Source organism: Cupressus sempervirens, chromosome 6 (genome assembly GCF_028749045.1).
Source record: "Cupressus sempervirens isolate cs-2001-9-10 chromosome 6, ASM2874904v1, whole genome shotgun sequence".
NCBI classification, from domain to species: domain Eukaryota; kingdom Viridiplantae; phylum Streptophyta; class Pinopsida; order Cupressales; family Cupressaceae; genus Cupressus; species Cupressus sempervirens.
Genome location: NC_143123.1, coordinates 342990937 through 343063025, shown reverse-complemented (window position 1 = coordinate 343063025; position 72089 = coordinate 342990937).

The window sequence follows — 72089 nt, the reverse complement described above, 5'->3', positions numbered from 1 at the left end:
TTACCGAGTGATCAAGATAAACAAAGAACTTAGTGTTTACCGAGTGATCAAGGTAAACAAAGAACTTAGTGTTTACCAAGTGATCAAGGTAAACAAAGAACTTAATGTTTACCGAGTGATCAAGGTAAACAAAGAACTTAGTGTTTACTGAGTGACCAAGTTAAACAAAGGAATCAGTGTTTACCAAGTGAAGAAGGTTATTAATGGATTCAGTTTTTACCGAGTGACACAATATTCACCGAGTCACCAATGGTTACTAAGTTCCAAGCTACTTAGAATGATTAGTATGGACCATGCCTCTACTCTTACCGAGTGCATGATGATGTAGTGTATTTTAGTGGATGCCAAGTATCAGAAGGTCATTGAGTCAGTTTGTGGAACCTGAGTTTTCTACCACCTAGCCGACTCAATAATGCTTGTTCACTTGTGTTTGGCCGACCTTGCCATTGTAAATATTGGAATGGTATATATCAATTGAAATGATGAGATATTGAATATCATTGGTTGTGTTGTGTTGCAATAATTTGAGAAGAGGAAAAGCGAATCACTAGTAAGAATAGAGGAATACAGAAAGGTCAACATTGATATAGAAAAGATATATCCATCACATCAGGTGATTAAAGCACAAAGGATCTTATTAGCAATCAGTTGTAAACTAGATCCACTACTTCATCCTAATAGGTGAATCAGTTTGCTAAATCTCTTAACAAGTTAGACTTGATAGTCTTTTGTAAATCTCCTAACAGAGTGCATACTTCATTGTATGTTTGTAAATCCTTTAACAAGGTGGATCTAGCGATCCTACTTGCTCCTAACAGGGCAGATCATCAAAAGTGATCATTGTAAGCCTTAACCGGCCAAATTTATACTACAATATTGAAGTTTTGTGGGTATCATCCCCACCCCAGTTTTACATTCTATTTGGAAGGTTTCTGGGTCACCAAATCTGTGTGTTCATGTGTTACAAATGTTTATCTTTTCCTGCATACAGTAGATTAAATGGATGAATGGTAAATATATTATTAAGTAGAAATGGATTAAAGTTTTAGGGTTACTGATTCACCCCTCCCCTCTTAGTAACCTTGTCAGTCTTGATTATTTCCAATAATTGGTATCAGAGCATTGTGGTTCTCAGGATAAAGTTCGACAACTTGAGCAAAGATAAAGGACAATGGAGATATTCAGACTTGACAAATCTATTGAGAATGAAAAGCTAGATCTGGAAATGGCCATGACTCAACTCAATGAAGCAAAGGAGCATCTTTCTATATCTCTGAAAAGAAGGAAGGAACTTGCAAGAAAAATGAATGATCATCAATATATTGAAGAAAGGATTGAAGACCTTTTACCATCAAGTAGTTAAAATGAAGCTAATGAAGCAATCAAGGAACTCATAGCAAAGAATGGTTCTCTACAGGAAGAAGTAAGAAAGCTCAAAAGAGAACAAGAAGTCTAATCCATCAGGTTATGTGAAGTTTTGGAATAGAGAAACAAGGCATATGAAGACTTAGAGGTAAGAAATAATCTATCCCTTCAACATGAAGATCTTATAGGACAACTATCTAATGCAAATGAAGAAATTATGAATCTAAGATCTGAGAATGAAAGTTTGAGAAATGATTTAATCACTGAAAGACAAATCAATGCAAGCTTACACAGTGATCTAAGATCTGAAAGAAAAATCAATGAAATTTTTAAAAATGACTTAAATGTTGAAAAACAAGTCAATGAAAGGATGATAAAATCTCAAGCAGATATGGATCAATTGAATCTGTAAAATGAGTGGAATTTTCATAGATAAAAAGGTAAAGCAGACCTTAGATACAATGAAGAAGGTGAATCTTCCAAATAGGGTACCCAAAAGAATCAAAGACCTACTTGAAATCACTATGGTAAGTTAGATCATACATCTAACAGATGTTCGAGCAATGGTAAAAGAAAATTCAATGGTAAATGCTACAATTGCAATCAACATGGTCACAAAGCAATTGAATGCAAAGGGAAACCAAAGTTTGAGGGAAAATGTCACAAATGCAAGAAACAAGGTCACAAGGCATCTAAATATAGATCTAAATCATTCAATCCAGCAGAACAAATTTTCAATGCATTATTTGGTTGGGACTACAATACTTGGTGCAGATGTCACTATTGTGGAGAATATGGACACAGTGGAATAAACTGTGGAAGGCATCACCTAAGGAAGAAAGATACTACTATAAGATGTTATACATGTACTAAACTTGGTCATATATCCAAGAATTGCATGAATATAGGAAGAATTGAAGATGAAAAGAAAGCCAGAACTGACAACATTCGAAAACAGATGACACAACAGTGGATTCCAAAATCTACCGAGCCAAAAAATTCAAATAATGGCTATGTCACTCAAGAAATGGGTGACTCCACCATTTCAAATTAGACTCATCAAAAGGGGATCAGGGACTACATCTTCAAGCAATATCCTAAGTAGTTCTAGAATAAAGGAGTGCAAAAGACAAATCAAGACATAGTTCACTTTGGTGCATCTACCGAGCAAGGTTGGTTTTTTTAGGAATAAGGTGTCTCAACCTTGTATAATTCCTATTCTTATTATTTTTTTTGTAAAATGTATTTCTTGCAAATAATGTTGATGTGTCGACATCTTGAATTGTGTGAAGGAGATCATGACTAAAACGGTTATGACAGATTCCTATGACACGTAAGAGCTATGTTAGGAAGATTCAATGACAAGTGAAGACATGTGGAAACTAAGATATTTGAGTACTGTACACTCTACCCCAATAGTGGGGTTTGGGGTTCCTATTTTCTCAGATAATGGTAAAACCCTAATACGATTTACCTTTTGGGAGTAGCCCTAAAGTGAAGCACATGTTATAAGCATTTTTAAGGTTGCGAAGAGATGCAATGTGAAAGAGGTGTATTGTTGGTACTGTGAGTAGCTACTGGAGTCTTTTGTTGTTGATGTTGAACTTGCATTGCAAGTGTATTGTAACCTCATGTTGAAGATAATACATTGTGCAGGTTCTGAAGGGGTGGGGTTGTTTTACCAAAAGGTTTTTCCCCATCGGCAAATCCTTGTGTTATGTGTTCTTTTCTCTGTCTATTTTCTGTATGCATGTTTGGCTACAATATTGTTGTTTACATGATATTGAATCTGTAAGTGTAGAAGATTTTAATAGAATTTGAATCATACTTTCCTTATGAGATTAGTGTAGGAAGCTGTTTCCACACCTGAGTTTCCTTACAAGTGGTATTAGAGCTTGATCAACTTTTGATCCTAGTTGTTGGGTAGGGTTTTTTGAGCTAATCTGAAGTTCAATGGGAGTCTTGTGCAGAGCATCCTGAATCTTATTTGCAGATTGAGATGACAAGTTCATCATATGGAAGAATGGAGGTGGAGAAATTTAATGGCACTAATTTTGAGTTGTGGAAACTCAAAATGGAAGACATGTTGGAAGATCGTGACCTATGGGAAGTGACTACAAGCGCTATAAGACCAGCAATTATAGCTCAAGCAGATTGGGATATCAAAGACTGTAAAGCTAAGGGTCTCATAAGACTCTGTTTAACTGATGCATTCCTTCTGAATGTTCTAGATGAGAAAACCGCATATAGTTTGTGGGAGAGACTTGGGGCCGTGTATCAAGCCAAATCTTTGGTGAACAAGTTGTTCTTGAGGAAGAAGTTGTATTATTTGTGAATGGAGGAAGGTGGATCCTTAACAGATCATTTAAATGCATTTAATCTGCTGGCTGCATAGTTGACATCAGCTGGTGTCATGTTAGAGGAGGAGGATCGTTGCTACACACTTTTGTGTTCTTTACCAGATTCATGGGACCATCTTGTGATGGCTCTTGAAAGCACATTAGTCCCCTTCAAAATGGATGATGTGGTGTCTTTGCTTCTTTCAGAGGAGATGCAGAGAAAGGCTTCTATTTCAAAAAAAGAAGCCCTTGCTATTCATGGGAGATCCATGGAAAGAGGAAAGAAAAATAATAATAAGTCTGACAATAATGGTAGATCCAAATCCTGTGGGAAGTCAAATACTTCCAATAAGTCCAAGGAAAAATGTTGGAACTGTAATAAGACTGGGCACTTTCGTAAAGACTATAAAGAGCCTAAGAAGAAGAAGAAAGCCTCAGATTCTGGTTCTGAAAAATCTCAAGAAGATGGCGATGCATTCATCGTAGCTTTGGCATCCCATGCATCTGATGATGTGTGGTAGGTTAACTCAGGTGCATCTTTTCACATGACATCTCATCGAAATTGGTTCTTAAGATATGAATATTTTGATGGTGGAAAGGTGTACTTGGGTGATGATTCCCACCTAAAGATAGTTGGACGTGGAAGGGTCACTATCAAATTTCTTGATGGACGAGTAAAGGGAATCAATGGAGTTATGCACATTCCAAGTTTGGCACGAAACCTATTATCTGTAAGTATGCTGAATGATGTAGGTGTGCAAGTTGTTTTTTCTAAAGATGGATGTAAGATGATGAGAGGAGATATGGTGCTTACTAAGGGTACTAGGAGAGGTACTTTGTTTCAGCTTGATGCATACATTTCTTAGTGTAATAGTTCTTCTATTTCAAAGAAGAGAGTAGCTATCACTTCATCCCCACCATCTGAACGAGCAGTAAAGAAGACTTTGGTTAGTGGCTCTAATGGTAGTGCAACAAGTGTACCTAAGGGTGCAAACACTTTGGAAGGTAAGCTTCCTGTAGAAAAGAAAATGTTGTGGCATTTGAGATTTGGCCACATTAGTGAGAAGAGTCTCAGAACCCTGAAAAATAAAAATCTTGTTGAGGGGTTAAATGATTACAATCTCGAGTTTGACTTTTGTGAACACTGTGTATATGGTAAACAAAATTGTGTTCAATTTTACTCTAGTTCTCACAAATCTTCTGATGTTTTGGATCTTATTCATTCTAATGTATTTGGTCCTGTAAAAGCTCCTTCAATCTCCAAGTCTGTATTTTTTGTATCTTTCATAGATGATTATAGTAGAAGGACATGGATTTATTTCCTTAAAAGTAAGACACAAGTCTTTAATCGATTCAAGGAATTTAAAGCCCTTGCAGAGAATCAGACTAGTAAGAAGATCAAGTGTGTGAGAACTGACAATGGTGGTGAGTTGTGCTCAGCAGAGTTTGAAAAGTTCTGTAAAGAACAAGGTATCGAGAGGCATAAGACAACTCTGTATACCCCACAGCAAAATGGAGTTGCAGAAAGAATGAACAGGACACTGATGGAGAAGGCTAGGAGTATGCTTAGTGGAGCTAGTTTAGAACAAAGGTTTTGGGCTGAAGCTGTGGCCACTGCTTGCTATCTAGTTAACAGATCTCCTACATCAGCTCTTGTTGGTAAGACACCCATGGAGGTGTAGTCTACTAAGAAGCCTTCAATTAGACATCTTCGTATTTTTGGTTGTGAAGCTTATGCACATGTTCCAATGGAGAAAATATCTAAGTTGGAAAAAAAAGTTGTTAAATGTATTTTCATCGGGTACAGTGCTGGTGTGAAAGGATACAAGCTTTGGGATCCTGTGACTAGTAAGGTGTTGTATAGTAGAAATGTTATTTTTAGAGAGCTAACATCTTCTCCTATTGTGCTACAACCAAATGAAAAAGAAAAAGAAAAAGATGTTGTTTAGTTGCCTCCTACCCCTGAGAAGACTGAACAGAGAGACCATGTTGGGTCTAATGATGAGGAGAGCTCTTGCAGCTTTGATAGTTTAGAAGAAGAGGAAGAACAACCTCAACCTCAGCCCTTGAGGAGATCCATGAGAGAAAGAAAGCAACTAGAAAGGTTTGGTTATTCTATCTTAGATTCCAGTTGTGATTTTGCTTTGATTACTAACACTGATGAGCCTAGATTTGTGAAAGAGGCTTTGGGCATGGAAGATGCAAGTTCTTGGATTGAGGCTATGGATGATGAGATGGCTTCATTAGAGAAAAACAAAAGATGGGACCTTGTACCTTTTCCTAAAGGGAGGAAATCTGTTGGCTATAAATGGGTGTTCAAGAAGAAATTCTGTGCAGATGGTAGTGTTGAAAGGTACAAAGCTAGATTGGTTGCAAAGGGGTATTCATAGGTAGAGGGAATAGATTATGGTGAAATATTCTCGCCTGTTGCAAAGTTGACATCCATTAGATTTCTGTTATCTCTTGTTGCATCATATGATTTAGAGATAGAACAGATGGATGTGAAGACAACTTTCCTTCATGGTGATTTGGAGGAAGAGATTTATATGTCACAACCTGAGCACTACATTGTTAAAGGTAAAGAATCCTTAGTTTGCAGATTAAAGAAATCTCTATATGGTTTGAAGCAATCTCCTAGGATGTGGTACCTTAAGTTTGATGCCTTTGTGTTGTCAATTGGATTTATAAGATCGAAATCAGATCATTGTGTTTATTTTAGAATTGAAAATGATAACCTTCTTATTGTTGCATTATATGTTGATGATATGTTGCTATTTGGGAAGGGTAAGGGTTGTAGACCACTATGTGTTCCTATTCTTGTGGGAAAAAAGTTAGCTATAGATGATTGTCCAAAATCTCCTAGTGAGGTGGAGGACATGAGTAGAGTACATTATGCTACTGCAGTTGGTAGTCTTATGTATGCTATGGTCTATAGTAGACCAGACATTGCCCAAGCAGTGGGAATCCTAAGTCGATTTATGGCTAATCCTGGACGAATACATTGGGATGCAGTTAAGCGAGTATTCAGATATTTGAGGAGTACATCAGATTACTCCATATGTTATCATGGTAACTCTTCTAGATCTTCGCATTTAGTTTGTATTCATGGGTTTGTGGATTCAGATTGGACAGGTGATATTGACTGTAGGAGATCCACCAGTGCTTATGTGTTCACTATGTTTGGTGGTGCCATCAGTTGGATGAGCAAGCGACAACCTATGGTTGCTTTGTCCACTATAGAAGCTAAGTACATGGCTGCTACTCATGCTTGTAAGGAAGCCATTTGGATTAAGAGATTGTGTTCTAATGTTGGTGTTGATGTAGAACGGATTACTATTTGGTGTGATAGTCAGAGTGTTATTTGCCTTGCAAAGAATCCAACTTTCCATGCCAGAACGAAGCACATTGATGTGCAGTATCACTTTGTGAGAGATATGGTGGAAGATGGAAAGGTAAATTTGGAAAAGGTGGATACTGTGAAGAATGTTATAGATGCATTAATGAAACCAGTGGGCACTAAGAAATGCAGATGGTGTTCGGAGTCTATGGGCCTTTCGGCCTATAGCGGTTAGTTTTTGTTATGTTCCTATTGCTCTTACAAGGTATTCGACAAGTGGGAGAATGTTAGGAATAAGGTGTCTCAACCTTGTATAATTCCTATTCTTATTATTTGTTTTATAAAATGTATTTCTTGCAAATAATGTTGATGTGTCGACATCTTGAATTGTGTGTAAGGAGATCATGACTAAAATGGTTATGACGGATTCCTATGATACGTAAGAGCTATGTTAGGAAGATTCAATGACAAGTGAAGACATGTGGCAACTAAGATATTTGAGTACTGTACACTCTACCCCAATAGTGGGGTTTGGGGTTCCTATTTTCTCAGAGAATGGTAAAACCCTAATACGGTTTACCTTTTGGGAGTAGCCCTAAAGTGAAGCACATGTTATAAGCATTTTTAGGGTTGCAAAGAGATGTGATGCGAAAGAGGTGTATTGTTGGTACTACGAGTAGCTACTGGAGTCTTCTTTTGTTGATGTTGAACTTGCATTGCAAGTGTATTGTAACCTCGTGTTGAAGATAATACATTGTGCAGGTTCTGAAGGGGTGGGGTTGTTTTACCGAAAGGTTTTTCCCCACTGGAAAATCCTTGTGTTATGTGTTCCTTTCTCTATCTATTTTCTGTATGCATGGTTGGCTACAATATTGTTGTTTACATGATATTGAATCTGTAAGTGTAGAAGATTTTAATAAGATTTGCATCATACTTTCCTTATGAGATTAGTGTAGGAAGCTATTTCTGCACCTGAGTTTCCTTACAGGTTTCAGACTTAAGCGAGCTAGGTCGGTAATGTGAAAGGTTTTGTTTGTTTACCAAGTTGTAAGGTTTACTGAGTAAGTCAATGACTATCTGAAAAACCCTAGGTCATCTCAGCTACCTTTGTACCTGAGCATTAATGGCAGATTTTTCATCAAAAAAGAAAAATTTGATCTCATTTTTCATCGCAAATTTAGAATATACAGAGCGAAGAAATTTCCAAGAGTGCAAAAGGGAGTTCAAGTGATTTGAAGTGATTTTCCAGCATAGAATTTGTTTAATGAAATCATTCACTCACCAAGTAGCAATGACATCTGCAAGCACCAGCAACAGCAAGGCAAAGAGAGGTTCTGAAATGCTTATGAAGGGAGTAGAATGGAAAGCACCCAGCTTCAAGCTCATTCTCGCCATAGCTAAATTGCTCGACCCACATGGAGCCCAATCAAAAATTCCACCAAAGGTACTACTTATAAATGACATTTGTACTCATTTCAAATGCACTATTCAAGAAATAGGGACACTAGATATGGATGATGCCCTAGCCGAGTTATGTGTGGATGGAACCCTCAAACTCGAGTTCAAACATCTGAAAACCAAAGGTTTGACCCATATCCCACACCTGCCAAGGAACTTTCAAATGAAATGGATAAGATACATTTTAAGTCATGTGCATAATGGTCAGTTGTGGTTAGAACAACCCATCCTGATAATGAAGAAAATGATTCATAAGATCACAGGTTTGCCAATGTTAAGCAAATCAAAAACCACCAAAACCCTAAGTCGGGATGAACTTCAGAAGTTAACCCTAGCTGAATGGGATGGTAGAAGATTAAAACCTAACAATGTATTTGATATAGAGCTGAGATTCAAAATTTATTTAATTGCATATAAGATGTATAGTTCCAGTAGATTGAATAGTGTGCCTTGTGAGGTCGTAGATTTAGCCTATATGGTTGTGAAGAAAAACATGGAGTTTGACCTAGCAGATGTGCTACTAAAACAACTTAATAAAAACATGGACAGTATAAGGACCTCAAAAACCAACTCTTGTAAATTTGGTTCTTTGTTAGTTTATCTATTTTTCTATGTACAAAATTTTTTCCCTTCAAAAGGTACAGTTGTATGGAGGAAAGATATTCTAGTTTTGTATCGAATAAATGAGTTTGTAGCAGAGATGGGCAAAAATTTTGATAGTATTATGGATAATTATTTTGAAGAATTCAAAGAGAGAATGAATAACATATTCAAAATTCCTCCCAAGCTTGTTGAGGACTACAAAGATGATGTGTGCTTCATAGTTGACTGTGACAAGGTATACATTCAGGCAGTCAGACCCCGAGTTGCATGGGTAAAACCTCTTCCTTATGAGGTAAATATTGATGAAGCTAGAGATATTATAAAAGCACTGGTAAATGAGCCAGTAGACCTTAGGCAACAAATTTTTGGAACCTATGATGAAGCTAAGGTCAGAATTGAGCTTGAAATCAAGCTACCACAGGCCATAAGTAAGGGGAAGAGAAAAATAGCCAGATTAAAAACTTCTACCGGTCCTCTTATGCTCACTAAAGGAAAAGGTGAAGATGAAGAAGGTGAAGAAGAAGAAGGAGGAGAAGAAGAAGGAGGTGAAGAAGAAGGAGAAGAAGAATCTGTAGAGGAATAGCCAAAGAAGAAAGCTAAGGTAATCATTACCAAATCCAAGAAGAAGCCTACTGTAGTATTCACCAGAAGAACCAGGAAAGGTAAGAAGGAACCTATACTAGTCAGGCCTGCACCCACATTTGAGCAAAGACTCAAACAATTGGAGGAAGGAGCTGGAATCAAAAATTTCAAAGCATTGAAATTTGAAACTAGAACTGATGTTGAGAAAATGTAGATTGAGGAACTGGTACTCAACAAGATGGGTAAATGGAAATACTCCCTAGACCAGATTGCCCCTCAAATCTCAAAAGAACTACTGGAGAGATTGCAACCAAGATGGGAGTTAGCCACCCAAATGGTAAAAGATATTTATGAGCAATCCCTGAAGAATCTCCGACCAAGTCTCATTGGAGCAGAAATAAAAGCTGAAATGAAAAACCATGAAGGTAAAATGATGATCAGATTCCACACTTGTTTGATTTTGATTAAAGACATTGAGCATGTTGTAAATGATGCTACAAACATGTGGAAAAACATATATCATCTACATAAGCCTAGTGTAGACCCAGTAGAAATCAAGGATGATGATAGTGATGATGAGCTTGATAGCACTCCATCTTTCACATTCTCACCAGAAGAGTTGCATGCACTGATGGAAGATAAAGAGGAAGAAGACAAGGAGGAAGAAGCTGAAGAGGCAGATAAGGAGTAAGATGATCTGGTGAAAATTGTAGCAGTAGTTATTGCATCCCTTCATCACTCTCCACCTAAAACTATGATATCATCAAGGTTGGAGTCAGCTTTAGCAGGTTTGGTCACAACTACATCATATATATCATCTGCACCTTCCACATCTCAGCTCTAGGTATCATCAATTGAAGTGTCTACCACTTCATCTACCGAGCTGCATACCTCAACTTCATCTACTAAGCTGTAGGAAACTTCTTCAGTTACCGAGTCATCCACTGTAGCAGTCACCGCATCAGAAGTATCTATTCCTCCTACAGTATGTACAATAAGTTTTCTAGTTTGCTCTCCAATTTTGTCAACTTCTGCTACATTAGCACCAATTTTTGCACCAATAAGCTCTTCAAATATTCTGGCATGCACATCAATTCTGGGAAGTATATCAATTTTGGATACATTTAGCCCCTCTCTTAGTCTTCCTTTAGTTGGTCCTATTCTAGTTTTGACAGCCAATCCAACCTCATCAACTATAGTCTCTATTTTCAAAGGGAAAGATGTTAGTACAATAGAAAAACCAAAGACTCCATTAAAACTTTTGCTTATAGGCAAGACAATTGATGAGGATGTAGACTTGGATACTGAAATTGTCATTCCAAAGATAGATATAGATACTGCTTTAGTTGATGAACTAAGACTACTTAGTCAGCACATAGAACTGAAGGCAAAGCAAAAAAAACTGAGGAATGAGAGAGATAGAGAATTTAAAATAATTGAGAATGCTTGGAGTATAATTACATAGGCTATAGGTGTTGATGTTGATACTTCTCAACACATTTTGCTACAATTAGAAGAGGCAATCAATAAATTCAATGAGGATACCTCCGTTCAAGAAAATTTGATAGAGAAGGCATAAAAGAAATTTGATAATAAGGTGCTTGAGCACATTGCTTAGCACATAGCAATAAAACAGGTTGAATTAACCACAGTTTTGGCCAATATTGAAAATTCTTTTGATAATGTAACATCTCTTTTTGCTAAGCTCTATGATGTTACTGAGTATACTAAGGAGATAAGAGAGCAATTGAATAAGATAGATGAGGATCTGAAGGCAAGAGCACAAAACCTGAAGATTGACCCCAGTTCAACCTCATCTCATCACCTCAGGATAAATTTTTTGTCAGAAAAGCAAGCAGAATTACTGAGAGAAGAGTCAAGGATCTGATCTACATTGTTAGATATTCAGAATATGATCCTTCCCATCATGGACACACTGCAAAAGCACATTGCACATTCAAAAACATTGATCCATGACAACAATTTCTCCGTTGCAGACCATGTGATTGAACTCTCTGCAGAAGTTCAAATAGCTCTATCCACATGTAAAATCCTACAAGAGAATTGGGATAAGACTCTACAACTCATTCTTCAGGTACATTCAAAGTCTATCTCACATTTTGGTGTCTCTATGTAAATACATTATTTTTTATTCTTTGGAATTATTGTCAAAAAGGGGGAGAAAGAGATACTCAGAAAAAGTTATTGGTGAGATAAATGTACAAAATGGACAAAGAGATGCTGTAAATAAAAGTCATATAGCTCATGTAAATACCTTGTGTATATTGTATGGGGGAGTCATATGTAAGGAAGCCATGTATATTCAATAGAATCAGTTGTCAGTATGTCAGATATTGTATATAAGTTTTGGCTCATAAGTGTTTTTGTCACTAATGCCAAAGGGGGAGATTGTTGGAATTATGATATATTTTTCATTATTCACAACACTTATTCGATTCTGAATACTTATCGAGCTCATCACCTAGTCTACAATTCACACCGAGCATTCAACGGTTACCTTATAAATTTCGCAGGTAAACAGTTGATACCGAGCATTCCTTTGGAAACCGAGCATATGGGCAGTTCAGTAGTATTTACCAAGCAATTAGTGGTTACCATGAAGAACTTAGTGTTTACTGAGTGATCAAGGTAAACAAAGAACTTAGTGTTTACCAAGTGATCAAGGTAAACAAAGAACTTAGTGTTTACCGAGTGACCAAGGTAAACAAAGGAATCAGTGTTTACCAAGTGAAGAAGGTTATCAATGGATTTAGTGTTTACCGAGTGACACAATATTCACTGAGTCACCAATGGTTACCGAGTTTCAAGCTACTTAGAATGATTAGTATGGACTGTGCCTCTACTCTCATCGAGTGCATGACGATGCAGTGTATTGTAGTGGATGCCAAGTATCAAAAGGTCACCAAGTCAATTTGTGGAACCCGAGTTTTCTACCACCTGGCCAACTCAATAATGCTTGTTCACTTGTGTTTGGCTGACCTTGCCAGTGTAAATATTGGAATGGTATATGTCATTTGAAATGATGAGATATTGAATATCATTGGTTGTTTTGTGTTGCAATAATTTGAGAAGAGGAAAAGTGAATCACTAGTAAGAACAGAGGAATACAACAAGGTCAACATTGATACAAAAAAGATATATCCATCACATCAGGTGATCAGAGCACAAAGGATCTTATCAGCAATCAGTTGTAAACCAAATCCACTGCTTCATCCTAATAGGTGAATCAGTTTGCTAAATCCCTTAACAAGGTATACTTGATAGTCTTTTGTAAATCTCCTAACAGAGTGTGTACTTCATTGTATGTTTGTAAATCCTTTAACAAGGTGGATCTAGCAATCCTACTTGCTCCTAACAGGGTAGGTCATCAGAAGTGATCATTGTAAGCCTTAACTGGCCAACTTTATACTGTAGTATTGAAGTTTTGTGGGTATCATCCCCACCCCAATTTTACTTTCTATTTGGAAGGTTTCTAGGTCACCAAATCTGTGTGCTCATGTGTTACAAATGTTTATCTTTTCCTGCATACAGTAGATTAAATGGATGAATGGTAAATGTGTTATTAAGCAGAAATGGATTAAAGTTTTAGGGTTACTGATTCACCCCTCCCCTCTCAATAACCTTGTCAGTCTTGATTATTTCCAACAAATTTGTGAACCATAGTTTGGGGAATTCACTAAGATGCTTGGTTGGAGATAAGCCAAAAGACTAGAATTTGATTTTATAATAGGGAAAATTTGCATACAATAATTATGTCAGGATAAGTATTGGTAAATCGCCATTCTAGATTGTATATGGGATCAATCCTAGAAACGATTTTGAATTAAGGTTGTTGGATAAAGGAGAAATAAGTAGTGTTGAAGTAGAAGATTTTGCTGAACATTTGAAGAACATTCATGAGGAGGTGAGGAAGCACATTCCAAAGATGAATACATAGTAAAAGGATAAGGAAGTTGTGAAAAGGAGGTTTAAGAATTTTAGATTGGTGATGAAGTCATGGTTCATTTGAAGAAGGAGAGATTTCTAGTGGGTACACATAATAAGCTGAAAATGAAGAAGTTTGGACTATGCCAAACAATGAAAAAGCATGATTCTAGAAATTCTTATGAAGTAGAGTTTCCCGTTGAATTGAATATTTTATCATTATTCAATATTTTAAATTTAATAAAATATTATAAGGGAGGTGATGGAGATGAAGTTGCTAAAGCATAGTGGAGTATTCTAGCATCTACTTTAGCTAATAGGAGATTGGGGAGATATTGGAAAGTCGTGAGGGAAGAAGCACAAGGAACAAAAAATATGAAGAGTATTTGGTCAAATGGAACCTTGGATGTTTGATGTAGGAGCATCCTTGGGTGCAAGGGCAACCTTGCATCACCCAAAAATATTTTTTTTTCCATTTTCCAATTTTTTTTCCAGTAAGGGTTATTCCTGTACAGAGTTGTTATTTGTGGGAGCTTTCTAGTTTTAGTAAGTTGGTATTATGTTCTCACATTGCTCTAATCTTATAAATGGAGGTTCAGCTTTGACATATTATCCTATTGGATGAGTTTTACTATCATATCATATGTATTGGTGTAGTTATTGTAGATTTTTGGTATGAATTTTGCTATCCAAACTTTAGGTCCAAAGATGAAGGTCTAAATTGCTCCAAAATGAGGCAAAACCTTAACTAGTTAATTCTTGTGTGATCAACTACTATAGATCACTAGCCAAGGATTCTATAAGGTTGTTAAAATAACCTATTGAGTCAATGATTTTCTAGTAATGGTCTCCAAATTTGAACCCATCTGAAAAAGTAATTTGTAAGTTGTCTTGAGTTGATCTTATGTAATAAAGTCTAATGAAATGATATAATATGAGTTCCATCAATCTAAAGGGTTAGGGATTAGTGTCTAGAATCTTCTTGGGTAGTTAAAAGAACCTATATAAGGAAGGCTTAATCTAGGGCAATTTTGGGTGATATTCATAGCACTATCTTGTAGATTGTTCTAAGGAAGATGCTCATGTAGGTTTTCATATTATAATTTTGTAATTCCATATTTTTGAAGATAATAAGAAGCCCATATTGTGTTATTTCAAATTGTGTTGTTATTTGTTTCTATTATTTATTGTGGTATTAAGGGGATAACCTTTCATCGTGGCCTTAATAACATTGACATGACAAAATGGTCTAACCATCTCAACCAAAGAGATAACATGCTCCATATGAGCATACCACAACATGTCAAAACTCTAAATGAAAATCAATAGTATACCATGAAATAATAATGAAACTATACCATGAAATAATAATGAAACTATCTTAAAATTAAGGGTAACATGATGTCAAATGAAAGCATAAACCACATCTTTACCAAGAACCCCACGAGTCATTGATGTGTAACCATATCCACACACCATAAAGATAACCACCACCAACAAGTGCATCCATGTAAATGTCAAAGATGTGTATAGAACAACATGATCTAACACATCCTTCAACATCTACAAAAACTCAATAAATATATATATCAATTCCAAAAATTCTCACTTAATCATGGTACCAAGTCACCTATGGAATCATAGCATCCATCTCCTACATGAAGATCCTCCATTTCTACACACACTAAATACAGTGTAAGTGCCAAGCTCCTATTGGCAATATATCCATGCTATCCATGACATCATGATGAAACCCATCCTCTAAGTATGAGAATTGACCAAGGTATCAAACCATCAAAGAAATCTAAGTGCACATTATGAGCTCGTCAAAATAAATCCAGCAACTATGATCCTCAACCAAGAAGACCTTGTCATAGCCAGATATGAATCTAAACCAATGAACATCAATAAAGTACCTATATGTCCAATAGTGTCATTCCAAATTCCATGACACCATGATCACATACATTATCAATAATCTAATTATCAAAGTGTCCAAGTTGTAAGCATAAAATAGTCAACCACAATCCTTCACCATGACTGTAACCAATAAAAATATCTCACCCCCATCTACATGAAGAAAAATCATAAAAATGTGTGACTATGCATCAATAATGAAAGATCAATGGGCAAAAACAACCCATATCCAAGTCATAAATAGAGCATGTAAGTATAGTCCACTTACAACACTACACAACTTGTAGACCCAACAAGTCACCATACATATCCTAATCAAATCCTGATAACCATATAAATAAGAGACCAAACCTACAGAAAATCTAAACCAGTATGTAGAGCTCTCCAAGATCTTTCTGTTGACTATACAATGTCTAAAATTTGACTCTATATGACCAAGTTATGCGCAAAACTATGCTAAAAATAAACAAAATCTAACTTTCAGGTTCACTAAATATAAAAACATGTCGAAATAATAGAATCAAACCCACACCAAACTATAGTGGTCTAAATTTCTTTTCCAACGACTATAAGAAGTCCAAAATATGACATTTGTAATGAAAGTTATGGCTATTTGAACAATATAGTCTTTTATTCCAATTTCAGGGAATTTATTTTTTTAATTTTAATGATGAAAATTCTAATGGGATTAAATTTTACAGATGTCATGGCTTGCAACTAAAAAAGACTTTCATTTTCTCTCAACATGGCCAAACTGGGGCAAATTATGTATCAAGATTTATGAAAGGCCAACGTAGATCCTAAGTGAGGTCTATTTTTGCCTAGGAGGTTATTTCTGTAAGCTCCCCACTAAAATCCTCACTTAAATGAAACAATCTAAACCAACTTTTGACCAATAATTTAACATGCCCGAAATCTTCCAAAACCCCATCGTAACTATAAAGCCAAAGCCCTCATATATGCATTAAAAAACCTATGAAACTCATATATCTTGCCATTTATTTTATTCTTTCATGAATTCCCTTAGATTCAATCTATGGTTACAACAATAAAACCATAGCTTTGATACAACTTGTAAGGAAATTTGCAACCAAAATAATATTGCCATTTCCACATAACCCATAATAGAATTGAATCAAATAAATACTTAAAATCCACATGCAAGAGAATATACAACATACCCAAAAAATGTTACACAAGATATACCTCGGGATACCCTCATTGAGGGAAAAGCCCAACATTCAAAAGAATTCATCACCTTGTATTACTTAGCAAAACACCATTACAATACAGCTGTGAAAGCCTTTAATGGCATAGCCACAACCAATTAATACATGTGAAGAAGAATGAATCCACATGTCCCATGTCATGCTTCCAACCTCCACAAATGCTCACCTAGCTACTCTGTCTCACCTTGTCTTGCATCTACAACTACCCTTGTGGTTGATTTTATAGAAGCAAGGTACCACAAAAAACACAAGGTGGTATTATATAAACCACATGTTATCAAACCCCCATTGAGCCATATTTAATATTTTAGCATTTACTTATTTTTCCCCAATATTAAATAATTACAATATGAAATATTATCACAATGTTACAATACAACTCATCATGGATATTCCATGGGAATATGTCCATATTGCACATCCATCTACCTACTCCTAGTGCAACATTACGTGATGAAATAAAATAACACAGCATAAACAACATTATGTAATATGTGCAACACATATAATCTCAACAAAGGTGTCTTTCTAAAAAGATCTAACCAATAACACTAGATTAATTAAAGGCCATTAGTTGCATAAAATATCATTTCCCAAAGTAATTAGAAGCAAAAACTCGTAGAATGACCTAAAAATGTCCCTAGATGTCATTTTATGACTACATGAGACCATATGACATTAGCCTATGCCATGAAACTATTTAGATTTTCAAATGATGAACACCCACAAACATCATTGCTTTGGTGGATTTTGTCTTTGGATTATTAGACCCTATGGGGCTTCAAAGGTAATCTGGTCTTTGAAACTCTAAAATACAAAAAATAGCAAAGATCACGATAAAATAAAAATAAAAGGACAGAAGGAAAAAAACTTTAGACATTATTAAAAAAATTAATATTGAAAGACCTCCACAACTCTAAAAAATGAAAACAAGATAAAAACACAAAAAAAAATGAAATGAAGGATCTCTAGACCACTTGAGGTTTTGGAGATCCATGAACTCTAAATTTTTTAAAGTTTTAAAGGTTGAAAAAAAAATTAGGAACAAAGGGAAAAGAAATATAAGAACATTTAAATAGGAAACATGTCGAACAAAGAAACCAAGATGGTTCAAGGTGACTACCTAAGATCACATTAAGACACTTAACTATCAAGAACACTAAATAAGGATGACAATCTAATGCATTAGATAACCAACTAGAAAAACCTTGAAGACTCAAACTCACAACAAAACCAAAGACTCAAAATAAAATAGGGTCCCAATTTGGGGCAAGTGCTTGAAATAGGGTGTGTGTTTTGGAACCATAACAGTTCTCAAAATATTCTTTTCTTATTCCTCTTATTCCTAAGATCAGTCTCCAACATTGATCTCTTAAATCAATCTCAACCATCCATTCATCTCATTTGAATTATATAAGTTCAACCCTTCACCATTTTTATTACTCCCCACCCATTTTACACATTTGAAGCATTGTTATGCTACCAAAATCTCAAGTTAGTACACATCCAACACTAAAATCTTGGACATATCATGGGATCAAGGAGGCTATTGATTTCTAATTTATTTGGATTTATTATAGCTTTTCATTTTCATTTGTCCACTCTAGTACATTGCTTTAAATTTATGTCTAGAGTTCTTTTCCTTTTTATTTGCATGAAGCATTTAAAACACCTTTCCTTGTATGCATATTCAATTAAAAATCCTCAAGTTAAGTTGTAAGTAAAAACTATAGACTTTTTTTGCAATTAAATCAAATATACTAACTATATAAAAATACAAGCTATAAATAATTTAAAATTAAATTTTATATAATATTTTATAATACTTAAATATTAATTAATAAGATTTTTTATTATAGTTATACAAAATAAAATAAATGATAGCTTTTATATACAAGTAATTTTTATTTAAATAGACAAATTCAAGCTATTTAATTTTCCTATATTGTTAATCATAAGACTATCAAATTTATTATGTCAATGTTGAATTATTTTATTATGTTGGGTATTAAATTACTTTATATTTATTAAAATTATAAATTTCATGAACATTACTTTATATGTTTTGAAATTTAAAATTAAGTTTTAATAAATAAAATAAAAATAATATAATATGCACAATTAATAAAATAAAGTATGTCTTAGAGTAAAATATAAGTTTCTTCAATAAAAACTTCTTATAATAAAAGTAAAATTATTTTTTAAATAAATAAAACAAAATAAAATAACTTTCCCCTCATAAAAAGATATAGAATAAATAAAAAGTCATTATTAAAATATAATAATTTCTATTCTTATAGTTGTACAGAGTAAATTCTATCAATATTTTAAAAATTAATCTTCATTCTTTTAATTATTTTAAAATATAAATAAATTCAATAAATATAATATTATTAGTTCAAATTAGATAGATATCACACTTCTCTTATTTCAATGTTTATTTTAGAATCATGTCTTAAGCCTCAAGTTATATTGCAGTTCCGTTTGTAATCCCTAGGTTATAATCCCCCTTGTTTTGTACTTTTCCCCCCCTTAAAGATGCCAAATTAAAAACTTTCTACATAAAACTAACTTTGTTTCTTTGGTGACTGCAAATGAGAAATGTCAGAGGCTATTATAAAAAGAGTAGAAAATGGCTAGTTTAATGGAGTTGCATACCTAACCATTCTAAGTCAATAGTTGGAGTGTGTCATTTAAAGGTAAACTTACTATAGATAATTATGAGAACATGCTCTAATAATAGTACACATCTACATATTTATTGAATATGAATAAAATATTTGATGGTTAAAGTATTCAATTTGAATGTGTTCTCTTATATTTTTGAGTAATTGGATGACTACAAGATATAATATATTTTTCTTTCTTCGTTAACCCTCTAGATATAATCCCCTATGCTTTACTTTCTCCCACCATTTAAAGATGTTAGGTTAAAAACACCTACATAAAAACAATTTTATTCCTTTGGTGAATGCAAACGAGACATGTTATAGGCTATTACACAAAGAGAAATGGAAAATGACTAGTTTAATGGATTAAAAGCCCTGGCCATTCTAATCCAATACTTTGTTTGTGTCATTAAAAGATAAATGTATCATACACGATTAGGAGAACATGTTTTAATAATAGTACACATCTACATATTTATTTTTTATGAATTAAATATTTGATGGCTGAAGTATTCAATTTCAATTTATTCTTATATTTATGAGTGATTGGATGACTAGGAGAAATAACAAGTGCCATGTAGTGGCAAGTACTAGTCGTAAATGGTATTCGAATCAATAGATTGTAATAGATAGTTAATTGTTAACATAGTAAGTTAAAAATATATAAAAATATAACTAATTAATAAGACTAATTAAAAGTTGAATTTATTATAAGGATAATTATAATGATTTAATATTAAACTAAGAAAATAAAAAGGATATATTAAAAGATTATATATTATAACATGAGATTATTTACACAAAAAATATCAATATATGTACTAGTTAATTTTGTGTGAGTTGAGAATATTCATTAAAATGTCTCTGACGCAACATTAAAAAGTTATGATAAAAAAATCAATGGATGGTAACATATTAAAAACATAAATCAAATTAAATTATTTATGATTTTGTTAACATGTAATGTTATTAAAATTATATGTATGTGAGATTATTATTCTTATATAAAAAATGTATATAGTTTTGTGATTTTTTAAAAATATGTAATATATTTAATAATAATATTAGTTTTAGTATATGTTTGCTATCAATATAATGTAGTTTCTTAGTCCATATCCTAAAATATGCTAAAGAAAATGAATGATGGACCTAGCTTCGAGAAAAAGGGTCCTATTAAAAATGAAATCAACCAATCAAATTGGTGAAAATTAGTTTTTAGTATATATAAATTCATTAAAAATTTATAATTCTTTCAAGTATGGAAAACTAGTTTTTGGTGATTGTTGAAAAATATTTCAATTTTTAGAGCAAGTGAATGCAATAGCATATTTGCCTATGACAAGTACAATAATCTTTATTTAAGTCAAGATGTGAACATATTTAAATATAAAAGACTAGAATGTGAACACTTGTATGTTACGAATAAAATAGAAGAATGTAATAGTTTGACAAATTTGTCTATGTGTTTGGACATATTGATTGTAAGGTTACAAACAATTTGTAATATAATTTACTATATTTTTAAATGTAAGCTTTAGTTGCTACTAATAACATCATCTTGTCTCTTATAAAATATGAGAAGAATGGTAAATGTTTATTCTTTTAGTCTTTGACTCATAGGTAGTTTCATAGATTCTAGTGTATATATGATATATATAGAATATATTTAAAATAATTACTCACAAGGTACTTGTTAACACAAATTTAGAGTTTTTATATATTTAATGTTCAAGTTATATTTAACATTTTATTTATTTATATTGAGCCAAAGTAAAAGTACAAAGAGTAATAACTAGAATAACTACCTACAAGAAATTTACATTACACTTGAAAATATATTAATTAATAAAACTATCATAAGTACTATAGACAACTATGAGAACATGCTTTAATAATAGCACATATATGTTATGGATCATATTGATGCATCTATGAGAGGATCAAATCATAAAAGTACTTTGAACTAACGTGACTTAAATATATGAATAAAAATAGTACTTCCATTCGAATAAAATGTAAAAGCTATGCCCATAGAAAACCATATATAAGTAGTGGACTTGTGAAGTAAGTTCCTACAAAATATTAGGTGTGATTTAAAATTTGTTCTAGATTTATGTTCTCTTTAATTAATTCCATTAGTGTGGGGACATAAGTAGCTCAAAGAATTAGACAAAAATACAATCAAAGGAAGATCAACGTATAACAAAATCAATAGGGCATGTGTCTAACTGCTTTTACTCAAACTAGTTTAGCTCCTCGAAATGGACTCGAAGCTCCTACCTAGAAATAGTTTTAAAAGGATGTTGAAAGGACACAGGTTGGCCATCAATTTTCATCCTCTACTTTGAGATCAATCTAGTTTTCTTCAATGAGTGGGCTCAAGGTTGGGACCCCAACTATGTCCAAATGAAGAGCATCACAATGGCAGGATCAAAGAGAGATCAAATGTAGATAGATGGGTGAAAACCCTCCTCTCCACAATCATGCCAAGGTATCAAATACTAATATTTCTAGGAACGAAAAAATTTGGATGGTACCCACCTAAATTTTAACGATGGCTACAAGAGATGATGTGGTGCCTAATGGATTAGGATCTAGGAGAAATAATCTCTCAACCCCCCAATCGAAGGAAAGAAACCCTAATGACACAAAAGGGAAAATCAATCATAAGAGAGCTATTCAAATCTCTCCTCTAGAGAACCTTAGGGAGGAGTATCAAACCATCATCATTAGCAACATGCACTCAGAGGAATCATGGGAAACTTACAATTCATAAGGCATCTTTACGAAATGGTGTAGCTCTAACCCCAACCCATCCTGCTTCCTTTAGAGCATGGTTTCAATCTTGAAGCATTAGGTAAGTATCACTAACCTTCTTAATAATGCATTGTTTCTAGATTGTAAGTCATTAGAATTAAAAGAAAAATTACTACTTGGAAAACCTTGTTTCCTTCTAGGTTAATATGTTAAATTCATGGAATGGAACCATAGTTTTAATCTGGAAACTATTAACAATCGAACAATTCCCAAATGGGTATCCTTTAAAAAATTTCCTATGGAACTCCTTAATGTGAAATCCTAAAATAAATTGGAGATTTGTAAGGTCTATTTTGAAGGTGTTTGAGTGATTTTGCCTCTTCATCAGAGGTTAAAATCTTAATTGATGTAAAGATAGGAAAAACCACTTTGAAGACCACTGAAATTATAACTAATAAATCCACATATTACCTTAATCTAGTAAAATTCTAGGGGTCTATATATGGAAGGTTTTTATGGCTCCCATCGGTGGAAATCCCATTCTCATATATGGAAACAATTAACTTCTCTGAGAAGTGTTGGCATAAGGAAGGGTATCCATCTCCTTTGGAAACCTCTATCAATAAACAATCCCAAGTGGATCTTGTTAAGGACACATCATCTCATCCTTTTCTTCTAATCTTTCTAACCTCTCCTTAGATTACTGATGATAATGTATCTCTCCACTTTTCCCTTAATCTAGGGCAAGGAGGCTTTATTATCATGGATGGATCAACTTCCCCTATAGGAGATATGGTAAAAATAGCACTAAGCCACTAAAAGAGGACATGGCTAAGGATATGAGTCTTCAAGAAAGTAACTATAATGACAACTTGCAAGCTTCTCCTAAAGGCCCTCTTATCTCCCATCCTATGAGATTAAGGTCTAGTGTCATATCTCCTTCAAGTTTTATGGAGGTGGAAGCTCCATCTGAAGGTATAAAGTCTTCCTTATCCTCTTGAGTGAGTGAACATGAAAAGGATGATGTTTGTGACAAGGTCACTAAACAACTTATTAATATGTGTATTGAGGAGGTAGTCCTTGAAGGCTTAACTATAAATAAAGAAAAAAATATTAATGAACTCCTCGCTTTAGGAGGCAAAGGCTATAAACATGAAGATCTCAAGAATGATGTCTTAAGGATGTAACAAGAGGATAACCTATCTCAAGAACCAAGGTCTTATCCTAATCTATATAAGATCTCAAAAAAGAGAGGAAGAAAATCATTGAATCAATTGAGGTCTTAGAATGTTGAGGCTAATGGTCAAACTAAATTGATGATGTAGGAGCATCCTAGGCTCATTGGGAATCCTATAGGATGGTGTAGTTTGGCTTTGGAGATGAGGAACTTGGTTAAAGAAAGATATGTGACTCGGTCAAAGAAGGAGGATATACTCAGTTATTGAAGGCACTTGGCATGCACTAGGAGCTCAGTGATGTTGGTTGTAGTATTGACTAAGTAGCTTGGTCATTGAAGGGATTCTGTCACCAAAGGAGGAATTTTCTCTATATTGTGGCTTGATTTTGACTAGGAACTTGGCAATAGTGTTTCCCAAGTTGTCTTGGTCGATGAAGGGCTCAATAATGCTTGAGAAGGTTTTTAATGCTTGATGGTGGTTTATGACACTTAGTCATGTCTTGGTCTCTGTGGTGCATGAGTTGTCTATAGTGTGAGCTGACCTTGGCATTTAATTTTGTTATATGTATCTAATTTTTTATGTAGCTAACTTGTGGCTTGCATGGGCATTTAATGTAAGGGTTTATTTTAATTTTTAATGGGTAGGCTAAGTGGCTTGCTTGGGTATAAATAGGGAGTCTTGTGGAGTCTTTAAGCATTTATTTAGAGGCATTAGTCAAATTATCATCCATCTTGGAGAAGAGGATGAAGTTGAAAAATTAATTTTGAGAAGGGCTACTAGCTAAGGCTTAGGAAACAAGGAGATTTCTTGGTGGGCTTGTGAGTACAAGTTGAAATATTTCTTGGTGTTTCTACCAGAGTGTGGATCTCGACTAGCTAGTGTTGAGTTGGATCTTGAGGGATCTTGCAGAATTGTTTTGTAATTTCTATTATATTTGGTCCTAACTTGGAAGGCCTTACAGTTAGGCACAATGCATGTAAACAATTGTTATATGAATAAATTATTGAGAATTGATATGAAATATTGCATTGTTTTTGTATTTTTGCTATGTGATTATTTGTAATGATCCAGATTACCTCTAGTAGGGGCACCCTTTGGTTCTCTTTGCATCAAGTTGTATTGAAGCTTAGTTGTTTTTGAGTGTGTAGACTGAGTGCCAAAGTTGAGGTAGTTTGCACTAGGACTTGGGTGAAGGATGGAAGTGAAGGTTGATCTTGTGGAGTTGATTGATCTTTTGGATTTGTCAATTTATTGCTTCAATTTGCACAGGATCTTGGAAGATTCCTCCAAGAAGATTGGACCCTAGGGTGATTGATGATCTTAGTGATGTTGTGGAAGAAAGGATCTCAAAAAAGGTTAAAGTGTTAGGATTAACCTCAAATAGAAATAATAGTTACATAAAAATATAACCAATATCATAAAATTGTAGATCACACAAAAGAGAACACAAGACACCAAGATTTAACTTGATTCACCCAATCCCTGGGCTACATCCACCAACAAAAAACCCAATATTATTATTATCCAGTGATTACAATCCACAATCCCTTACAGCTCAATACTACTACAAGAAGCTACAATATCACCATATATTATGAAATTCATAACCCTAAGTCTTGTTATGCAAACTTTTTACTACTTATAAAATTAGGGCTAGAATAAGTCATCTAATGGAAAAGAATCAGTCAATGAATTTTACAATATAAGGTCATTTTTGGATTTGGGGGTGCTGCCCCTTGACCATATCTTTGGGGTGCTGCCCCCAAACCCCCATAGAAATAATTTGGGGAGAAACTGCACCAAATAAACCTTTGAGTTTGATTAATCTCCACATCACAACATAAAGTAGATTTTAGATCTAAAATGGAAGATGTTAAAGATAGTTTTAGATCTAAGATGATGTTGATGAAGAGTGATATGATAGCTAAGATCATAAGTGCTATAGGTGGTGTACCTCAACATGTGGGTACTGAAGATGGTTATGAGGAGGTTGATAAAGACTTTGAAGCTGTTGGACCAAGTGGTGAGGAAAAAATTGATCATTTGGAGATACCTATGGGAAATAGGGTTGGTTAGTTTGTTAGACCTGGATCTTAGTTAAAGTCGAAGCATAAGATGGAAGTTTCTAATTTCTTAGGTACTTTTAATCTTGAAGACTTGATTGATTGCATTGGTGAATTGGAAGACTACTTTGAGCTTGAGGATATTGAGGATCCACTTAGAGTAAGGTTGGCACAAGCTAAGCTGAAAGGACATGTTGCACTTTGGTGGAAAGAACTACAAAGAGACAAAGAGGAGGTGTGAGTGCTAAATATGGACCTTTAAATCCACACACACTTCAACATGATCTTCACATGTTAGAAATATACTGAAATGAACATGGGATTATCCACTCAGTATGCCTGCACAAGGCTATCTATTGCCTTCTAACTAGATAGGGTTTTTTTATTCACTCTCAAGATTGAGAAATCAATTACTAGACCAAACTAGTATGAAGGATTTGGAAGAATAAAAATGCAATTTAATCTATTCTTTTGATTTTTTTTGAATGCAAAGATATTAGATTAATCTAAATAAAAAATGAAATTAGTCTAAGAACAAATGAAATTATTAACTAGATGAATGCATTTTAATCTAAACAATGAGCATATGAAAGAAAGAGAAATTCAAATGCAAACACTTGAGTAATCAAATTAGCATTAATTTGATACTTTTCATGTGCATCCTCCAAAATGAGAGATTGGAGGTTTATTTTATAGAACCTAGGACCTGATCAACAATCAAGATCAAACCACATGGATGGTCCTGAGTGAAGGTGAGATTGAGTTCTCCATTTTTAATGGGGTTGAATGAGATGAAATAGGAGATAACATTAATCCATTTAAATATGTGCTCATAATTTTTTTTCAATTAATTAAATAATTAGTTTCAACACTTATGATATATATATATATATATCAATGTATTTTAATTCCTTCTTTATGTGTATTAGCTAAAGAGGTAGATTTAATTTAGTTAAAGTACTTAGGACTTATAATTAAATTAATTCAATTACAAGATGAATTTAGCTAATTCAATAGTATTTAGGAATTAAATAAAGTAAGCGATTAATATAGATTAATGATTTTTTGTATTTGACACTTAGGTCAAGTAGAGATGATTAGAATCAGAAATGCTTAGTACAATAGGGCTTAAGTAAGATTAATAAATTGAAATTGGTTCAGAATACCAATGTGCCAATTTAGGGATATTACATTTGCATCTCTTTGAAAATATGTGTGAGCAACATATTCATTCAAGGAAATCAAAAGTTCTAAAATATAGACCAAGAGCTGTGATTAGTTCTGAGGTTGATGATAGAGAGACCAATTGATGAGATTTTTAAGGTTATCTCCATAGAAAAGCTTACCCTTAGGGAATCCAAATAGATCACCTAGATACCAATATGAAAGAACAATTTCCAAAATTCATAGAATTATTCTCAAAATGAGATTCAATTCTCAGGAGTCAGAGTTAGAATATCTTGATACTTGTCCATTAGAAGATGACAAAATTAATCACAATTCATAGGATTATCCTCAGAATGAGGCTTAAGACTTAGGAGTCAAGGTTAGATTGCCTTGATACCTTTCCAATAAATAGTGATTGAATTATCTCCAAAATGGAGCTTAATCCTCTAGAGTCCAAGTAGAACACCTGAATACTAGTCCATAAAAAGATAACAAGTCCTAATCATGAGCCATTGAATTATCCCTAGAATGAGGCTTAATCCCCAGGAGTCTAAGTAGAAAAATCAGATACTTGTCCATCAAACTATAACAAGGATTGCTATAAGATTGATCAGTTGGATAACATATGATGCCAAATAAGGGGAACAAAGATGCTCTGAGTGATGAGATGCCCCAAGCTAAAAGGACATTATGTTATGATTTGAAAACATATTTGAAAGATTCAAAGATATTCAATGAGGCAATCATCATCCTGCCCCCTCGAGAGAAATGTTGAAAGATGATACATTAGAATTAAGGTGATTTGAAGTAATTGGAAAGTTTGGTTGACCATAGTTGACTAAAATTGACTACAGTTGACTTGTTTCTAAAAAAAATAAAAAACATAAAGTAATGTGTGAATTGAAGATATTCTTAGGTTGATGAAGTATCGGTAAGAGGAACTGCACAAGCATTCAATCGAGTCTGTCCAAAAAATTTAAAGTGTGATTTTGAGTTGTTTTAGTGTGTGTTGAGATAATCAATGTTGCACAAATTGCATAATATTGTTATATTGTATTATTTTATTGTATTATGTAATGTTGCACCTAAATGGATGTGCAACATGTAAAGAATCCCATGGGATATACTTGATGAGTTGTATTATAAGATTGTGATAACATTTGGTGTAATTATTTAATATTAGGGAAAAGAATTAAATTTCCAATATTAAATGTGGGGTCAATGGTTTATGTAATACTACTTGGTGGTTTTGTGGGACTTGCTACTATATAAGTAGCCACAAGGGTCATTCTAAAGACAAGATAGAAGGCAAAAAGGGAAAGAGTCGAATAGTACAAGGCTTGCAAGGTTAGCCAATGGAGCATTTGTGAAGGTCGAAAGCGTGACATGAGATGTGTGGATTCATGCTTGCTTACATGAATTGCTTAGTTGTGGCTATGAATTTGAAGGCTTCCACAGTTGTATTGAAATAGTATTTTTCTAAATAATACATGGTGACGGATGCTTTTAGAGGTTGGGTTTTTTGTCCCTCAATGAGGGTTTCCCAGGGTATATCTATTCTTTGCTTGCAAGTTTCCTTACAAGTGGTATCATAGCTATAGTTTTATTATTATGTCATGATATACTCTTGATATGCATTTAGAGTTTTGACATGTTATAGTATGTTCATATGGAGCATGTTGTCTCTATTGAGATGGTTAGATCATGTTGTCATGTTTATGATCATTAGGCCATGGCTAGGACTTTGACAATGATCTTGATTTAGTTCCTTGGTATTGAGTACATTTATCATAAGTTGGATACTTCATGATATTGCTATGTTGTATTTGGAGTTGGCATAAATTTATTGGTTATAGGTGCTCATGGATACTTAGAGATGATGGTGATGCTAATTTCTCTTGGATTAGAGATGTGTTTGTTGGGACAGTTGATGGTTTTAGCAAGGATTCTGAGGGGCATTCACCTAATATGGACATGAGAGGAGATTTTTCTTAGATGAGTCTTGGTTGGTGACTTGGATATCTTGATAAGCATTCTCATTCCTCACTCTTGGTCTACTTGGCAATTTACTACTTGGGAGGTATAGTCCATTATTTCTCTCAAGTGTATTATGTTTATGCTTGTCTTTCATGGATGTGGATCTTAAGCTACAATACATGAGTTAGTTTTGGAGGGCTCATTTGAGAGATGGTTTAGCATTGGTTATCTCTATTTGCATATATTGTTATGTTGGTTGAGTTTGGGAGATGGTTTTATATTAGGAATATTATTTGGATTAGGAATGATTTTACGAGTTCTATCTTCTTGTGAGAGGCTTACATCCATGATTAGTTATATGTTATGGTTTGGGTGTTGTTGAGGCTTCTTGGTTGGATTTTTATCGAGAAGATCATACTTGCATAGTTTACATCTGGAGGTGTGTGTAGAAGGACATGATACAGGTTATGAATTGCATGGTTTCTCTTTGTTCTTGGTTATCTTCCTAGATGTTCATTTTTTCTTACATTGGATTTGAGATTGGTTAGAGATTATGATCACTGGTTTGTGCTCATGTATGTCATGTGAGAGATGACATGGTTATTCCTTTATCTCTTTCCTTTGTTGGTTGTGGAGAACTTTGGAGAGTGTTGGAGACTTGTTATGAGAGTTTTTCTTATAGGTTATTGGTTTATGTGTTGTGGATGTCCTTGAGACTACATGGATTCACTTGTTTTAGATGTTGTGAGTGGATTGGTTATGGATTTGACATTATCTTTTGCAGTGGGAACTTCTTGGTATATATGTAGCATGTATTTCTCTTGAGGCTTGTGATTGTAGGTTACAAATTGGATATGTTGATGATGTGAGATTCACTTGGTATACCTTTAGAAGTTTTTATGCTTGGAATTTCAATTGGTATAGGGTTTTATGATCTTCTAATGTGACAGGTTGGGTGGCTTTCTCTTTGGATGGCTTCTATGTATGTTCAATGGCAATGGCATAATAGTATGTGAGATCATTCATGTTTGAGATGCTTGATACGTTGATTTTGTTTCAAGAAGTAAGATGGAGAACTTCGTATACTATGATCCATGATGGTGGATGTGTTGGGAGAGATTGTTCCCTTGTTCATTTATGTGGCTATAGATTGATCCTATGCAATGTATACAATAAGTAGGAGATTGTTGAGATAATGAGTGTTGCACATATTGCATAATAATGTTATATTGTATTATTTTATTTTATTATATAATGTTGCACCTAGATGGATGTGCAACATGTAAAGGTTCCCATGGGATATACTTGATGAGTTGTATTGTAAGATTGTGATAATATTTGATGTAATTATTTAATATTGGAGAAAATAATTAAATTTTCAATATTAAATGTGGGGTCAATGGGTTAGGTAGCACATGGTTTTAGCAGATGGTTTATGTAATACCACTTGGTGGTTTTGTGGGTCTTGCTACTATATAAGTAGCCAAAAGGGTAGTTCTAGAGACAAGAAAGAAGACAAAAGGGGAAAGAGTCAAGTAGTAAAAAGCTTGATAGGTTAGCCAAGGGAGAATTTGTGAAAATTGGAAGCATGACATGGGATGTGTAGATCCATGCATGTTCACATGGATTGCTTGGTTGTGGTTATGGCTTTTAAGGCTTCCATGGTTGTATTGAAATAGTGATTTTCTAAATAATATGTGGTGATGGATGCCTTTGGAGTCTGGGTATTTTTTCCCTCAATGAGGGTTTCCTAGTGTATATCTATTCCTTACTTGCAAGTTTCCTTATAGTGTGTCAGATTTTGAATTTGGTCCTAAAAATGGATTCAAAATATCCAACTTAGCTTGTGTAGTCAAGAAGAAACATGATGCTTTTGAAGAAACCAACAACCTTTCATGTCAAAAGACACAAGTAGTAATCAAAATATAATCTTATGCAAGTGGAGTATGAAATGCAACCCTATGCTAGATGTATCCCTCGGTCTCATTACTAAACTAATAAAATCATCATCATTGAGTGTTTAGTTAGACCCATATATGTCATACAATTCACACTAACATTGTAATCATGGGAATATGAATATGATATGTGTCTTAGTTTTGTTGAGATTAAATGTAAGCATTAAGGCACAAGAAGCCAAAATGACCAGAACATTTGTCCCTTTTAATGTAGGTTAGAAAACATAAGCATCAGAGCATAAATGCTAGGATGATTGGAATGTTTATTGCATAAAAATACACTAGACACATGAGAGATCCTTCTTATGCTAAGTATTTAGTAAAAATTTTGTCTGCAATGACCCTTGTGCTTGTAACCTAAGACATAAATGCATGAAGCATACTTGTAGTGACCCATATGTTCACTTAGCACAATGAATATTAGTATTATACTGTAGCATAGAGAATTTACACAAATAGTCAAGGAGAAGAACCAACCTCACTAAAGTATCCATATAAAATATTTGAGGTACACATGACCATCCAATATGAGATAGAAACTCTTATAGTGGATTTTGAAAATGATTGAAATGATCATAAGAAAAGTTGTTGAACTGGTAAAGAATGTCCTCAATCATTGTTTTGTCATTGATGTCAAACTTGCTACTTGCAGGGATGAAAATTGCTTTAGTGATCCAAATACTATCAATTAGTTGATTGTCAAGGTGGAGGCAATCAACAAGATGTAACTAGAACACCTAGAGAAAGGTTGAAGTTATGATGTTGTAATGAAGTACAAGGATCAGTTAAGCCATTGATGAAACAATGTATTGGATGACATACTAAAAGATACAAAGAATGAGCACACTGAAACATATCAAAGATCTAAGGTTTTAGCTAAGTCTTTTGTAAAGCTCAAACTAAATTCATTAGAGAGAAGGAGCCAAGCAAGCTAGTACGAGCTGAGCAAATTCCTAGTTAAAGTGCCAAGCAAAATCAAGTGTCGAGCAAAACCAAGTGTCGAGCAGAATCAAGTGTCGAGCAAGTACCGAGAAGAATCAGGTGTTGAACACCAATAACTCAATAATGCCGAGTAACACAGAGGTGCCGAGCACTAGTAACTCAATAATGCTGAGTTGCTGCATTATTTTGGAAATCAAAGATTCGTCAGATCTAAGCCGACGAAATTGTTATCTAGAAATTTGTAAATTAAAAGGAAGATAAGAATGATGAGTTGGTGGCACAGAACACCATGTAGAACATTTTTAAGATACAACTGGCAAAGTTTCTAGAAGAGAACAAGATATGGGGTAGATACATTGTATCCTACCTAATCCATTTTGAAACCCTAAGATTGGAAAAGAAAAAATTAAGCAGCAAAAGGCAAATCAGACTTCTATATAAGAATACATAAGTTAATGAAAAAAAGGCACAGTAAGAGAGAGAGCCATGGTCAAGCATAAAAGCATAAAGTGTTGCAGAATGTGCTAAGGAGAAGAAAGCACAGGAACTCTATTTGAATAAGACGACCACAAGAATGATTTCATTGGTAGAATGAGTAATAATACTCAAGGAGAAAAAGATTGAGAGGGAAACAAGCAATCAGAGCTGAAGTGATTGAAGCCAAGCATAAGGATTGAACTGAAAGAGTGATCTGAAATCTGCAAAGTATGTTGTAAGTTATATCAGATCAAAAGACCATTATCGTTACTTTCTAGCAATTGTAATAGTAAGATAAATCCTATGGACTTAGGTTGGTTTAACAACCATTAGATAAATCCTTTAACAGGGTGACATTCCAAGTGAATGTTCTAAAGACCTTTAACCAGGCCCATTCCTAACAATTTGGTGAAATCCTCTAACAAGGTCACATTTAACAGTGTGTTGTAAGCCTTTAATAGGGCATCAATTTAAAAGAGTGCAAATCAAGTAGCATGTTACTGGTGGTTTTTTCCAAATTGGGTTTCCATGTAAATCATTGTGTCATGTGTTGATCTTGAATGTTTTATCTTTGCATGTCGATTTACAGTAATTTGCTTATATGACTGATTTAAGTTTGAACAGATAAAAAGGGTATGGATTCATTAAAAAGGTATTAATAGGGCATTTGGACATTGAATAATTGATTCACCCCCCCTCTCAGTTATTCTAAAAGAATTCTAACAATTGGTATCAAAGCCTGACTGTTGATTCAGTTTAAAGGGACTACTAGCAGAAAAGATCAAAATGCCAAAGAGAGAAGTTCCCAAGCTCAACAAAGACAACTTTATTGCATGGAAAAGTTTGATGAAGCTACATCTTGGATCCATAGCAGATTATGCTCAAAATTTAATTGTCACTGAACATGTAGATCCAACAGGTGTTCCTACTACTGAAGACATGAAAAACAAGCAAGAACGCACCCAGACAATGCTAGAAATTGCCTCTGCACTTAGCTATGCTAAATTTGATGATATCAAAGGATGTGACACTGCATTCAAAATGTGGAAAGCCTTATCAGACATCTATGGAGGAGATCATAATGTACAAAGAGCAAAAAGAGAAAGTCTCAGAAGAAAATTTGATGACATGAAAATGGAAGAAAATGAGAATGCTGCTCAGTATGGTGCAAGAATAAAGGAAGTGGTAAGTGCAATAAGATGCTTGAATGTTTAACTGGATGAAGATACTATTAATAGTAAGTTCTTAAGAACCTTGCTCCCTATCTATGCTATTAGAGTATCAGCAATAGAAGAGCTAAGATGTATACCAAGAAATAATCTAATCTTTGAAGGTATAATAGGTAGACTCACTGCATTTGAGTTATCTAACTTTGACAACTACAAACTTGAAAATGTTGAATCTTCTTTTAAGGCCAAGTTATCACTGAAAGATGTTGAACAGGTGAAATCAAGGAAAGGAAGAAAAATGAAGTATGTATCTAGTGACAGTAGCATTGATGAGGAAGATGTGGAACAATTGGAAACATTGCTTGAAAGAAGATTTCACAGGGGCAAAGAAAAATTCAAAGGTAAGATTCCTATCATTTGTTTCAATTGCAATGAAGTAGGTCATATTGCTGCAAGATGTCCATAGAAAAAGGATTCCAAGGAAGGCAACAAATACAAGAACAGAAGAGATGATGACAAGAGAGATTACAAAGAAAAAGGTAAGAAGTGTTATATTGTTGAAGAAAATTCTGATGACAATGATGATGAAGTTGTTTATGTAGCCATGAAGGACCAATATGATGAAGAAGAAGCCACAACACTAGTGACATGTATAAACAAGAATGACAGATGGATCATAGACAGTGGATGATCACATCACATAACAGGAGACAAAAGTAAGGTTGTTAACTTTACTCAGTATGATGGAAATAGTGTTAGATTTGGTAATGATGCTCCATGTCAAATCAAAGGAAAAGGTTCCATTAAGATCACAGAAAAAATTTCATGTGACAATGCATGCTATGTTGAAGGATTAAACTACAATTTACTGAGTGTCTCACAATTAGGCAATGAAGGTTGCAAAGTGGAATTTGAAAACAAAACAACAAAAATCTATGACAATGATGGTAAACTGATAGGAAAAGGAGAACAAACAAAGAGTAATTTGTTTTACCTTCATATGGATGATGTTTCTTGTCTACTTGCAAAATTTGATGATGAATGGTTATGGCATAGAAGATTATGTCATGTCAACTTTGACAATCTAGTCAACATCAGTAGAATGAAGAAAGTCACAGGTTTACCAAAATTAAAGAAGCTTGATAATATCATGTGCAAACAATGTCAGCTAGGAAAGATGACAAAATCAAGTTTCAAAAGCAAAAACTATACAACTGAAGAGATACTTGAGTTAGTTCACACTGACTTATGTGGTCCAATGGAAATACAAAGCTATAGAGGAGATAAATACATAATGTTATTTGTTGATGACTATTCCAAGATGATGACTATTATGTTCTTAAAACTAAAATCTAATGATTTTCAAATGTTTAAGTGGTATGTGGCTAGAGTTGAAAAGGAAACTAGAAAAAGCTTGAAATGCCTAAGATCAGATAGAAGCAGTGAATTTACATCAAATGAATTCGAGATATTTTGTAATGACAATGGAATCAAAAGACAAATGTTAGCTCCTAGAACTCCCCCACAAAATGGAATTGCTGAGAGAAGAAATAGATCTATAATTGACTATGCTAGAACATTAATAATGGAAAAAAATGTTGCTCTAAAATACTGGAGAGAAGCTGTAAGCGTAGTTGTTCATACATTGAACCGAGTACAAGTCAAGAAAGGTACAAATACAACACCTTTTGAATTATGGTATGGTTACTCACCAAATGTAAAACATTTCAAAGTGTTTGGTTGCAAATGTTTTATCCTTAAATATGTTAGAAATGGAAAATTTGATGCAAAAAGTGATGAAGGTATATTTCTTGGTTACTCCACTAGAAGTAAGGCATATAAGTGTTTGAATATTAACACTAACAAAATTGTGGAAAGTGCAAATGTAGATTTTGATGAGCACACAGAAGTCCAAGCTAAAATACCAAAGAAAATGGAAGAATACAGAAACTTTGTATATTCTTATGAAGGAATGACTGCTGATGAGGATGATGTCAATCAAATTGAAAATCAACAACAAGTGTCAGTTTTAGCCGATTCACAACCAGTGAATGCCGAGTTGCATTCAGAAGCCGAGTTACAGAATGAAGAAAATGCACAATCTAATTTTGAAGATAGCATATATGATGAAGAACAACCTGATAATGAAGTGCATAATGATCCTAAATTCGAAAGATCAAACATGGAAACAAGGACAGAGCCAAGATTATCCAAATATGTGAAAAGACATCACCCTGCTGAACAAATAATTGGTGACAAAGATGCAAGACCAATGACAAGGAACAGACTAAGACATGAATCATGTCTGATTAGCCAATATGAACCCAAGACAGTACATGGTGCGTTACAAGATGATGACTGGTATAAAGCTATGGAAGAAGAAATTGATCAAATAAGGAAAAATAAAACCTAGAGTTTGGTTCCCAGACCAACTGACAAGAATGTGATTGGCACAAAATGGGTATTCAGAAACAAACTAGATGAGAATGGTGAGATTACCAGCAATAAAGCTAGACTAGTATGTAAGGGTTACGCTCAAGAAGAAGGAATAGACTATGGAGAAACATTCGCTCCTGTTGCTAGAATGGAAGGAGTAAGAACTTAACTTGCATATGCTGCCTACAAAGATTTTAAAGTCTATCAGATGGATGTAAAATATGCCTTCTTAAATGGTATACTAGAAGAAGAAGTCTACATTGAACAACTAGAAGGATTTGTTGATGAAAACAATAGGGATATGGTGTGTAAGTTACACAAAGCAATCTATGGTTTGAAACAAGCACCTAGAGCATGGTATGAGAGAATTCACAAGTATCTAGTGCAAATTGGATTTGAAAGAACTGATGATAACATCAACATGTACATCAAAGCTGAAGAAGGTAAAGACATTATTGTATCTAAAATTTTTTTGGATGACATAGTATTTGGTGGTAAGGAAGTACTTTGCAAAGGCTTTGCTGACAAAATGAAACATGAAATTGAGATGTCTATGTTTGGAGAAATCAAATTTTTTGTTGGATTGCAAGTACATCAACTCAAACATGGAATATTTATTACACAATCAAAATACATCAAAGAAATTCTTAAAACATTTGGATTGGAGGAATCCAAACCAGTCAGCACACCAATGGCCATAGGAAATAAGCTATCCAAAAATGATGAGTCAGTTGAAGTCAATCAAACAATGTACAGATCCATGATTGGAAAACTACAATATGTTGTACATAGTAGACTAGACATAACATTAGTAGTTGGAATAGTGGCTAGGTTCTCTACTAATCCTAAAGAAAATCATCTCATAGCAGTAAAAAGAATAATGAGATATCTCAAAGGGACTGATGACTTTGGTCTATACTACAAAAAGAATGGAAAATTTAAACTCAATGCATATAGAGATGCAGACTGGGGAGGAAACATTGATGACAGAAAAAGCACAAGTGGAGGTGCATTATTTCTAGGTAAAAGGTTGGTTACCTGGACTAGCAAGAAACAAACATGTATATCCCAGTCCACTGCAGAATTAGAATATGTGGCAGCTGCAGTCAATTGTACAAACATTGTATGGCTCACAAATCTATTGAATGGAATGAAAGAAGAAGTAACAAAACCGGTGATATTGTATTGTGATAATACAAGTGCTATAAACATATCCAAAAATATTGTGATGCATGCAAAAACCAAGCATATTGCAATCAAGTATCATTATGTTAGAGAAATGGTAGAAGACAAACAAGTGAAATTGGAATACATTCACACAAAGGAACAAACTGCAGATATCTTCACCAAGCCATTGCCCAAGGATGCCTATGAATATCTTATAGGCAAGTTGGGGGTTATACCCCTAAGTCAAGCAATTTAAGGCAACAAGGAAGATTCCTTGCATCAACAGGAATAAATCATTGGAATATTAACAGGTTGATGCAAAGGATGACAGAAAGAAGAAAAACTCCAAATTAGTCACAAGCATGGTGACAAAGGGAGAAAATCAACAAGAAGCCAAAGCTTATATTTTGCATGATAAAGATGCTACATCTTTGGCATTTATGTCAAAGAGGGAGAAATATGCAGAAAATTGATCAATGCAAAGAAAGAGGAAGATATATTTAAGAGGGAGATATATGAGATCAGTAGTGAAAATGTAGCAAGCTAACGTATACAATCTTGGTGGTAACTGAATTGATTACTTGATCAGTTTGGTTTGCCATCAATGCCAAAGAGGGAGATTTTTGGAAATGATTGAAATGATCATAAGAAAAGTTGTTGAACTGGTAAAGAATGTCCTCAATCATTGTTTTGTCATTGATGTCAAACTTGCTACTTGCAGGGATGACAATTGCTTTAGTGATCCAAATACTATCAATTAGTTGATTTTCAAGGTCGAGGCAATCAATAAGATGTAACTAGAACACCTAGAGAAAGGTTGAAGTTATGATGTTGTAATGAAGTACAAGGATCAGTTAAGCCATTGATGAAACACTGTATTGAATGACATACTAAAAGATACAAAGAATGAGCACACTGAAACATATCAAAGATCTAAGGTTTTAGCTAAGTCTTTTGTAAAGCTCAAACTAAGTTCATTAGAGAGAAGGAGCCGAGCAAGCTAGTAAGAGCAGAGAAAATTCCTAGTTAAAGTGCCAAGCAAAACCAAGTGCCGAGCAGAATCAAGTGTCGAGCAAGTGCCAAATAAAACAGAGGTGCCAAGCACCAGTAACTCAATAATGCCAAGTTGCTACATTATTTTGGAAATCGAAGATTCGTCAGATCTAAGCCGATGAAGTTGTTATCTAGAAATCTATGAATTAAAAGGAAGATAAGAATGATGAGTTGGTGGCACAGAACACCATGTAGAACATTTTTAAGATACAACTGGAAAAGTTTCTAGAAGAGAACAAGATATGGGGTAGATACATTGTATCCTACCTAATCCATTTTGAAACCCTAAGATTGGAAAAGAAAAAATTAAGCAGCAAAAGGAAAATTAGACTTCTATATAAGAAGACATAAGTTAATGGAAAAAAGGGACAGTAAGAGAGAGAGCTATGGTCAAGAATAAAAGCATAAAGTGTTGCAGAATGTGCTAAGGAGAAGAAAGCATAGGAACTTTTTTTGAATAAGACGACCACAAGAATGATTGCATTGGCAGAATGAGTAATAAGACTCAAGGAGACGAAGCTTGAGAGGGAAACAAGCAGTCAAAGCTAAAGTGATTGAAGCCAAGCATAAGGATTGAACTAAAAGAGTGATCTGAAATCTGCAAAGTATGTTGTAAGTTATATCAGATCAAAAGACCATTATCGTTACTTTCTAGCAATTGTAACAGTAAGATAAATCCTATGGACTTAGGTTGGTTTAACAACCATTAGATAAATCCTTTAACAGGGTGACATTCCAAGTGAATGTTCTAAAGACCTTTAACCAGGCCCATTCCTAATAGTTTGGTGAAATCCTCTAACAAGGTCACATTTAACAGTGTTTTGTAAGCCTTTAACAGGGCATCACTTCAGAAGAGTGAGAATCAAGTAGCATGTTACTGGTGGTTTTTCCCATATTGGGTTTCTACGTAAATCATTGTGTCATGTGTTGATCTTGAATGTTTTATCTTTGCATGTTAATTTACAGTAATTTTCTTATATGACTAATTTAAGTTTGAATATATAAAAAGGGTATGGATTCATTAAAAAGGTATTAATAGGGCATTTGGACCTTCAATAACTGATTCACCCCCCCTCTCAGTTTTTCTAAAATAATTCTAACGGTGGACACCCCTTTTATATGTATGCTTCAGTTCATTGTAGGAACTAAACCAACAAGAAGAAAACAAAGAAAAGATCATGCCCCTAGTCCTTGCTTCTCTAGTAAAAAAGAGACATCCTTGAGTTGCTTAAAGGGAAATGATAAAGAAAAATCAAAACAAACAAATAAAAGCTCGGCATAACTCAAACAGTGTCAATGTTTCCATTTCAGTATCAATGTTATAAGATTGATGTCAAGTATCAATGTTTAGAACATATGTGTAAGAAATCTCTTCAGTAGGAGGACAACAATAGATGCACTTAGTTAGAACAATTGGTGACTAACGTTAGAGAGATATTGGCATTGAGAAGAATCTCAGTAGGAAATTAAGTGACAGTAGACAAATACCAGTTGGAACAACTAGTGGCTATGAAAGAGATCTTCATTCAAAGGAATCTTAATAGTAAAGTAAGTGATAGTAGAGAGATGCAGTTAGGACAACTGGTAACTAACATGAATGAGATCATCATTGAGAGGAATCTTAATAGTAAAGTAAGTGACAATAGAAAAACATAGTTAGGACAACTGGTGACTGAAGCTTAAGAGATCTTCTATGACACTATAGGGTTTTTCCCCTGAGACTATGACTAGATTCAATCCATGGATGCATGAGTGAAAGCAAAAAGCTAAAGTAGGAAAGCAACTATACAAGAGCTAGAATATGCACCGCAAGATTTAGCATTTGACACAAGAGGCACCTATATACTAGATTTTCACCTTCTTGGCAAAGATTCTATTTTTTCTATCATGATGCCTATTTTCTAGGTTTTCATCAATGGCACTTTTCTTGTTTTTCAATTTTTTTGAATTAAAAAAATGAATTTTGAATTTTTTGAATTTTTTGAATTTTTTACTTTTTGGTATTACCGAGGTACCTATTGCTAGGTTTTCACCAAGATAATAGATATTTTCAAGAAATTCAAGTATGTAACAAAGAGCTTTGAATGCATGTCAACTATAGAATTACTTTAGATGAAGGTTGTTGATCGGCTCTTTGAGTGATTATTCCTCAGTTGTTGAAAGTTGATAAGCACCAAATCCAAACACTACAGTAACTATGTATGGACCAAGCTAGTTAGATTCAAACTTCCCTTTCTATATCCTTTGTTGTTTATTCTTAGGGTTTTCCTTAAGATGAGGTCACCCACTTGGAAGTCATGTGGTTTGACTTTCTAGTTGTAGCTATTAGACAGTCACTTTTGATAAGCTCAAAGATGATCATACACCACTTGTCAACATTCATCTAGAGATTCTAGTCATTGAAGCTAAGATATTCGGTAATTATCATCATTAATGAGACCTTTCAGAGAGACTCTTAAAGTAGGAATCTTGACTTCAATAGGAAGCACAACATTCACTGCATATACCAAAGCAAAGGGTGTTGTTCCCATGGAGTATTGATGCTAAAACTATAAGACCATAAAGATGGATTGGTCTAAAAGCGCTAGTCCCTTCTAAATATATTGACAGTGCAATGTAAGATCTTAACGATAGCTTGTTCGATGCTTCCACTTGTCCATTATCCTAGGGGTAATAAATAGAAGAGCAATGCTACTTGATTTTAAACTTTGAGCACAACTCTTTGAGATCCTTGTTTTCAAATTGTCCCCCATTGTTAGTAATGATGGAGGATGGTACACCATGCTTGCATACGATGTAATTAAGAATGAACAAAGCTACAATTTTTCCATTAGATTTAGAAACATGGACTTCTTCCACCCATTTGGTGAAGTAGTATGTAGTTGTAATAATGAAATTGTGTCCATTTGAAGAAGAGAGATGACTCTAACCTACTAGATCAAAGGCCCATTGTTGAAATGGCCAAAGCATTATACATGGAAAATTAGCTTCCTGGCTAGAGCATGAATCATATTTCCATGGAGTTGGCATTTTTTGCAATACTTGGTGTATTTAATTGCCTCTTGCTCCATATCTGGCCAATACTAACTAGCTCTAATAAGTTTATGAGCTAGTGCCAAGCCATTAGAGTGAGATTTGCAAATGCCTTTGTTTACATCGATTAAGGCATGTTTTGACTCATAGGTTTCTAGAGACCTAAGGAGTGTACCATCAAGACCTCACCTAAATAAGTCATTGGTAATGATGACATACTGTGATATACTATGGATTAGGTGATGTTTTTGGGTTAGATTATTTAGAATTATTTGGTCACTGGGTAAGGATAGATATGATGGTAGTAGGATAAATCGTGTCCTATGATAGAATAGATCATCCAGGATTCAAGTGAATTATAAGTAGGGTAGAGTAACATCTCTACTAGGCATTTTTGTTAGAAATGATTTTTATGCATTTGTAGCATTGAAGTGAGAGTAGCCATTGCATCAAGTACCTTGTTATCTGCCTGAGGAATTTTTTGAAAAGTGACATGTGCAAAGTATTTTTTTAAATCATCAACCATTTTTTTATAACATGTCAACTTCTCATCCTTTTTCTTATAAACATCATTGACCTGATAGATTACTAGCTGTAAATCACCAAAGATATTTAATTAATTTACTCTCCATTCAACTGCAATCTTCATGTTGTTGATTAAGGCTTCATATTCTACAATACTATTTATACAAGGAAATAGAATCTTGTATTCCTTAAGCAATGAATATTTTTGTGGTGTTATGAATAAGATCCTAGCATTAGATCCTTGTTGTGTAAAGGAACCATCAAAGAACATCACCCATGTTTGATGTGTTAGCATTAAAATAGATTCATTAGGGAATTCAATATTCAGTGGTAGAAGACTTTGTATTGGTGCTTCTCCTAATTGATCAACAAATGTTTGTCCTTTGATAGCCTTTATTTTGACATATACAATATCAAACTCACTTAGTATCATGACCCATTTAGCTAACTTTAATGTTAGAGTTGTCCTGCTAAGTAAATACTTCAATGGATCAATTTTTGCAACCAGTAACATCATGTGAGAAAGCATGAAGTGCCTAAAATTTTGAGAAGTGAAGATGATCACCAAGCGAGCTTTTTCAATAATGCTATAGTTTATTTCATAGGAAATCAATGTGTGATTGATATAGTAGATAACTTGTTCCTTATTTTTAGTGTCCTCTTGAGCTTTCAAGATATTGAGAGATGACTCTATTGTAGAGATATACAAAATGAGAGGCTTCCCATAAATAGGAGGCATCGATATTGGTGGATTGGCAAGATATTGTTTTGTCTACATTAAACTCTAACCACAATCTTTGTCCATTCATATTTTACACCTTTATGAAAAGCCTTAGTAAAAGGTTGTGACTTGTTTTCCAACTATGAGATGAATCTACAAATAGATTGAAGTCTTCCTTTTAACCCCCTCATTTGACTAATGTGACAGGTGGAGGAATTTCCATTATTGCTTGAAACTTTTCTAGGTCCACCTCAATTCCTTTTATAGATATAATATAGCCAAGTAACTTCCTTGATGTGACACCAAATGTACATTTCCTAGGATTTAACCTAAGACTAATTTTCACCATACGATCTAGGATTGGTCCCAAATCTTGACGATGAGTGTTGTGTTGTGCACTCTTGATGAAGTTGTTATCCACATAGTCCTCCATCATCTTATGTATCATGTCATGGAAGATTGTTTTAACTACTCTTTGATATGTGGCACCAACATTTTTTAGACCAAATGGCATCACATTCTAGAAGAAAGTACCCCTTGCACAGGCAAAAGTAGTTTTCTCCTAATCTTCCAATTCAATTTTAATTTGACTGTCACTATAAAAACTTTCCATTACTAAGTACATTTCATATCTTGCTATCATATCCACTGTCATATCAATATTGGGTAGTGGAAAGTCATGTGGACATGTTATGTTTAGATCTCAAAAATCTATACAAACTTGGATAGACTTATCATGTTTGGAGACTGACACAATGTTTGAGATCCATTTATCATAATCAATAGCATGGATGAAACTAGCTTTTAAAATCTTTTCTAGTTCAGCTTTAACAAGTAGTGCCACATGAGGATGCATCTTCCTAATATTTTGTTTGACATGTTTTACTCCTGGTGCAATAGATAAATGATGCATTATGAGGTCAGGATCTAAGAATCACATATTTGAGTAAGTCCATGCAAAATTAATCTTTTTTCTTGAAAGAAGGCAACAAATTCCTTTTTTTTTTGTAGATAAAGATTGTGCAAGGTGTATTATATGAGGATGTTCTACAACTCCCAAGTTGATTGGTTGTGTTGGTTCTATCAACACAGATGATCTCCCTTGAAAATGAAAAGGAAGTGCATCAAAGATCTCAACATTAGGTGCCTCAAAGAGGTTTTCACCTTTGGATATGTCTTGTTTTTTTACTATTTTGGGTTCTGATACTGCCACAATGTGGTTTTCACCATTAGACCATCTATTTCTTTTTCTTCTTATTGTGTAACTGAGATATTTGATATCAGCTTCAGTCATATTAATATTTTGTTTACTAGCAAAGGACATTACTACTTTAAAAAATGTAAATAGTAGGCAAGAGCATAGTCAATATAGAATATAGGGACTTCACTAGATGTAGTATTAGAATTCTAGTCTATTAAGTATGAGAGATGTGGCAGGTTTGATGGCATTCATGGTATAGTCATCAAATTATTTGACTAGTAATTTGAGACCTAGAGCAATTTCATCCAAAGGTATATTTGAATGCATTTGAGTTCTAATGACATTAATTAAAGACTCATCAACACTAGTAGGATGAGACTCATTTGACCAAACCCTAGATTATTAACCTATTTCAAGTTGATTTTCATATGTTTGAGCTTGATCTACATCCTTGTTTGAAGTTTCCTCTAAGAGAGAATCAAATTTGTACTCTTGAGAACCTATGCTACATGGAATTAGATTGTAGAATTCCCCATAGTTATGGGGATCCATTTTCCATGTTCATTATCATCTCAATTTTTGTAAATTCATTCAATAACTATAGGATGAATGCACTCACCTTGTTCATGTTGAATATAGGGAGTATCAATGGTATTTTTAAAAGAATCATTGTTAACATCAACAATACTAACACATGGTATGAAGTTATATGGTTCTACGAAGATCTTAGCAAGGTCTAAAGGATTTGGATAGGGAAAAGTATCCTCATCATCAGAGTTATCTGGTTGATTATCTAACTCAATTTGTGACTCATATTAAAATGAACTTTTAGATTCTAGTATGAATTTATTGATCCCTAGATGAAAGGGAACCTTCTTGAAACCTAGGCCTATTATGTCTTGAGACCTTCTAGATATTTCTTTGATAGGATCAATCAAGAAATTGTTGTTACATCCAATTATACCATTGCCTTTGTAACCAAAGCATTTCATTAGTTTAAGTCTTGGGCCATACTTTTCGAGAGTGATCTCAGGAGACTGATTTGTGAGATTACCTAAAATTTCCTCTTTATATAACCATGTAGTGATGGCTCTATTTTCATATTCCTCTTCTAGAGGTATAGTATCTTTGAAAAAGGCACCATTGAATTTAGTATGACATGATAGCACAAAAAGTCTCTTCACTTCAGACAGCCTCCCATAATGATGGGGAGACTTGAGAGGAGATGTCAAAGATAGAACAATTTCAATGTGATATTCGCCCATCCCAATGCTATTAACTCGAGTGACTTCTAAATTTCTTTTAGCTTATTGACATTATGGTCAATAGATTCTCTATTAGTAGGTAAAAAAAATTCAGCAAATTTTGGCATGTTATAGTTGTAACCAGTATCAATAGGTATAGTAACTTTAGATCCTTGGAATGGAAACTTGATGCATTGATGGTACATTGAAGGCATTGATTAAATTTCATGTATCCATGGTCTACCTAACAAGATATTATATGCTAACAGAATATCTAGAACTTGACAAGTAACATCTCTTTCAATTAGGCCAATTCAAAGAGGCAACACAACAAGATGTAGGGATTTACATTCAACTTCATCATATGCCTTGATGGCTATTTTTTGATGAGGATCAATAGACTCTTTAGAATAACCCAATTTTTTGAGAAAAGTATCAGAATGGATATTTAGACCAGCTCCATTGTCTATGAGAATGTGATGAACATGTTTTTGATGTATCATAACTTCAATGTACAACGGTTGATTATGAGGATGACTCAATGAATTATTGTTCTCTTCAGAAAAGGACAAATAATGAGGTGAGGTCAAGTGACCCACCATAGATTAAAACCTATCAAGATAAAAACCTTAAGGTGTGCTTGCCTCATTTAGGGCTTTGTCAAGAATCTACCTATGAGCAGGTGAGATTTTAAGTAAGTTAAAGATTGTTATTTGAGCATTTATTCATTGCAATTGGTTAAGGATACTATAGTTGGTAACTGTGGAGGATTTTGCAATTTTTTTATTTTAACTAGATGAACTAGTAATAGGTTTTTCTTTATGTTGATCTACCTTAGGAGTAGAAGGCACTGGGTCTTTAAGTACTATTTTGGCATGAGAACACATAACAACATTGGCACAAGGTTGTGATTGTTCTTGATAATATCTAAGAGATGTAGCACCTCTTAAGACAAATGGAGTCTTAGGTTTCATATTGTCATGTCTTCCTTTAATCATGATAACATCACAATGTTCAAAGTCCAAAGGTTCAAACATGTTTATCATGTTATCATTAATGGTGTATGCATAGTTGACCTTGTTATTGGTTTTTTGTTTAGAGCTTACTCCCTTGTCATAATGTAGAAATGGCTCCTTAAAATCTTTGTGGTTTGAATTCTTATTATATCCACCCACAACTATTTCACCATCATCAATTAGGTCCTAAACTTTATGATGTATATTGATACAATTATTTTTTTTGTGACCCTTGTTCTGATGGTATTCATAATATGCATTATCATTCCACCACGTGGGCCATGGTTGTAGATCATAAGGATGAGAATTATCTAAAGGAGTAATGATCTAATTTTGAAACTAGGTTTTATAGACCACATCTAGAGGTTCACCAAGAAGTATGTATTTATATTTGGGGCAAGTAACCCAAGATGAGTTCTTTGTTTTATTCCCAAATGTCTTGTTTTTAGATTATAATAAAAATAGGTTTTGAAGGGACCTCGAAACCCTTTAACAAAAGAAAAAAAGATAAAACATGAAGCACAACTAGGTTTTACAAGGACCTAAAACCTGCTATTTAAATAGAATCAAAATTAGGTTTTACAAGGACCTAAAACCACAGAAAATGTCCAAAAATTGAACCTAGGTTTTACAAGGACCTGGAACCTAGTTTAAATAACTAATTAAAACCAAATATCACTACCAAAAACAAAAACCATTTACCAAGACTAGTAAATAAAACTAGGACAAGAACAAAAACTAGAGACCAAAGATCAATAAAAGTTGCTATTGTAGCTCTTTGATCATTTTGACCACTTCTTTACCAATCTTCATAGTAGCTTGGATGGAATTAGCATCCAATCCACCACCAGCGTCCACAACCCTCTTCCTGGAACTCTACCTCATTCTCTTAGTAGGACCCCCTAGTGACATAATTTCTTCATTGGTATGCTTTCCTAGACTCATAGAAATAGCACAGATATTGGAGGTAACTTGTTCCATTTTATTTCCACATTTCTTGATAAGCAACCGAAGGTTTTGCTCATAGTCCTTAAGTTTGTCTGGTATGTTTCCCACCTAGATTTCTATCTGACTAAGCTTAACTAAGTCCATATCCTAATTTTGCTACATATATTCCATTTCCCTTTTGAGACTCATTAACTTGTTATACATCCATGAGTCAGCTTGCAACATGGTATCAACTTTTAGTTTTGCAGTGTGCAAAAAGGAGAGCCTAGTATGCCTATGAGGTGAGTCATTTTTATCCTTCTCTACAACATCTCTGGTAGGAGAACCAACCTTTTTAGTCTATTCCTCCTCCCTTGAATTTATGGGATCCTCCTTAGCTTGCTCCATCTACTCTTTATCATCCCTTACTTCCTTTGAATGGTCACTATGGTTTCACTCATCACCAACATTACCCATCTCTGTATTCTCCTCACTATTCTCTTCCTCATCCTCCTTCCTTCTTTTTTCCTTACTATCTAGGTAGCCTTCCAAATTGGAACTAAAATCTCCCTCATTTGTGTTTTCCTCTTCCTCTAGGTTTTTCCCCTCCTTATTTTTTGAGTTCTTAGATTCAATGGCCTCTTCCACATTATGTTGAGGAGATTTTTGGGTTTCATGTTTCAGACTCCTCTTCTTACCGTTAACAGTCTCATCACCCTTACTCTTTCTAGAGTAGGTTTCAGTGGCCGAACCCTTCTTTTTATCTAATGAGGGAGAAGATAGGATAGCCAAAGTTTTATAGTGACCCTCTATAAGAAGAATCAACCCTTAATGTAATATAGGACATGACTCTTTTTTCCTATGAGCTTGCAAACTTTGAAGAAGAGAGAATCTCATGTAAAAAGGAAAAGAAAGTCTATCCTTATGCCTAAAATGATTCAGGAAGACAAAGTGAAACTTATGCACTCATTTATTTCTACCATCAAGGATAAAATACTCATGAGTACACGAAAGAACATCCTACCATATGGTCTTTATTTGGTCCAGTTCGTAGAAATCCCCATTTTTCTCCAATTTTTTCTCCTCTACTTCCATTTTGGGAAATTTCTTGAACGTAGAATTTGAAATGCTTGTTTGTTTGCTGAACTTAATTCCTTCCATAGGTAAGCCAATTATCTCTGTTATGAAATTCTCTATCAATTGCACAGTGGCGCCATGCAAAGAAACCCTGTCTTCTATATAGTTTTTGAAGAAGGTCATGGTAACATGAGGTTTAAACCAATGAAGATGCTCCAAAAAATTAGTTACCTTCCCCTTTTGTAGAATCTTCCATACATCCTCTTTGTCCTTCCATGCCTTGCAATTTGGGGGTTCCTATTTTCATGGCTCTCCTCCCATTTCCAGAGAACTCAAAATACTATACCAAACCAAATTTAGTAGAAGGCAAAAAGTAGGACAGTTAAACATATACAATTTATTCATTAAAACAAATAAAACTCACTTTGTGCCTGATATGTGCATTGCTAGGATTGCAGTCACATAAATGTACTTCCTCAGGAAGGAATACTGATAGTCATAGGCCCACTTCCAAAAATCATTAATTTTCTAATCTTAGCAAATCTTTCCCACCATCGCATGTGTAGTATCATAATTAATTAATTCTTTGAGATCCACATTTTTCCTAAGGTCACCATTCCACGTCATCTTATATCCCATTTGGACTACATAGTTGGTAACCCCGTCAGCCACCCCATTACCTTTGTGGTAAGTGTGGGTTATAATCACTTTTTCAAATTTATTTATTAAAGTTTTAATCTCCATTACACTTTCCTCAATCAACCAAGTGATTGAGTTTTTATTATTAAGCATATTTATAATATTTAATGAGTCACCTTCCAACCAGAGATGAGGAAAACCAGTTTTGACTACTAACCTTATAGTATATAAAGCAGTAGTAGTCTTTGCTATGTGGTTTTTTGAATTACCTATTGCAATTGCAATGTCTTGTTATTTGGAGTAGATTTATTAGTAGTTTTAGACACATTGATATTGTCTATGAGGTTGAAAGTCATCTTAGAGGGTTTGGGAGTGATATTGTCTACTACTCCATCGTGTATTACCTCTTGATTCTTGTTAACATACTTGGATTTATCTTTACTAGAGGTAGACCCTTGCATGATATCTTTTTAAAGGGTTATTTCACTCTTTTTGACCATGAACTCCTCTATTGAGATAGCTTGTGTAATCATATCTTCAAAGGTGTGTGGACCTCAAAGTTTTATTCTATACCCAAAATCAAGTAAAATATTATCCATGAAGATATCAAGTTTTTATGTTTTAGGTATTTTTTGTGAGTATTTGGTATACAATTGTTGCCATCTTTGGAGAAATGCTACGAAAGGTTCTTCAATATTTTGTTTAAGGTTACAAAAATATCATATATTGACTAGATGTTGTATATTGTCTTAGTATTGCTGAATAAACATATTAGTGATCTCATCAAATATTTTAATACCAATAGGTAATCTTGAAAACCATTCCATGGCTTGACCACCTAGACTCCATGGGAACAAATGCATGAGATACATTTGATTGTGCATGAATTTCATAAAAAAAGCACCAAATTCCCTCAAATGATCTTGGGGATCAAGTGTTCCTAAGTATTTGTTGTATTTGGGTAACTCAATTGCTCTAGGAAAAGGAGACATATACAAATCCTTGTCAAAAGGAAATGGACAAACAATGTCTAACATGTATTGTTTAACTAGTTTATCTTTGTCTATCTACATCATTTGGGCCAATTGCTCTTGCATGGCCTAAAGTTGTTTTTGTAAGTTGGAGATTTCAGTTTCCTCTTCTTGTGTGACAATTGTTTCAATATTGGAATGTCGAAGTAGTTTTTCTCCTTCTTGAGCAAGTTTGAGGAAATATTTTTCTTTCTCATCATGGAGAAAGATTTCCATCATTTTTTGAAATTTTTTATCCTTATGATATTTCTCTATGTCTTCTAGGGGTATCTCTTCAGTATCCCCATACTCATTGGTATAAGTGTAAGGTTCTTTCATCCTTTTATTTCTTTGGTAGTCTTGTTGGTATTGTCTCCTACTATTGTCTCCTATTTCTTAATCTTGATTAGCCATTCTAGGAGTGTAGAAAGTTTCAGTATGTTTCAGTTGTATAGGGATTTGGAACCAAAGTTTATATGTTCTATTTAAAGATGTAGGTGTCTTGTCAATATCTAGATGTTCTTGATATAATGGATTCCTAGCTTATTGCAAGTTTATGGAAAATATTCTTCGAGCATTGACCAATAGGTGAAAGAGATCATGAGGACCCTTTATTGAATTTGGACTATATGTAAAGCTTGAAGTGATCTCTCTCACAATTTCTACCTCTATCTCTACCATGCCATGGTCTATGGGGAGGAAACACATTTCTACTTTTTTGCAACAGTCATAGACAATGACTTAAGATAGAGTTTGAACAAAGATCACACTAGAACATTGTCTCAAAGTGAGTAAGTGAGTTATATATCTAGGTATGAATAGTTAGAAAAATGGCTAGAATAGATGATATTTTTGAATATCATGACAACAATGTATAACAAACACAAGAGAGTAAAATAGGAAAACCAAGTAAGGAGACTAGTTAGTGTGTGAATCACAAGTGATTAACTAAGCAAGAAACCTGAGTTTTACACTATTGCAGATAGATGAATGACTAAATGTTTTCAAACATAGATCAAATTTGGATCAAGATTTGACAAGTGAGCTCAGAATAGCTCACAATTTTTGGACAATCCTAAATAGACTCACATGAGGAAATGACTTTTAGGTGAGGAATTACTCATAACCAGGTGAGGAAACACCTTTGGCAAACTAATTTCAATAGTTTAATAACCAAATCTTGCATGAGGATTTAGGCATAACTACGCAAGGAACTATAGTGAACCATGTGAAGATTCAGAACAACAATTTTGTTAGTGTTTTCTCACATGAAGATTCAGACAGAGCCACTCAAGGAAGTGATAATATGATAGTAAATATAAATTTTTGACCAAAATTTTAGTGTATGGGTAAGTTATCATGTAAGGATTTGCATCTTCTTGTGCAAGTATAGAGTATCACATGAGGAAATGCTAACTGGTAGTCATAAAGGTGTTTTCTCACATGAAGTTTCATAGAACTATAGGTGAGGAAAGGAAAAAACTGACATGTTTGGACTATACTTGAAAAGATTCTAATGATTATAATAGTTTCTAAAAAAAGTACTAATAGTATTTGTAAGTTTTAGTGAGACATGGACATTGTTTTCAAACTTTGGACATCATGTAAGTTTGTCTGTAAACAATTGTTTTCAAGACAAGGGATGAAAGAAATAGTTGTAAACAATCTAACTAAGGACAAAGAAACTCAGAAGGATAGGGAAGTCTTGAACTTTTGTTGTTTGGACAATTCAGACAATTTGTAGACTCAAAAAAGACACTCTTTTATCCCTATAACCAAAAATAGTAGATGCAACAAAATATTTGTCTCACAACTTATGTAGAAGTGTCCACCTCACACAATCATGTCACCCCACTAGAGGGTGCCTATATTTTTGGTGTATTCCAAGGACTCAATAACATATACACTCGATAAGAACCCTTGTGGCATGGGTCAAGGGTGTATACCACCTCTTAGAGTCCAAGTACATGCCTATGGTGAGAATCTACATGAGAGATTCTTTGACCTCCTTGCAAAAAGATTATGCCCCCTTTTAGAGGTAAACCAAGTAGCAACTTTCTATGAAGTTTTTAATAAGATTATGTTCATATGAATAATCAATATCCTTGTGAATGAAGTTGAGGCTAGTAGCCCACATCAAAATCTATAAGTGCACACACTTGACTAGCAAGACTAGAGACAATGTTTTCCAATACAAAAGACAGAGCCTCTGCTTGATATGTATATCAGAACCAAGAAGAAGAAATTAACATGGCTTTGGAGTCTTTCTCTCTACAAATATTCTTTATTAGAGTGAGTTGGAATCACTGTGATTAGGTGTGTTCTCACTTGGGTCATTACTGGAGGTTGGATCACTCCAATAGGCCCTCTAAAGGTTGACTCAAATTGTAGCTCAAATCCAAGGGTCAACATTTCTAATTTTTCCAAAGGGAAAAGAGCATACTCCTCTACCTCATCACCTTACCCAAACACACAAAACATGTTCATAACCAAGTTAGCTTATCAATCCCAACATGTCTTTTCCCAAGATTTTGATTTTCCTAAAAGGAAATCATCATCTCTTCATAAAAATCTTTGCTTGGGAGAATCAATACTTTTCTTGCTTCCCTCAAGTACCATCTTCCTAAGCTATCTAGGTTTCTAATTTTCTCTTAGGCATCACTTTGAAGTATCAAAGAGGATACTCCCTTATTCCTTTGTCTAGAGCCCTATGAAGTTTACAAGCCCTACTAAACTATGTGTGTAAGAAAGCATTAAAATAGACACATTGTTTGAGTAGGTTTGAATTTATTCTTTGACAAGTGAATCTTTTATAGAACATCCTACAATCAAACCATTACTACTATTTTTATATTTAAATTAAGGTGACTTTAACAATTGATCTACAAACCACTGTTAAGCTTCTTTAAAAAATAAAAAATAAAAAATAGACGCTTCAGAAATAAAAGTTAGATCAAAGATATTATGAAAAATAGAGTTAAAACTTGAAAATTTTCATTTACTGATGTCAACTCTCACGTATGAGATTCTGCAGAGTTCTGCGCAAGGATTCACTATGTGCTAGTTAGGAAATTGCTTTCTTCATGCAAGCATACACATTTTTGCATGAGAAAATGTAGAGAGAAATAAACAGATTTTGTTTCTTTGCTTGAGGAATGATCTTGTCACGTGAGAATTTGTTAAATTGTACAAATAAAATTTTAGAATGTTCAAAAATGATTAAAAATTAAGGCTAGAAAATGTATTTTTCTACCCTATGGTAGGCACCAAAAATGTGAGTACTAATTATGGGCCTCTAAATCCACACACACTTCAACATGATCTTCATATGTCAGAAACATCCTATAATGAACATGAGATTATCCATTAGGTATGGCTGCACAAGGTGATCTATTGCCTTCTAACTAGATGGGGCTTTGTTTTTGAGAAGGCGGTTAAGGAGATACAGAAGGAAATTAAGGATGAAGGTGGAAGGAAGAAATGCAAGAGGGAGAGTTTGGAGGATGTGCACTCTCACTTTGAGGATGCATCTGTGCTGGCCCTTTCTCTTGTCAACCTCCAAGCCCAACCTGAGGAAAAGAAAGGGGAGAATGTAGGGTATGTAGAAGGGGAAGTGCAGGTTGATGATAAGAGCAAAGCTTGGATAAACTTTAATGTCAAGACTTCAAAGATGGGCATCTTCAGGGAGGCCATGAATCCCTAAATCCTCGTGGAAAATCAAGAGGAATAGTAGCTTGAAGAACTCATTGACCTGATGATAGTGGCTATTTTAGATAGAGCTAGAGAGATAGGGATGAACCTTTTGAACAATGCTTGTAATAGTATGATTGAAAATTTTAGATCAATCAAATGGCTTTTCCATGAGCTGGAGGAGGTCAAAGAATAGGTGAGACATATTGAGGCAACAAGGAAAGGGATGGATGCTAATAGGAGGACGGATTCGGCTAACAGGCTTAGTCTAGCAAAAAGAAAGATATACAACCTGGAGAACTACAATCACAACCTTGCAAATCAAATGTTCTCTTTTTTAAGCTCCATTAACAAAAACATCATCTCTCTTATGGGCTGAATCAAAAATAGAGAAATGCAGGATGATGAGGAAGGAAAAGACAGGGATGAAGCCAGAAGGGAAGATGACTCCACAAAGGACAACACCATTCCTGATCAGGACCAGGGGCACCAAAGGGTGCAATAGTTGGAAGTAGAGGAGAACCAATTGGCCTTCGAGGCTGCTCAGGTTATGCAAGAGTTGGAGTGAAAGAGCGAGGAATAACTCTCACCTGCTCTTTTGTTTTTCTTTCTGTTTTGGCTTTTGGTCTAGTTTTAGGCCATGGTTTTACTTGTCTTTTTTCCTGGTCTTTTCTCAGAACTCTACTTTTTGGCTGGGCTTTATGCTTATTATCAGCCTCCAAACTTATACTTTTTTGGCTGGGCTTTCATGCTTATTATCAGCCTTATATGTTTTAACTATTGGGTTTTAGGATCCCTATAAAACCTGTTTATCTAATCAAAAACTAGATGGGGCTTTGTTATTCACTCTCAAGATTGAGATATTAGCAACCAAACCAAACTAGTACAAAGGATTTGGAAGAATTCAAATGAAATTTAATCTATGTTTTTTATGTTTTTCAAATGCAAGGATATTATACTAATCTAAATAAAATAGAAATCAATCTAAGAAAAATTGAAAGTAATAACTAGATGAATGCATTTTAATCTAAATAATGAGCATATGAAAGCAAGAGCAATTCAAATGCAAGGAACTTGAGTAATCAAGTTAGCATTAATTCGATACTTTTCATGTGCATCCTCTAGAATGAGAGATTGAAGATTTCTTTTATAGAACCTTGTACCTGATCAATTATCAAGATCAAACTACATGGACAATCTTGATTCAAGATGACATTTAGTCCTCCATTTTTAATGGGGTTAACTGAGATGAAATAAGAGATAACATTGATCCATTCAAATATGTGCTCATAATTATTTTTGTAATTAATTAAATAATTAGTTTCAACACTTATGATATATATATATAATTAACTCAATGTATTTTAATTCCTTCTTTATGTGTATTAACTAAAGAGTTATATTTAATTAAATTAAAGTACTTAGGACTTATAATTAAATTAATTCAATTACAAGATTAATTTAGCTAATTCAACTAATATTTAGGAATTAAATAAAGTAAGTAATTAATATAGATTGATGATTTTCTATATGACACTTAGGTCAAGTAGAGATGATTAGAATCAGAAATGCCTAGTACAATAGAGCTTAAGTAAGATTGATAAAGAAAAATAGTTTTAGAATATGAATGTGCTAATTTAGGGGTATTACAAGAGGAAGGTAAAATGAAGATCACTAGATGAATATTGATGGTAACCAAGTTGAAGGCTAAGTTCATTCCTATTGATTATGAACTTGAGTTGTTCAAGAGGTTGAAAATTTTGAAACAAAAAGATATAACTATTAAATATTATAGTGAGTTCTACAAGTTGAATATTTAGTTTGGACATAGATAATTGTCAAAGGAGAAGGTATCTTAGTACATTAATGGTTTGAGATTCAATATCCAAGATGAGGTTGGCATGTTGAAGATTGACTCAACTTAGGATGCTTATTAGTATGACTTGAAGGCAGAAGATAAATTGAAGAGGAAAAGTCAAGGTAATTCTAGAGGTAGAGGTGACTTTAAGGGTACTTGCTATAGATGTGGTGAAGTAGAATGAAATTTTTATGAATATCCTAAGGCTAGTGATAAAAGAGATACTATTGTGAATGAGGTTGAAAACCCAACTAGTGAACCTGAGAAAGGAGATAATTTACTAGCTTAGCGAGTATTGGTTGGTTAGAGGAAAATAGAATCTTGTCAAAAGACTAGTTTGTTTAGGACTTACAATAAGTTTGGTGGTAGAGTTTGCAATGTGACTTTGTAAATGATGGTAGTATTGATAACCTTGTTGTTGAGGAGATGGTTCAAAAACTTGGTTTGAAAAGAATGAGACATCCTTGTCCTTATAGAATTGGTTGGTTGCAAGGTGAGCATGCTTTATAAGTAAGGGAGCAGTGCTTTGTTGATGGCTAGATTGGGTAGTATAAGGATCAAGTGTTGTGTGATATTGTGGACATAAATAGTTGTCATTTTTTCTTGGTAGACCTTGGCAGTATGATTGCAGGGTTATGCATGATTGTGTTTACAATTGTGAAAGGTGGCAAGAAGCATTCGATGATTCCTTTGCAAAATGAAGAGCTTGGGAGAAGGAACCCAAGTATTGGCAACTGACTTGAGTTGAAGGATTCTGAGAGTGTTAGAGATCAATGTTGAAGGAAGACCTATGGAACATTGAGGATGGATGTGAAGAAGTAGAATAAGATCAATGTAAAGAGTATATAATTTGAGGACTCAAAGAATATGTATGTAAAGAACCAAATTGGGATTTATCTATTGAATCCCACACGATGTTCTTATAGTTTTTAAGAACATCTTTTCAAACTTGGGGTGTTTGATGTAGGATCATCCTAGGCTTTCTAGAATTCCTATAGGATTTTGTGGTTTAGCTTTGGAGTTGAGGAACTTGGTCAAATAAAGATGTGTGACATGGTCAGAGAAGCAGGAGGTACTCAATTATCAAAGGCACTCAACATGCACTGGGAACACAATTATGATGGTTGTAGTGTTGAACGAGTGACTCATTCATTGAAGGGACTTAGTCACCAAAGGAGGAACTTGATGTATATTATGGCTCAATTTGTACTAGGAATTTGACAATAGTGTTGCCTGAGTTGGATTGATTGATGAAGTACTCAATTATGCTTAGGAGAGTTGGTCATGCTCAGTGGTGGTTTCTAACACCCTGTCATGTCTTGGTACATGTGGTGCCCTGAGTTATCTATAGTGCAAGTTGAACTTGGCATTTAATTTTTTTATATGTGTTTAATTTTTGTTGCAGCCAACTTGTGGCTTGCATGGGCATTTAATGCAAGGGTTTATTTTAATTTCTAATGGCTAGGCTGACCTATGGCCTAGTTGGGTATAAGTAGGGGGTCTTATGGAGTCTTTAGGCATTCATTCAAAGGAGTGAGTGAAATTATCATTTAGCTTGGAGAAGAGGATGAAGTGGAGAATTTTAAGAAGGGCTAATAGCCAAGGCTTAAGAAACAAGGAGATTGCTTGGTGGGCTTGCAAGCACAAGTTGAGATCTTCCTTGGAGGTTTCCACTAGAGCATGGATCTAGACTAGCTAGTGTTGAGTTGGATCTTGAGGAATCTTCCAGAACTATTTTTTAATTACTATTGTATTTGGCCCTAACCTAAAAGACCTTATAGATAGGAACATTGTATGTAAACAATTGTTATATGAATAAAGTGTTGAGAATTAGTATTAGATCTTGCATTGTTGTTGTGTTTTCATGGTGTGGTTATTTATAGGGATCCAGATTACCTCTAGTAGGGGTACCTCAAATTCTTGTTGCATCAATTAGCTACTCATTTTGATGCAGGGAAGGGGAAGGTCTCACCCATGGCCAAATGAAGGTCATTACCTAAAATGTTAGGGAAATAAATGGCCCTAACAAGAAATGCTTTGTTAAGTGTTGCATCTCTAACTACAAACTTGACATTCTAATGATATAAGAAACTAAAATGAATCAAGATGAGCTAAGTTCCTTTGGAATGAAATTAAGCCCTACAAAATTTTTTGGGAGCTCGACTATAGAAGCCTTAGGGGATCTAACTATTATTTGGAACCCTCATCTTATTGAACTTAATCTAATTAAAATCAAAAGACATTGGATGTGGGTCTTTATTAAATTTCATAATATGCAATTCTTTTTATTTAACATTTATGCATGAATCTAGATAGTTGATAAAAGGAACCTATGGAAGGAACTGGATGTAGCTATGAGATAGTCAACTTTCCCCTAAATTCTTGGGGGAGACTTCAATGTCATCTCCTCTCCATCTAAGAAAAGAGGGGGCCTTTCAAAACTCTCCCAAGCATCAATGGATTTCAATAACTGGTTATTCTAAGCTTCTCTTGTCAAAGTTAAATCCAAGGCGAGTGCTTTTACTTGGAACAATAGAAGACTTGGCTTCAGATAGATAGAAGGAAAATTATATAGATTCCTGTTGTCAAGAAACATACCTTAAGTAGTCTCATCCATGATTTTTGAAACTCTCCCTTTCTCAAGGTTGGATCATTATTTGATCCTCTTATCAATTGAGTCAAAATTCTCTCTTACTTGTAATCCTTTCAATTTTGAACTAATATGGTTTAAGGATGCAACATTGCTTCCAACCATAGAAATTTTTTGGAATAATGGAAAAATAGAGGGGTAATGCAGTTTAAGGATGAAAAATTGCTTCCAACCTTAGAAAATTGGTGGAATAAACCCCAAAATAGAGGGGTCAAGACTCTATAAGATATTCCAAAAACTCAAGTTCATTAAACTCAACCTTATCATATGGAATAAGAAAAATTTTGGCAACATATTTGACTCAAAAAGGTCAATAAAGGTAAGCTTAGTCCTAATCAAATTAGATGCGATATCCAAAGGAATGGACCCTCATATTTATACCAAAGAAAGAGATCTTAATCTTCAATTAGAAGATATTCTAGACAAAGAGGAAATATAATGGAAACTAAAATCTAGGGAAATGTGGCTTGAGGAAGGGGACAAGAACACAAAGTTCTTTCATAATAGTACCAAGAAGGAAAGAGCTTTTAAAAAAATCTCTAAAATTACTATTGACTTTAATAAAGCCTATGAACAACTAGTAGATATTACACAAGAAACTATAATTTACTTTGACAACATGATAAATAATCTAGAAGGGTCCTCTCTCTAACATGAGAATCTACTTTTATGTCACATACCTAAAATCATTTTAGAGGAGAAAAGTAACATTCTTCTTCTTAGTTTCTCTAAGGACGAGGTAACAAAAGCCCTCTCCCAAATGGCTCTAGAAAAATCTTTGGGTCCTAATGGCTTTCCAGATAGTTTTTTCAAAAAATGTTAGCATTTTATGGGGGATGAAATCATCAATGACTTAGATAGTTTTAGATTCTTTGGCGGCCTCTTGAAAGAATTCAATTATACATCCTTGGCCCTAATTCCTAAAAAAGATATCTTTGAGAGATTTCAAGATTTTAGGCATATTTCAATTTACAGTATGCTTTATAAATTATTGTCTAAAACTCTAGCTAATCACCTAATTAGTCTCCTCCCAACCTTAATTAATGAATCCCAATTGAGGTTTGTTATGGGTAGATCGATCTATAATGGTATAATAATAGATCAAGAAGTTTTTCATAAATTTTCTAACAATAATATACCTAGCATGATGATTAAATTGTACATAAGAAAAGTTTATGATAAAGTAGACTGGTGATTCCTTTGCAGATGCCTCTCTGCCTTTAGCTTTTCTAAGTGATGGAAAACTCTAATTTTTTAATGCATTTCAACTCCCAAACTTTTGGTCTTGGTCAATTGAACTTCAGAGGGATTCTTCTCATCATCTAGGGGTCTTAGACAAGGGGATCCAATCTCACCTTTTCTTTTCATCATCATGTCTAAAGCATTGGGCATAATGGTGGCAAGTTTCAAGCTTAATCATTCCCTTAAGGGAATTTATTTCACAAAATTAAGAGGCAATGACTCATCAATAATTTGTTTATGACATCATGTCATATAGGGAGGCATCCTTCAAATAAGAAAGTAATGTTAAAGTAATCCTCCAATAGTACTCAAAGGCATTGGGTCAAGATATCAATATGAGAAAACCAAAAAAAATATTCTTTAATATTTTCCCAACCCATGAATAGGGGATCATGAAGATTCTAAGCATCGTACAAGGGGCCTTCTCCATTAATACTTAGGAGTTCTTATAGAACTAGGAAAGAAAAGTACTCATAGGTGAGAAGCTTTGGTTTGTAAGATGAGATCTAGGATATAAGCATGGAAAGGTAAATGCTTAACACTTGTAGGGAGAATCACTATGCTTAAATCTTCTCTCTCTAGCATTCTCATTTACTAATTATCGATCCTTGAGCTACTGGCCTTTCAAAGAGATCACCTCAACAAGATTTTGAGGTATTACCTTTGGTAGGGCTCTAAAGATAAGAAGAAATATGCTCTTCTAGCTTGGAATAAGGTCTGTAGACCTAGACAGGAAGGGCTCTTGGATATAAAAAATTTAAAGGACCAAGCTATGGACTTTGGGGCCATATTAATATGGAAAATGTTATGGTAGCCCAATTTAAGATGCATGAGAATTATTGTGAATAGATATTTGAACCCTAATGACCCCCTTAGTATTCTTAGAACCAAAAACCCCCAAGAGGGTCCAAGTTTTGAAACTTCCTTCTCTCATCCAGGGAAATCATTACTAACAAAGTGACTTGGAAAATTGGAAAAGAAGCTTAGGTAAGATTCTAGATAGACTCTTGGGAAGACTTCCCAATTTTATGTAAACTCTTCAATTTTTGAACCTCAAGATATATTCTTAAAGCTAGTCTGGGTCCCTGCCTTATTAACTATGTGAACTTGGATAAGGACCCCTAATGAAAATCTCTTTCCATCTATCAGTTTCCTAAGGATGAGGAGGCTGCACTCAAGTACATTTTGGGGCTGAGAAATTTCTCTTTCTCAAGCCAAGACAATATTCTCATTTGAGATGGATCTAAATTAGGGGAATATAATGCCAAGGATGGCTATTCCTACCTCTCTTCTCTTAAGTTGCACTTGAAGGTAGAGCCACCGTACTCTCTATGTTGGGATGTTTTATGTTTTCCTAAAGTAGGACCCTTCTCTTGGATTTCTCTTCAAAATCATATTATGATAGCTGATAGGAAATTTGGATTCATAGGGCCAACATGTTGCTCTCTTTGCTATTCTGCAGGAGAAAATATGGACCATCTCTTCCTCTTGTGCCCGTATGCTTCCAATATTTTGTATTAGATTTGTAGGAAATTGCACTATAATATGGCCCTACCTAATTCAATTTTGAATTTGATGTTTTCATGGCCAAAGTTGTACTCTAGAAACATTGCTAATGGTCTTTGGATTATTGCTTCATCCATCATTATTTGGGAACTATGGAAGGAACATAACAAAAGGATATTAAGAAAATTTAGTATGAGTTGGGAATAAAACACTCCTAAAATTGAATCTCTTATTATTGAAACAATTAATTTTAAAGTCTCAAGGACCAATAGAACTTCCAAAATAATCTCAATCTCAGACTCATCAATGAGATTCTCATGTTCAAGTTTAAAACTTTTGGCCTTTTTTGAGTCAAGGGGGTAAGGTCAGTAAATTAAGTAGAGCTCAATGTAAATGGGACCCCCTATGAAAAATTGGGTCAACATAAATTTTGATGTGGCCTCTCATGGTAGCCCTAGGATAGTTGGGATTGGTTGTTCTATTTCCAATCATAAAGGTGATATACTAGCAAAAAACATGAAACCCATTGGCAAGGCTACTAATAATAAAGCGTAATTTAGAGCTCTAATTGATGGGCTATGGCTTTGCCAAAAAATGAGTCTTAATAAGGTTGCAATAGAGGAGGATTCTACTATTATGGTCAATACTTTTAGAAATGAGTCCACCCCTAATTGGAAGTTAAACTCTCTCCTATCTAGGGCCCTTGACTTGGCCTCAAGCATTAAGCACTCCACCATAAAACACATCTACCACAAAGGGAATGGGGTGGCAAATAAATTGGCCAATGAAGGGGTTGATGGTAGAAATGAAACTATTTTTATCCACACTGGTATCCACCTTAATTATATATTTCTATTTTAATCATTAATCTCTAAAATATTTTATTTTATTATGTATTTACTTTAACCCTTATACCTTCCCGATGTGATCTTTATCTTATGTACCAATTGGTGGTTAACTACATTTATTGCTATATTTTGTTGTGCATTTGCATGAATGCTCTCTGCTCAATACTTACACTTTTAATGGTCATACTCTTTGTCAAGTTGGATGGCATTTTTACTTCCTATTTATTGAGGATGGTTTTTCTCATTCTTATTATTAGTAGCATGGAAATCCCTATCAATCTTTCATGCTTGTATCATCTCATGAACTTTGATAAGTTGGTAAGGATCAAGAGAATTTTGTAGTTCATCAAGATTCAAAATAAAGTGGTTTGGAGAGCTATCATTTGTTTCCTTGGACTCCAATTCATTAATTACCCTAATAGGTATCAGACTAACTTAGATATCATTGCCATGTTTATTTCCATCTCCTGACATTTCTATTTAGACCATGAGGTAATTGATAGTCTTTTCTAGGAAATGTTTTTTGAGAATTTTCTTGGAGACTATTTTCCTTAATATTAGGGATGATTTAACGATCCCCTTGGTAGAAAATTACAATATGCTCTATGTAAGGGGTGAGCCAGTTTGGAGTTACCCAATCATCTTTACGGAAGAATCGATAGGATTCTGGGCAAAAAGGGATGTTTATAAGAGGAATTTACACTTCCTCCTTCATTTTTGCTTAGTCTTTGATCTTGTGGAGGACGATTGGCTGGAAATGTAATTTGAGGAGAGGATATTTTGCAAGATAGCTCCTTGTAGGCAACCATGGAAACCTTTGGGATGTCTTTAGGGCTGAATAATTTGTTTAATTAAGGACTTCCTAGAAAAGGCTTATTTCATGTGTATATAGAAACTAACATTAGATAAGGTAGGATTTAGCTTACTTTCTTCTTTGCTTAAAATCTACAACTGACATAAGAAACCTTTGATGGACCCAAAATTTTGCTCAATATTTACAATAGTAAAGTTGTATTATCTTAATATCTTAAGTACACTCTCTACTTTAAGGTTTTATATGTTTACTAACCAGTTTAATGTAGCTTGTTGTCTGTCTGAAAATTCAAAGTGGTGTTTTTATTTCCCTTTGTAATTATTTACTTTACCAGTTTGTAATCAATTATTCTTTATGCTAGAGTGTTCCTACATTCTTCAGTTATGGAATGATGGGATTGTTTAATCTTATTGTCATATTTATCTTTAGTTGGGTTTTCTTGGATCAATCATGAGAAAATAATGGCTTCAATCATGGGCATTTTTGAGCAAAAATGGGTTCTTCCTCTTTAAAACCCCTCTATAGGTCCTTCTATGGTTTGGTCTATCCCTACTACCAAGTTTTTTACTAGATGTGGCATTTCTTTTGGTTTCTTACAATATTGTTTGGTTTCAAATGGTTGCTTTGACTCCCCTTGCAAGTTGTCTCTCCTTTGTTTTATAGGTTCATCTCCAAAGAGTCTTCATCTCCCATCTTCATTAAATCTCATTATGTCATCCTTCTGATGTTATGTAACAAATTTGAGTAATAAAGCTCTTTTCTACAATCAGTTTGTAATTATGGGGGTTTACCTCCTCTCTATAATCAAAGGGATTTCCCTCTTTTAAGCTCGAAAGGGCATCTATAAGTATACAAGACTTCGGTCTTGGGCAATACCAGGGGTTTTCTTAACCTTGTTCTTTGAACATACATTATTATTAATAAAATACGGGTATTTGACTTTTACTAATAAAAGAAAAAAAAGTAGCTCAAAGAATTTTTTGGCCTCCGAATTAGATCAATAACTTGGTTCCAAGAACTCAACTCATGGATTAGACATCCAAAATGAGCAATTATCTTCTTAATAGAGAAGGTTCATTAAATTGTCAACCCAAAGACGTATACTTGAAACAAGTCTGCAAAGTATATGCACCATGAAACTCTCTAAGCTATTCTGTCATTGAAAAATATAAACTATAACAATTTTGGAAATAAATCTAAATACACAGTAATGACTATAGGAAACTACATAGCAATGGTTGCAGGAACTGTATACTACAAACTACAACTTTTCATATATGTCTACATTTATCTATCTGTCTAATGCTTGATTACAATTTTGAATATATAAGATTATTGACTCCCTAACAACAATCTAACAATTGTCTCATCATTCCTTTAAGCAAGGAAGAGCTTTATTACAAAAGTAATGACTAAGTGTGCTGATTTTCTGCTCCACATTTTCAACATCCACTCAAATGCATGGTTCTCCTTCATTATTTTGAATTATATCAAACCCTTTTACCACATTGTGCTCCTCATTTTCCTCTTTCCATTGAATTTTGAAAATTTTAATTTAATTAAGAAATGTGGAAGTTATGGCCATTTTAATGAAAGTGGTTTTATGCTACTTGAAAATGTGCCACTTTTTCCTCAAGCAACTTCTAATATGTGGTGCTCATTAACTATTTCGAACCAACTCAAATGCTCAAAATATTTTTTGTGCCTTGTTTTTAGATTTCTAAAATTGTAAGCAATTCTTAATTTCATTAAGAATTGAGAGAGATATGCCTATTTTTCTAAAACTAGTTTTTGACTTTTCTTCATTTCCTGCAATTGCTGAATGTTGACAAGTGTCAACTTGCTTCTCCTTCTTTCCAGTTGCATGAACGAATCAAATATCTCACAAAAAACATGTTAATCACCTCAAGATAATTATATTTCAATAATAACCACTTATCATAATAAATCATCACAATCTAGCATCAACTAGCTACATATGCAATTGTTTAATCAATAAATCATTTATCAGAATTAATACTTCATAAACCAAGTTAATGTATAGAAATGGTTTGGAAATATATTAAAACCATGGGGTAAAGTGTTATAACAAATGGATACATATATGACATTTTATAGGCTCATTAGAATTAACAATTTTTTATTTTGCATATATATATATATATATATATATATATATATATATATATATATATATATATATATTGGTGAAAATAAAGTCTATGATATATTCTCTTATTTTATTGGTTCATTTAAACAAAAAAAATTATAAATATTAATTAATGTGTAAATTAATATAATTTTATATATAAGTAGAAAAATATAGTTGATGGTATAAAAAAATTATGATTTCTTATCATATATCCTAATCAAATAGTTAACCAATTTCTTTATTTTAGTCAATTTTAGACTAAAAATTTTAAGAACTTTCACTCTTTGAATTCATGAATTCACTAAATTATTTCAGATTTTTAACATGCTATAATTCAGAAAAAAATAAATTCTTTATTTTCATGAATGAAATCTAGTTTAGAGGCTTTCATCTTTTTTCATCTTTATTGAATCTTTATCTGCTTTTAGGTTTTATTATCTCTCCTATATTTAGATGGCCTATTTTTATTTTCCTCTGATTTTTGTATAGCACAACCCTTCATTTTAATTTTTTTAGCTATATTATCTTTTCCTAAATTTGTATCACCATGTATATAGTCTTCCAATATGAACCATGCCTTAATAATTACTTTTTATTTGGTTTTAATTTTTTATTTCTTCAAAATTTAGTAGATTTTAGAGCACAATATATCCATAACTTGATATTCTAGTAAATTTTGGTGAAAAAAATGCATTCAAGATTGATTTTTGTATGGGGAATACCTTACAGAGCATATAGTTTATAAAAATATTATATAGGTAAGATACATATGCAAAGGTGACTTTTCTTCCCATTCAACATAAAGGGAAAAATTGAATGTTAATTCAAACTTATATTTTATGAGTAACCACTTAGCAATTACATTTCTCCCACATTTGGATCTACAATGTGGCCAACAACTATTGAGGCAAAAAATTAGTTCACCATAAAAAGAGAAACATTTAAGTTTTTTTTATAAATTTGTAAAAAGTTAATGCAAGAAAAACCAAATTTGTGGCTAGATAGCCATACCCTAAAATGTTCTTGTCATTAACTTGTAACATTTTTCCATAAAATGTTATTGATCAAGTAAAGTGTATAATGTGTACATTATATTTCATCTTAGAGTAGAGGTCTTCTAAACAATTTTAAATCTTGTTGAATATTTTAAAATTTTGTTAATTTAATCTTAGAGAGAAATTTTTAAAACAATTTTTTAATGAAAAATTCCATTTTATTAAATTTTATAAATCTTTATATTCACAAAATAAGGGTGGTGGATACAAGACCACTCCACAATAAAATAGTAATTACGGTTCTGCTCTCGACAAGATTTTTATCATTTCAGTTGGTCTCTTTCATAATATCTTAGATGATCTTGAGGCCAAATTTCTTGACAAGGATCTTGCCTACAAGTTTGAGTTTCCTATTCAATGTTTTGGATCTAAGAAATAATATACTAAGTGGTTAAATCAATGGTTTACTATTTTTACACCCAAAACTGCAAGAACTAAAACTCTCAAATACCAACTTTAGGGCTATCAATGTGCCCAACTTTAAATTATTGGATCTGTTATTGTTCTTCATAAACTCCTAATTTTCTAAGCTTTCTCACTAACAAGACCATTGGAAAAATGGTTAGCACTCCCCTCAATATTTGTGACAAGGTACTAATTGGCTCTCATGGATTCTATAATTCTAGTTGTTATATTGGAAATTGACAAGCCAATCTTTTGGTACAATGATAATCACACTTTTAACAAGTGGAATATGATCTTGGTCATAGGTTTGAATCCCCTTATATAAAATTTAGGGGGAAATTTTTGGAAAAATGGTCATTTCTCCTAAGGTAATGTGACAAGGGACTAGTTGCATCTTGTGGATTCTATAAGTCTAGTGGTTTTATTAGACATGGATAGGTGAATATTTTGGTGTAATGACAATCACACTTGTAACAAAGACTTGAAATGAGTCTAATATTATTTCTCCCATACTAATAAGGTTTAAAAAAATATAAGGTCTTTATGTGATAGTTTTAAATAAAAAGGAATTTGACACACAAAATAATGGTTTATTGTAAGTCATAAATTTAATGAGAAACATGAAACTTGATAATCTAGGAACAACAAAGAATCAACCTAGTTTTACTTCAAAGAAAGCTTCTAAAGATAGTTGAAGCTATTCCACACTATATATACAATGATTAAAAATTATTTAGTTTATTATTATTATTGATAATCAATGAAAAATCCATATAAAAGCAACAAGGATGACCAAGTCTAATGCATAAATAAAACAAAACTCTTTCAGAACATTATAAGAAATAACTTGTGCAAAGCACAATGTAACACTAGGAGGAGCCCAAGAAAGGTATATTGTGAATTTTTTAATTTTATATATAGTTATAAAGTATTGATAATTTAGAAGAATCAATTTTATCACAAAAAGGTATGTATAATCAAGGTAAAGTTCTTGGGTTGGCTATTCTTTTACAAAACTTGAAGAATACAAAGAATATCTTATCCACAAGTAATGGAAATGTAATCATTTTTGGAATTTAGCAATCAAGGTGAGGCCTAATATTCTATATCAAATAACTTCACAAGTACATATCTAGGGTTTAATTTGAACACCATCATTTCCAAGGTGGTTGGGGACAAGCATATGGGTAAATTCAAATAAGAAAAACTTTCTCAACAAAAAGTGCAAGCACTTTCAAGAACATTTGCATGCTATATTGATATTGTCACCTCAAATATGCAATAAATTTTCATGGAATTATTGATGCAAAAATGTTGGGCATATGAATCCCAATAGTCACATGATCTTTCATCTTCTCTCTTCTCTTCATTTTCTAGTTGTGGGTACTTTTATAAATGACCATGTATATACCATATATTGTGTATCTATTTAACATTAATAAATCATTTTCACTACATTGAGAGTTGATGTAGTTCGATATGGCAAACCACTGTAAATTGTCATGTTAATATTATTTTTTGTTCTTTCTTTTAGTGACTTTAATATGTTTCTCACTTTTATCTATTTGATTAAAACTTACAATTAGTATCAAATATTAGTTGAAACCAAGGAGAAAATGTGGAATATGATTATGCATTCTCTTCTTTTGACTAAAATAGATTTGCAGCAAATGGTTGGATTCTTGATACATCATCATTTCATTATATCTTTAATGTTAATTTTCTCAAAACATTCCAAAGAAGTAATTTTGGCATGCTCTTTCTCATAGATGATAAATTTCTTCATATCCCTAGAAAAGGAGATGAATTATTAAAACTAGCAATTGGGAATAGTTGGCTTCGATATGATGATTTTTATTTCCCTCAACTTGAAAGCAATTCATTTAAGTAGGACACTTATTTTCTCAAGGATTTAATGTCATCTTTGAATTCTCTTATTAGACGGTGAAAAAAGGAGTTCTTATGATTACACAAAGAAGAAAATATGGTGCTTATATTTGGTAGAAACTCTTAATGATGTAGGAGCATCCTAGGGTAGTTGGGAATAATGCATGCTAGAGTGTCTTTTAACCTTGGAGTTTGTGGACTTAGTTGAAAGGAGGTGTTGCTTGGTCACTATTGGGGTAGTTCATAGTTGTAGTGCCATCCAAGGAGCTCATTGAGCGAAGGGCATAGTGTTCCTATTAGAATACTTTAGAATAATTGAGAGGGGTGGGTGATGAATCAGTTATCCAAGGTCCAGATGTATAAATAAAAATTTTCACATCTTAGTGAACCAATAAAACATTTATCTTCATGCATGCAACCATAAGATTATGCAATCACTTAAATCTTGTAGGTTACTATTAAATCAACTTGCAGAAATGTAAACATGAAATATAACAGATTCATCAACACACTTGACACAATGATTTAAGTGGAAACCCAATTTGGGAAAAGCCACTAGTAACATGCTACTCTTTATCACTCTTTTAAAGTGACGCCCTTTGAAAGGCCAACCCTATTAAAGGTTATAATACACATTGTTAAATGTGACCCTGTTAAAGGATTTCAATCACCCTGTTAGGAGTAAGCCTTGTTAGAGGACTTTAGACCATTCACTTGGAATGTCACTTGGTTAAAGGATCTACAAATGATTGTTAGGTCAACCTTTATCCAAAGGATTTACCCTAGACTAATACAATTATTATAGAGTAACAGTAAGGCTTGATTTGATAACAAATTACAACTCCATTTGCAAACTATAGATCTTTGTTTTAGTCCTCCATTCTACTTGGCCCTCATACATTTTAGCTTTGATAGCTTGTTCACCCTTCAAGCATTCATATCCTTAAGCCTTCTTTCTTAACATGCCAATGTAGATTCTTCTCTTAGGTCACTTGATGACAAAAAACCCTTGACTCATTAACTTTCTTAGGTTCTCACACATGACAACCTTTTCTTCTGACCAACAACCTATTTAGGGTTAGGACAGATTAGGTAGGATGAAATAAATATAACCCATATTTCATAACTCTTTTAGAAACTTCTCCTTGAATCCTCTTTGAATTTTCCTAAAATAGTTTACCTTGAATTCTGTGGCACTAGCTCATCAATCTTACCTTCCACCTAGTTCATACAATCACAAAAAATAAACTTGTTAGCTTGGATCCATAGAATACACAATCTTTCAAATAATATAGCCACTCGACATTATTTGGCATATGATGCTTGGCACATACTGCACTGCTCAACATCCTCTATGGAATCAATCAGCACAAACTAAAGTTTATTGGTGCTCAACATCAACTAAACTTTACTTTGTATCCACTATTTTTCTCGACATATAGTAGAGTATAATTTTAATCAGCTCCAACTGATTTTTTGCTCGACTTGCACTGAATTTTCTTGGCACCTACTATCCACTCGATCAAGCTTGGTAGACAAACTTTTTTTAACTTATTCTTCCATACTTTCTTAGTGTAACCAACCTTTGTAACCTTAATTAGATTATCAATACATCATGGTATCATTGTCTTAACTAATTTTGGTACTCTTTTTCATAATATAACTCAACCTTTCCTCTAGGTGCTATTGTTAAATATTTTGATCAAATCCTCTTCATTAATCAAATAAGTGATAATACTTAATCATATAAGCAATTATCTTACCGACAATGATTAGGTTTGACATCAATAAAAAAACTATGATTATATTGATCATACTTGTATCAATCTTAACAATCTCCTTCTTTAATAATATCCTTCAATATATTCTCAACAATTTCCCTCTTTGGCATTGATGGAAAACTAAACTAATCAACCAAATTGACTAGGTTAAAATAATAAGATAAACAAAATACCAAAAGATAATTCCTTGTATTGAAATCTCTCCCTTTGTCAGCAACTTCCATCTTCTAAATAGGTTAAAAAACTCTTCCTTATAACTCCCTTTGAATTACTTCATGTATCTCCCTCTTACTAGGTAGATGTTAGGTTTTCTCTTTCTTTGTTCTTCTAATCAATAGCTATCTCCCTCTTTCTTATATTTCTCTTGATTAGTAACTATCTCCCTCTTTGATGATAATGCCAAAGATTTGTCATCTAAACATGTAGATATAAGCTTTTTTAGTTTCTCCCTCTATCACCTTACTTGTGACTAATTTTTAGTTTCAATTCTTTGATTACTTTAGGTAACTAAAGTAAGATCCACTACATCAATCTATAATATACTAAAAACTAGCTTGTTTGATGTAGGGCACTCCTTTTTTTACTTAGATAGCCTTTGATAGGGGTATCACCCCTAGTTTATCTCTTAGATACTCATGAGAATCCTTAGGTAATTCTTTTGTGTTAACATATTCCATCTTCACCTCTTTGTCTTGAACTAATTCTCTCAAGTAATGATACTTGATTGCAATTTAGTCTTTGTGTGCAACATAGGATTCTTTGATATATTGATAGCACTTGTATTTTCACAATAAAGTGTCACTGGTTCAATGATCTCTTCTTTCATATGTTTGAGTACCTAGTTGACCCATAAAATGTTTGTATAATTTATAGTAGAAGCAACATATTTAGCTTCAGCAATAGATTGTGAGGTGTAGTTTTGTTTCTTGCTAGTTCATGTGACTAGCCTCTTGCCTAGGAAAAATGCTCCTCCACTGGTGCTCTTTTTGTCATCAATGTTTCCAACCCAATCAACATCAATATAGGCTCCTAATTCAAAATTTTCTTTTTTCTTATAGTATAGACCATACTCCACTATTCCTTTTAGATATCTGATTAGTCTCTTTACAGCCATCAAATGATTTTTCTTGGGATTAGTAGAGAATCTTGCAAGTATCCCTTAGGATAATGCAATGTTAGGTCTTCTATGTACTACATATTATAATTTTTCAATTTTGGACCTATATAATGTTTGATTCACCTTAGCTAAATCATCATTCCTTGACAACTTGTGTCTTATCACCATAGGTGTACTTGCTAGTTTAGAATCCTCTAGTCCAGTTTCCTTGACATATTTTGACTGAGTGATGTATATACAATATTTCATCCGATATACTTGCAATCCCACAAATAATTTGATCTCTCCAAACATAGACATTTCAAATTATTGCTTCATTTCATTTGCAAAAGCCTTACATAAAGTATCTTGACCTCCAAATATGATATCATCAACAAAAATTTCAAATAAAAAAATACCTTTTTTTTTCCTTATCTTCATGTATAGATCAATGTTATCATCAATCCTTTCAAATCCATTCTTCACAAGATAATTATGAAGTCTCTCATACCATGCTCTTGGTGCTTGTTTCAAGCCACATAGAGCTTTGTGTAATCTAAATACCATATTCTTATTGTTATCATCAAAAAATACTTCTGGCTATTCTATGTAAACTTATTCCTCTAATATGCCATTCAAAAATGTAGATTTAACATCCATTTGTTAAACATCGAAACATTTATATTCAGAATAAGCAAGTAAAGTTCTTACTCCTTCCAATCTAGCAACAGGAGAAAATGTCTCTCCATAGCCAATTCCTTGTTCTTTTGCATATCCTAGGCAAACTAATCTTGCCTTGTTCCTTCTAACTTCACCATTTTCATCTAGCTTTTTTTTTAATACCCAATTGGTGCCAATCATATTTTTGTCTTTTGGTCTAGGAACTAGAGTCCATGTTTTGTTTTTCTCAAATTGTTCAATCTCTTCTTCCATGACTTTACTCTAGTCCACATCTTCTAAGGCATCTCTTACTTATTTGAGTTCTTTCATGCTTGATAAACATGTATCATTTCTCAGTCTATTTCTTGTCATTGGTCTAACATCTTTGTCTACAAAAAATTGTGCAACAGGATGATGTCTCTTTACATGTTTGGAAAATCTTGATTCAACTCTAGTTTCTTCATTTTGTCTTTCAACTCCAAAGTCACTATGTATATCTCTCTTAGGTATCTCAACATCTCTTTCATGTACACTAATCTCATAATCAAAATGTGCTTCAACTTCATTCTGTAACTCAACATTTGAATGTAGCTCAGTTCCTAAATGCAACTCAGCCTTCACAATATGTGACTCGAAAGTTACTAAAATTTTTTGTTGGTTTGTAGCTTGATTTGTAGCACCTTCTTCAATAGGCATACCTTCATAAAAGTATACAAATGATTTGTATTCTTTTGATTCTTTCATAGGTTTAGCCTCATGTATTTCTATATATTCATCAAAATTTACATTTTCACTTTCCACAACTTTGTTAGTGTTAGTATTTAAACACTTATAAGATTTACTTCTTGTGGAATATTCTAGGAATATACCTTCTTCACTTTTTGCATCTAGTTTACCATTCCTAAAATCTTTAAGAATGTAACATTTTCTTGACTTGTACATGGTTCAAGGTATAGACAACTACACTTACATATTCTCTCTAGTATTTTAAAGAAACATTTTTCTCCATCATGAGTGTCCTAGCACAGCCCATTGTAGACCTATTCCTTCTTTCAACCATTCTATTTTGTGGAGAGGTTCTGGGGGTAGATGTCTTTCTTTTTATTTCTCCATCATTATAGAACATCTCAAACTCATTTGATGTAAATTCTCCTCCTCTGTCAAATCTCAAACACTTCAGACTTTTACCTATTTCCTTCTTAACTCTTGGCAAGTACCACTTAAACATTTGGAAAGCATGAGATTTCTATTTCAGAAATATAAT